General features: G+C 44.0%; 2 protein-coding genes across 2 annotated transcripts; one reads left to right on the forward strand and one right to left on the reverse strand.

Annotated features, from left to right (window-relative positions):
• The first annotated feature begins 15,277 nt into the window (after positions 1-15,277).
• LOC123101121 (E3 ubiquitin-protein ligase WAV3-like) lies at positions 15,278-16,949 on the forward strand. The gene is made up of 2 exons (XM_044522726.1): positions 15,278-15,326; positions 15,418-16,949. Exons 1-2 carry the CDS (start codon positions 15,278-15,280, stop codon positions 16,947-16,949), a joined length of 1,581 nt encoding a protein of 526 aa, XP_044378661.1.
• Positions 16,950-50,911: 33,962 nt separating this feature from the next.
• On the reverse strand, positions 50,912-52,007 carry LOC123106325 (uncharacterized). Its single transcript, XM_044528524.1, has one exon. The coding sequence runs from the start codon at positions 51,690-51,692 to the stop codon at positions 51,204-51,206; it is 489 nt and encodes a 162-aa protein (XP_044384459.1). The 5' UTR covers positions 51,693-52,007; the 3' UTR covers positions 50,912-51,203.
• Between the last annotated feature and the right edge of the window lie 20,082 nt (positions 52,008-72,089).

Raw genomic sequence — 72,089 nt, forward strand, 5'->3', positions numbered from 1 at the left:
TGTGCTTTATTTTAATTTTGAAGGAGTTTCATATATTCTACGGTACTACATACATGCATATGAATGTACAATTTCAAATAAATTTGAAATTAGAACCAAAAAGAATTCAAGAGGAATATACAATATATATTCAATATCATCGGATGACCATATACAATTTTGAACAAGTTTCCATACATGATTTAATGCATCGCTCTTTCTCTCTCTCTCTCTCTCTGCTCTCTCTCTCTCTCTCTCTCTGCTCTCTGCTCTCTCTCTCTCTGCTCTCTCTCTCTCTCGATCATCGCTCTTTCTCTCTGCTCTCTGCTCTCTCTCTCTCTCTCTGCTCTCTCTCTGCTCTCTCTCTCTCTCTCGATCAACGCCGGCGTTGAGGGCGGCGAGGCCGGCCGCCGGCGTTGAGGGCAGCGAGGCGGCGCGGTGGGCGAGGGAGGCCGGCGGGCGGCGTACTAGGGCGAAAGGGGGCGGCGGGCGCCGTACGTGGGCGAGAGGGGGCGGCGGGCGACGGCGGGCGACGTCGAGGGCGCGGGCGACGGCGGGCGGCGTCGAGGGCGAGGTCGACGGCGGGCGGCGTCGAGGGCGAGGGCGGCAGGCCTTCGGCGCGGCAGAGAACGAGCGGAGAAATGGAGGCGACGGGTCGGGCGGTTGTATTTATAGCCCCCCCCCCTTTAGTCGCGGTTGGGGAGGCGACCCGCGACTAAAGGGTAACCTTTAGTCGCGGTTGGGGAGGCGACCCGCGACTAAAGGACTTTTTTGGCGGGTTTTTCGTTCCCGCGCGCAACCACCTTTAGTCGCGGTTGGGCAGGCCAACCGCGACTAAAGGTATTTTCCAAATACTTTTTCTTTTTCAAAATCTTAAAAATACAAATAATATATCAAAAAATTCAGAAAAATAAAACTAATTCAATTCAAAATTCTAAAAATACAAATAATATATCAAAAAATTAAGAAAAATAAAACTAATTCAATTCAATATGTTAAAAATACAAATAATATATCAAAAAATTAAGAAAAATAGAACTAATTCAATTCAATATGTTAAAAATACAAATAATATATCAAAAAATTCAGAAAAAAAAAACTAATTCAATTCAAAATGTTAAAAATACAAATAATATATCAAAAAATTCAGAAAAATAAAACTAATTCAATTCAAAATTCTAAAAAATACAAATAATATATCAAAAAAATTCAGAAAAACAAAACTAATTCAATTCAAAATTCTAAAAATACAAATAATATATCAAAAAATTAAGAAAAATAAAACTAATTCAATTCAAAATTGTCACATCCCTAGTTTCTGGCATTGCTCTAGGCTAGCTTTATGTGTGCATCATGTCTATATTTTTGAAACTTGAATTGAGGAATATTGGAAGCCTCAAAACCCTAAATAAAAGAGGGGCAAAACCCCTAGAAATCTCATTCATTGCTCCAAAAGGCTCTTCTTAAATGTTTGATAATTTTTGGTAAGGGTTCTGGTCCCAACCAAAATATTGAACATTTTTAAGGATTTATTTTTGGGACTTTGGATTTAATTCATTAGCTATTTGAATTTGAATTATATTCATATAATTAGAATATAATTTCAAATACCCCCTGAAATATTTTATAAGCTTTTGGAAAAGTCCATCTAGCAATATAAAATATTCAGAGGAGCTTTGGCATTGTTTGAATTATTATTTTAATTCAAAACAGTGGCAAAAGAATTAAAAAAAAAGAAAACAGAACTGAAATAGAAATAAAAGAGAGAGAGAGAAGGAAGTACCTGGGCCACTTACCTGTAGCCGGCCCAGCTCCCCCCCCCCCACCTGGCCGGCCCAGCCCACCTCCTCCCCCTTGTCTTCTTCCTCCCCTCGCACCGAAGCAGCTCGGTGGCGAGCGCCGATGCCGCCTCGGCCACCTCCTGCTTCCACCGAGGCGTTCCCGAGCCTTCCCCTCACGCCACGGAGACGCCCTCGCCCCCTGCACCTCCCCTCTCTCCCCCTGGACCCCATTCCCTCCTCTGTTTCCCTCTCGCGCACAGCACCGAGCGGAGCTCGCCGCCATCGTCGCCGTACCCATGGCCACCGGCCACCCCTAGACTCACCGACGCCCCAGGAAGCTCCGCCGGTCCTCCCTCGACCTCCTCGCCGTGTCACGCGACCAGAAGAGCCCCGGAACGCCACCCCCGACGTTTTCCCCTCGCCGGCCGCCGAGGATCTTCTCCGTCGATTCGGCCATTCCGGCGCGCCCCCGAGCCGGCTAACCATCCCTACGGCACCGCTGTGAGCTCCTGTGCTGATTCCCCCTCTTCCCGTGCCCCACCTCCCTCTCTAGCTAGCCCCACCACTTTGCCCGAGAATCTCTCGCCGCCGGCCATGGCATGGCCGTGGCCACAGCCACCCCAGCTCGTATCCGAGGCCACTGTCGTGCTCACCGTGATCTCAGGAGTCCGTAGAGGCCCTCAGCTGACCTCGCCGTGCCGTGTAACGTCGAACCCGAGCACGCCCGAGCTCCGGCCGCCGCTGCCGAGCTCGGGGCCGTCGTCTCCGGCCGCCATAGCCACTGCTGCTTGCACTGCTCGATGCGGACGAGCACGGGCAACGCGTAGATGCCCTCCGCCACGCTTTTGGTGGCCGGAGGAGCGATCCCGAAGCCCTCCGCCGCGCCTGTTGCCACCGGCGACGAGCCGCCGGCGGGTTAGGCCCCGCTGACCAGGGGTTTGACCCCCCCTGGGTCGATGACAGGTGGGGCCAGCCCCCCTGCTAATTAGTTTAGTCTATTTTAACTAATTACCCCCTCTGCTGACACTGACATGCGGGCCCAGGCTCTAATTAAATTAGGTTAGTTAGTTAGTCACTGACGTGTGGACCCCACACGTCAGGTTTGACTCTGGGCGACCCAGTTGACCTGCTGACGTCATGATGATGTCAGGCTGACGCAATAAGTATTTCTGGATTTAAAAATAATCAGAAAATTCCAGAAAATTGTATAAACTTCTAAAAATCATAGAAATTCAACCGTAACTCCAAATTAAATAATTTATATATGAAAAATCATCAGAAAAATTCAAGGAATCCATCTGTACCATTTTCATGCATGTTAGAACAACTTATAGCTGCTATTTAGCACAAATCAATTAAATGGCATTTAAATAATCACATATGGAGTTTGAATTTGAATCTTGTATTCAAACCAACTTCATTTAATCTGTTGCTAGTTGCATTAGCCCAAAACACATTCATATTGCCATGTCATGAGCATGCATCATATTGTGCATTGCATTGATCGTGTTCCTTTCTGTGTTGCCGGTATTTGTCCCCTCTCGATAGACGTGATACCGATGATGTGATCGTTGACACTGATGAAGACTCAATGTTATCTTCAGAAGTGCCAGGCAAGCAAAACCCCCTTGTTCATTCCGATACAATCCTACTCTCCCGCTCCTGCTCTCTTTTAATGCATTAGGACAACACCGATTCATCTGTTACTTGCTACGGTAGCTGAACCCCTTTATCCTTTGCATGACCTGTCATTCCACAGTAAATAGATGAAACCCACTAGTATGAGTAGGAATTGTTTGAGCCCTGTTGTGCCTACTCATTCATGCTTGTTTGTCATGCCTGCTACTGCTTAGAGTTGAGTCAGGTCTGATTCATCGGGGATGGATCAGAGGCGTGTGAACATGTCCTACCGTGTGTGAGCTAAGTGTGTGAACACGATTTGGTAAAGGTAGCGGTGAGAGGCCATGTAGGAGTACATGGTGGGTTGTCTCATTGCAGCCGTCCTCAGGAACTGAGTTCTGTGTTTGTGATCCATGATTCAGCTACTACCATACATTGGGCCCTGAAATATGACCCCGCTCGACTTCTTATTCACCCTAGTCCTCTGTCCAGGAGTTGCAAGTAGTTTCTGGTGTTTGTAGCTTACTGGAGGCCGTGGACAGCGCTGACCGTAGGGGTGGGCTGTGATGCGGTAGGTACGTGGCACGGTGTACCGGATGCCCGTTTGGTATCTCGGGAACCCTGTTCACATCGTTTGGGGCTGTGAGCGAAACTCCGGCCGGATCTCCTCATGGATGGAACCCGAATAGGCGATAAACCTGGACTAGAGACTTGAGTGTTTAGGTAGGTCGTGGTCTACACCCACGTCGGCTTTCGTTTGAAGTCTGCCGAGCACATGTCGTGTGCAGACGCTAAGTGGTGGAAACATGTATGAAGAAGTACACCCCTGCAGGGTTAACATCATCTATTCGAATAGCCGTGTCCGCGGAAAAGGACTTCTGGGTTGCTTATATCAGTTCATAGACAAGTGAAAGTGGATACTTTAAAATGCGCAAGATAAGCGTGAGTGCTATGGATGACGTTCTCGTAGGGAGACGGGAGCGGATCCATAGTGGTGTATTGATATGGTGAATATGTGGACTCGTGTGCGCCACCTCAAAAGAGTCGCTTGCAGTCGTAGTTTAGGATAGCCACCGAGTCAAAGCTGGCTTGCTGCAGTTAAACCCCACCATCCCTTTGTTGAAAATGATGCATATGTAGTTAGTTCTGATGTAAGTCTTGCTGGGTACATTTGTACTCACGTTTGCCTATTTTATGTTTTGCAGAGAGACTTCAGTCTCACTAGTAGTTCCACGTGGATTTCGACGTTTAGCTTGTTACCTCAGCTACGATCTTGTGCCCTCGGCAGGATCTGATAGATAGTCAGGCTTTTCAGCCTTTTTCATTTATAGATGTCTGTACCCAGACATGATAGCTTCCGCTTGTGCTTTGACTTGTATGCTCTGAGTGTTGGGTCATGAGACCCCTGTTTGTAATATCTCGCTCCTCGGAGCCTATTGAATAGACTACTTGAGTCGTAGAGTCATTTTGTGATGCCATGTTGTATTGCACATATCGAGCATATTGTGTGTATGTTATTGAAATGCTTGGTATGTGTGGGATCTGACTACCTAGTTGTTTATCTTTAGTAGCCTCTCTTACCGGGAAATGTCTCCTAGTGTTACCGCTGAGCCATGGTAGCTTGCTACTGCTCTGGAACACTTAGGCTGGCCGGCATGTGTCCTTCTTCGTTCCTGTGTCTGTCCCTTCGGGGAAATGTCACGCATTGAGTACCGGAGTCCTGCTAGCCCAGTGCTACAGCCCGGACCCACTTGCTGATGACCGACACGTTCGATGCTGGGTCATGGATGCCTGTCCATGTAAGTCTGTGCCACTTTGGGTTTACGACTAGCCATGTCAGCCCGGGCTCTTTATCATATGGATGCTAGCGACACTATCATATACGTGAGCCAAAATGCGCAAACGGTCCCGGGCAAAGGTAAGGCGACACCGTGGGGATACCGTGCGTGAGGCCGCAAAGTGATATGAGGTGTTACCGGCTAGATCGATGTGACATTGAGTCGGGGTCCTGACAGCGTTGGTATCAGAGCTTGACTGCCTGTAGGATTACCAAGCCAAACCGGTCGAAGTCGAGTCTAGAAATTCTTTAGTTATATAAGGGAATTGATTGTGGGATGGAACGTAAGGCTCTTTTTACTTCTTATACCTTATGCCTTCTGATCTGAGTCATCTTATCTTTCCTGTGGGGATTAAGAACTAGGCTATCTCTTCTTTCTATCAGGATCACGTGTTACTAATCCGTAGACTTATAAGATTGTTGGATTTACGCTTGAGTTCAGTTCCTACTACTTCCGTATGTTAATTGTTGATCTCGAAACCTTGATATTGTGCTTCTGAGTGGCTATGCCACCATTTTGTAGCATGTCTCCAATCCTTTGAGCATTTACAGCCGTTATGCTGTCCGAGTCATCCCAGGTTTCTAAGTAGTCTGATGCAATTGCAAATCCTTTCTTCCCGGTTCAATGTTCCCATGGGCCAGATTAACCACACTAATCAGTGAGTTGAGGTACCCCGTTACCTTGACATGTATGTTGGAGATATTATTATGACCCTAGGTGTCTTAGGGGATCACCTAGTAATTTAGCCATGATTGGTGTCCCAGTGTGATGATTCTGGCCTTTATTCTCGGAAGCATCCCGTGATGCTACTTAGTAGTAGGTATTCTGTTCCTGGGTTCTTGAACCCGAGATTCACTCTACCTACTTCATGTTGATAGTAATTGCTAGTGCCTTTAGGATATTAGTAACCTTTGCGATAGTCCTTGAAGTCCGTGGTATCTTCTTCTTCCAAATACCATGAACTACTTATGGCAGAAGTTCCTCGTTGAACTGAAATATCACAACAGGATTATTCTTGATGAGTTCTCCATTATATATTGTGACTCTGCCAGTTCTACCTTTCTGCATGGGTTATCCGGAAGAATTATGTTGAACTCGGTTCGACATACTAATTTATGCATCCACAACTCAGAAAGTTATATGTTCCTTTGAGTTGTCCCTCTTTAGTTGTCTACTGACCTTCGTCTATCAATTGATAGTCAAGAGTATGCGCGCGTTCGTTTGTCGATGCATATTACTCTTGTGGCCCGTCAAGCCATTCCGTCCTGAATGACTAGGAGAAACAAACTCCAGTACCTCATCCATATGTAGGATTGGGTCAAAGTAGTTGTGTTCCGCAGATCAAGTTACAATCCAGCTTCTGGTCTGCTCTACCCTGAAGTATTACCTTCTTTATGACAGGAATTTCATGAGAATTGCACCACCTTTTTGTGAATTCTTGACATAGTGATACTTCTCGCCATCCTTTTTCATTCCTCGGTTCTGTGTTGATGCAACCGGAATACCGACAAATGAATTGTGATGTGTGAGATCAATACTCCTAGCAACCTCGTTGCTTGGTAGTTAAAGGATAATAATTTTATTCTTAGTATGTTGGTTATTGAATCACCATTCTAAGATTGATCGTGCTACCTAGTCCTTATTTCCTGGTGCACTCTTTGATTGATGAGTTAGGATTTGTCAAGTCCTCGCTCATTTGATCATATCATCTTGCCCTGAAAAGCAAGATTGTTCTCGAGCTTAGTAACATACCGGTGGTTCGTGACTTTCCAAATATCTTCTTGGAGGTGTTACCGGGTTGTCACCTGACCGCTATGTTGAGTTCGTGATCAAGTTGGTTTCTTGTGAACCACCTTCTCTCCAAGAATCGGTGTTAGATATCCCTGAGCTAGTTGGTTAAGCTAGACAACAACTTGGAGAGTTGGAAGATAAAAGCTTGTCTGACTTAGTTCGTTCCAAAGGGATATTCTTGTGTAGTGTGTGTTGAAGAAAGATGATATCTTCATCGATTGGTCCTTGTGATCAGTTGCTGGACCTATTGTCTTATCAATCCCTTGATTTGAGTGTGGGCTATCGTCAAATCAAATCAGTACCAACGATGCTCGTAATGTTGTCCTACTCGGGGTTAATCCCTCGAGCATACACCATTACATCTTTGGTCTGACCAATGCTATCACCGTGTTCACATGATGGTGGAAGTCCAGTGATATGGAAATTACGATGAGTTGCTGTTGAGCCCATCAGTAGCATTTTGTCTCCCCCCATGAATCATGTTGAACATCAACCTAGTGTTGGAAACTTTTGAAAGCATTTGCTCATGCTAGCTCGTGAAGCATATGTTCGGATGTAAGAAGTGATTTCCTCTAGTTCGTGTGCATTTGATGCAAGTTGCCGCCGTGGACTCGAGAAAGTCAATGTTGCTTCCTCTGGAATCATCGCAAGTCAGTCATGCACACGTGCGAAGAATTCTGTGGTTTGAAGACTTGCAACCTTCAATCTACATGTATCCCTAGCACACCAAGCCACTGATTGATTTGTTCAAGGAGAAGAAGTTCCTTCTTAAGAGTATACCTTATGCAAGGATTTTGATATCCTCGTTGATGGTTCCCCACCTGAACTCGGTAGTGTTTTATTATAAGACTACCACGTGGTCATGCTTGTCTGGGACAACGTGTTCACATGTTTGTAGCAGAACCAGCTCATGTTTTGGAGCTTACTATCATAGTTCATTTCCCGAGAATCTCGCAACGTCATCTCGTCGATTTGTGTTGCAAACTTTCATTTTTCTTTCTAGACTTAATGAGTCTGGGATATCCTGACACCAACCAGATCTGAATCTCAGGCAGATATGATGGTTGGAACATTCTCCAAGAACTATAATATTGGTCCCTCGATAACCGGTAAAGTGGATGTCGTGGCCAACACACCCAGCCGGAAGACCTGTTATTATAATATCTTGATTGAGGAAGTTGGCCACCCCCCCCCCATAGGGATTTCGTAGGATTTACTCCCTAGTTGCCCCTATGGATTTTTGTGTTCCCGAAGTCCGACCTTTACTTGATGTTTTAGATATCAAACCATATCTATGAATGGGTTATACTAGCACATCAAGGAGAACATTAGAAGCGGAGTGCTAAATGTCTCTCGGTCGATCATCCAGATTTTATTTGCTTGGCCTCGCTAAGGTGAAATATGAGAAAGTGTTATCCTCCTTCGCATCTGCATCGTCCATCGCTATTCATCATGGTAGTATGTTGTGTTGTCAGCACCCTTGACGCGGTTGTTGGTAAAACCTTGATGAATATGGAAATGCTCAAGTTCTTGAGAGCACGCACAAGCGTTACGTGTTATCATCGGCTCTAACTGGGTTGCTCTCAGTTTCCTCGGCAAATGCTATGACCTTTTCAAACAGTGAATTCACTCTCTTTTGTTGGGTTCTTCCCCAGTTACCAGAATCATTCCCAGCATTTGCATTTTGTTCCTAGCTTGCACCGCCAATGTGCCATTCTACCATGGGTCTCTTCCATTTCCGGTGATAAGCAAAATCATCCATTACGTTGTCTTCAACAAGGTAATCCACATCATCCAAGTCCGAGTATGCCATTCTACCGACCCCCGCCAATCGATTGCTGTGATTTGCCTTAGGCTGATATAGAGAGTCTCAATGATCTCTATATCAAAGGTAATTCTTTTTGCCACTTAAGGGGATATATCTTCGGGTCACCTTCCCTTAGGTGCATCATTATGGTGTCATGTCAACTTAACTCCTCGCTACGTTGACAATCGTTTACCACCTTCTTAGGTGTGGAATCGTTGTCTACCTAGTGAACCTTCGTCATCTGTTCCACTCCATTTCTCTAGAGGTGTGCTTCATCTCTCAGCTCGAGAGATGTTGCTATGTCTCATTCCGTGAGTTAATCCTGAGTTGTTCGATCTTCGAGAAGATCGACCCTTCTAGAGTCTCCTTCTTCCCTCCATGTCATGTTGACAGGATTTCTCAGAACAAGACTTCAAGACAATAATGGTGTTCAAATCAACGTTCATTTGAAGTGCAACCTGGATCGTGAACATTATACTAGTTGCGTTTCCCCTTCACCCTACCCTACGCTTGAATCTCGAGACGAGATTCTTGTTTAGTGGGGGTGAGTTGTCACATCCCTAGTTTCTGGCATTGCTCTAGGCTAGCTTTATGTGTGCATCATGTCTATATTTTTGAAACTTGAATTGAGGAATATTGGAAGCCTCAAAACCCTAAATAAAAGAGGGGCAAAAACCCTAGAAATCTCATTCATTGCTCCAAAAGGCTCTTCTTAAATGTTTGATAATTTTTGGTAAGGGTTCTGGTCCCAACCAAAATATTGAACATTTTTAAGGATTTATTTTTGGGACTTTGGATTTAATTCATTAGCTATTTGAATTTGAATTATATTCATATAATTAGAATATAATTTCAAATACCCCCTGAAATATTTTATAAGCTTTTGGAAAAGTCCATCTAGCAATATAAAATATTCAGAGGAGCTTTGGCATTGTTTGAATTATTATTTTAATTCAAAACAGTGGCAAAAGAATTAAAAAAAAAGAAAACAGAACTGAAATAGAAATAAAAGAGAGAGAGAGAGAAGGAAGTACCTGGGCCACTTACCTGTAGCCGGCCCAGCTCCCCCCCCCACCTGGCCGGCCCAGCCCACCTCCTCCCCCTTGTCTTCTTCCTCCCCTCGCACCGAAGCAGCTCGGTGGCGAGCGCCGATGCCGCCTCGGCCACCTCCTGCTTCCATCGAGGCGTTCCCGAGCCTTCCCCTCACGCCACGGAGACGCCCTCGCCCCCTGCACCTCCCCTCTCTCCCCCTGGACCCCATTCCCTCCTCTGTTTCCCTCTCGCGCACAGCACCGAGCGGAGCTCGCCGCCATCGTCGCCGTACCCATGGCCACCGGCCACCCCTAGCCTCACCGACGCCCCAGGAAGCTCCGCCGGTCCTCCCTCGACCTCCTCGCCGTGTCACGCGACCAGAAGAGCCCCGGAACGCCACCCCCGACGTTTTCCCCTCGCCGGCCGCCGAGGATCTTCTCCGTCGATTCGGCCATTCCGGCGCGCCCCCGAGCCGGCTAACCATCCCTACGGCACCGCTGTGAGCTCCTGTGCTGATTCCCCCTCTTCCCGTGCCCCACCTCCCTCTCTAGCTAGCCCCACCACTTTGCCCGAGAATCTCTCGCCGCCGGCCATGGCATGGCCGTGGCCACAGCCACCCCAGCTCGTATCCGAGGCCACTGTCGTGCTCACCGTGATCTCAGGAGTCCGTAGAGGCCCTCAGCTGACCTCGCCGTGCCGTGTAACGTCGAACCCGAGCACGCCCGAGCTCCGGCCGCCGCTGCCGAGCTCGGGGCCGTCGTCTCCGGCCGCCATAGCCACTGCTGCTTGCACTGCTCGATGCGGACGAGCACGGGCAACGCGTAGATGCCCTCCGCCACGCTTTTGGTGGCCGGAGGAGCGATCCCGAAGCCCTCCGCCGCGCCTGTTGCCACCGGCGACGAGCCGCCGGCGGGTTAGGCCCCGCTGACCAGGGGTTTGACCCCCCCTGGGTCGATGACAGGTGGGGCCAGCCCCCCTGCTAATTAGTTTAGTCTATTTTAACTAATTACCCCCTCTGCTGACACTGACATGCGGGCCCAGGCTCTAATTAAATTAGGTTAGTTAGTTAGTCACTGACGTGTGGACCCCACACGTCAGGTTTGACTCTGGGCGACCCAGTTGACCTGCTGACGTCATGATGATGTCAGGCTGACGCAATAAGTATTTCTGGATTTAAAAATAATCAGAAAATTCCAGAAAATTGTATAAACTTCTAAAAATCATAGAAATTCAACCGCAACTCCAAATTAAATAATTTATATATGAAAAATCATCAGAAAAATTCAAGGAATCCATCTGTACCATTTTCATGCATGTTAGAACAACTTATAGCTGCTGTTTAGCACAAATCAATTAAATGGCATTTAAATAATCACATATGGAGTTTGAATTTGAATCTTGTATTCAAACCAACTTCATTTAATCTGTTGCTAGTTGCATTAGCCCAAAACACATTCATATTGCCATGTCATGAGCATGCATCATATTGTGCATTGCATTGATCGTGTTCCTTTCTGTGTTGCCGGTATTTGTCCCCTCTCGATAGACGTGATACCGATGATGTGATCGTTGACACTGATGAAGACTCAATGTTATCTTCAGAAGTGCCAGGCAAGCAAAACCCCCTTGTTCATTCCGATACAATCCTACTCTCCCGCTCCTGCTCTCTTTTAATGCATTAGGACAACACCGATTCATCTGTTACTTGCTACGGTAGCTGAACCCCTTTATCCTTTGCATGACCTGTCATTCCACAGTAAATAGATGAAACCCACTAGTATGAGTAGGAATTGTTTGAGCCCTGTTGTGCCTACTCATTCATGCTTGTTTGTCATGCCTGCTACTGCTTAGAGTTGAGTCAGGTCTGATTCATCGGGGATGGATCAGAGGCGTGTGAACATGTCCTACCGTGTGTGAGCTAAGTGTGTGAACACGATTTGGTAAAGGTAGCGGTGAGAGGCCATGTAGGAGTACATGGTGGGTTGTCTCATTGCAGCCGTCCTCAGGAACTGAGTTCTGTGTTTGTGATCCATGATTCAGCTACTACCATACATTGGGCCCTGAAATATGACCCCGCTCGACTTCTTATTCACCCTAGTCCTCTGTCCAGGAGTTGCAAGTAGTTTCTGGTGTTTGTAGCTTACTGGAGGCCGTGGACAGCGCTGACCGTAGGGGTGGGCTGTGATGCGGTAGGTACGTGGCACGGTGTACCGGATGCCCGTTTGGTATCTCGGGAACCCTGTTCACATCGTTTGGGGCTGTGAGCGAAACTCCGGCCGGATCTCCTCATGGATGGAACCCGAATAGGCGATAAACCTGGACTAGAGACTTGAGTGTTTAGGTAGGTCGTGGTCTACACCCACGTCGGCTTTCGTTTGAAGTCTGCCGAGCACATGTCGTGTGCAGACGCTAAGTGGTGGAAACATGTATGAAGAAGTACACCCCTGCAGGGTTAACATCATCTATTCGAATAGCCGTGTCCGCGGAAAAGGACTTCTGGGTTGCTTATATCAGTTCATAGACAAGTGAAAGTGGATACTTTAAAATGCGCAAGATAAGCGTGAGTGCTATGGATGACGTTCTCGTAGGGAGACGGGAGCGGATCCATAGTGGTGTATTGATATGGTGAATATGTGGACTCGTGTGCGCCACCTCAAAAGAGTCGCTTGCAGTCGTAGTTTAGGATAGCCACCGAGTCAAAGCTGGCTTGCTGCAGTTAAACCCCACCATCCCCTTTGTTGAAAATGATGCATATGTAGTTAGTTCTGATGTAAGTCTTGCTGGGTACATTTGTACTCACGTTTGCCTATTTTATGTTTTGCAGAGAGACTTCAGTCTCACTAGTAGTTCCACGTGGATTTCGACGTTTAGCTTGTTACCTCAGCTACGATCTTGTGCCCTCGGCAGGATCTGATAGATAGTCAGGCTTTTCAGCCTTTTTCATTTATAGATGTCTGTACCCAGACATGATAGCTTCCGCTTGTGCTTTGACTTGTATGCTCTGAGTGTTGGGTCATGAGACCCCTGTTTGTAATATCTCGCTCCTCGGAGCCTATTGAATAGACTACTTGAGTCGTAGAGTCATTTTGTGATGCCATGTTGTATTGCACATATCGAGCATATTGTGTGTATGTTATTGAAATGCTTGGTATGTGTGGGATCTGACTACCTAGTTGTTTATCTTTAGTAGCCTCTCTTACCGGGAAATGTCTCCTAGTGTTACCGCTGAGCCATGGTAGCTTGCTACTGCTCTGGAACACTTAGGCTGGCCGGCATGTGTCCTTCTTCGTTCCTGTGTCTGTCCCTTCGGGGAAATGTCACGCATTGAGTACCGGAGTCCTGCTAGCCCAGTGCTACAGCCCGGACCCACTTGCTGATGACCGACACGTTCGATGCTGGGTCATGGATGCCTGTCCCTGTAAGTCTGTACCACTTTGGGTTTACGACTAGCCATGTCAGCCCGGGCTCTTTATCATATGGATGCTAGCGACACTATCATATACGTGAGCCAAAATGCGCAAACGGTCCCGGGCAAAGGTAAGGCGACACCGTGGGGATACCGTGCGTGAGGCCGCAAAGTGATATGAGGTGTTACCGGCTAGATCGATGTGACATTGAGTCGGGGTCCTGACAAAAATGTTAAAAATACAAATAATATATCAAAAAATTCAGAAAAATAAAACTAATTCAATTCAAAATGTTAAAAATACAAATAATATATCAAAAAATTCAGAAAAATAAAACTAATTCAATTCATCAAACACCTTATGTGCATAAGAGGAACCAAAAGCAAACCTACACCCACTTGTGAAGAGAATGGCTCCAAATGGCTAAGTGTTGGCTGCTGGATGGGTATATATAGGGGAGGGGCTTTAGTTGCGGTTGGCCTGGCAAACCGTGACTAAAGGTGCCCGAAGGCCTTTAGTCGCGGTTGTCCTGGCCAACCGCGACTAAAGACCCTCACGTGCGCCAGCTGGCCACCGAGCGCCCTGGGCCCAGGCCTTTGGTCGCGGTTCACCTCCAGAACCGCGACTAAAGGTCCCATTAGTCGCGGTTCCTACAGCTTCGCGACTTATGGGGCTGGACGGAAGCCTGTTTTTCCACCAGTGTTCGTTTATTATAGTATATAAGAACTACTTTAAACTTTTATAGTTGCTGTGAAACATGTTATATTGTTTTAGTTGCTGCTGTAAAAATTTGATCGAACCCTTTCGTTTTCAAAATTCTTTGGAAAAAATCAAAAGTGCAAACCACCAGAATTCAAACTTTATGACTATTTCAACTGATAGTTATTTTAAAAATTAGGAAATTCAAAGAATTTTGAAGTAAAATACTATTGGTAGTTTAAACTTTCAACCTTTTAGAAACATAAAAAAAAAATCATAGGAGAGAGAAAGCAAAGAGATGTGATACCATGGGCCCATTGTCTACATGTGACAGTACATAGTATCTCGTTTTTTCTTTTTGCGGGGTAACTATCTCGTTAGTTGTTGGAGAAATGATATTCCTACCATGCACGTGGTACATCATGCATGCATTCACTCTCAGTCGTTGCTTTGAGATTCGTGTCATACTTACCTATTTTTGGGGAAGTTTGTCTCATTTAAGAGTATTGCATAATGTTTTGTTAGGCTTATTTATCTTGTTTCAAAGTGTATCATAACATTTTGTTGTCTGCCATCAAATCCGTACCGAAACCAACAAATTCAAAAAGAAGTAAAAATCTGCTAAACTTCTACCAATGCAATCTTCCTTCCTTCAGTGTGCTGGAAAATTTCGAGAAAATTTTCTTCACCATTTGGATATTAATTGGGACAAGTTTAGTAATTTTCAGTCCAATTCGAAGATTCATTTTAAACAGAAACAATTGAAGTAATTCAGTCTACCTACCCTGAATATTCTATGAAAGGTTGTGCAAATTTGGCCTGCCATTTCAAAGTTTGGACCTAAAGTACGTTTGGCCAACGGTTGCAAGAATGCGCAAACCTTCTTTCCTTCTTACAGGAACCCAAACTTCAAATCTTCCAGCAAAATTTCTCCGGAATGAGGGTAATTCAATTACTAGATTTAGATTTTTTATAATATTGAGTTGTTCTTCAATTTTTTCCAATAAAAATAAAACTTTCAAATAAATTTTGAAGAACTCGGTGAGCCAGCTCGGCTTGAGCCTGCTGCTCATCAAGCCGAAAATGAGCTGAGCCACTACGATAGCCAATGCCGGTCATGTGGGTCATGTCTGCCAGATTGAATAAAATGAAATGGATGAAGAAGCTGTCTACTAATAGTACACATAGATATCTTGGTGTTGGGTGTGTATATATAGGGAGGTATCCCTGCCTATCTATCACACACACAGACATACAGAAGCTGCTCTCTCTGTCTGTCTCAATCTACTTCCTCTACTCGATCGACCGACCTTAGCGAGCACCATGGCGCTGTTCCATGACGACGACAAGCCTTCTTCTCCGAATAATGCAGGTACAGCTAGCTAGCTTAATCTGAGAGATCCCAATGTAACTAATTCACCAAGGGAATGTGGTTGTTAATGGAGGATTATATGCATGTGCAGGTTCGAGCAAAGATGGGCTGGTGACCATGGCATTTCCGGCGTTCAGCAGGAAAGATGTGGGGCTGACCAAGGACGCGGTGACGGCGGTGGTGGAGATCAAGGCGACATCCTCCGCCGCCATGAGGGAGGGGCTGGACCTGGTGGCGGTGCTCGACGTTAGTGGCAGCATGAGCGGGGACAAGATCGAGAGCGTGAAGAAGGCCCTTCAGTTCGTCATCATGAAGCTCACCCCCATGGACCGCCTCTCCATCGTCACCTTCGACAGCTCCGCCCGCAGGCTCAACCCGCTGCGCTCCATGACGCAGGCTGCCCAGACCGACCTCAAGGCCATCGTCAACGGCCTAGCGGCCGGCGGCGGCACCGACATAAAGGCCGGCCTTGACCTGGGGCTGGCCGTCCTCGGCGGCCGCGTCCACACCGAATCTCGCACCCCCAACATCTTCCTCATGTCCGACGGGCAGACCTCCGGTGACCCCAGGCAAGTGAACCCCGGCGACGTGGCCGTATACACCTTTGGCTTCGGCGCTGGCACGGACCACAAGCTGCTGAGCGACCTGGCCAAGAAGTCTACCGGCGGGACGTACAGCGCGGTGCCCGACGGGACCAACCTCAGCGCGCCCTTCTCGCAGCTGCTCGGCGGCCTGCTGACGGTGGTGGCGCAGGACGTGCAGCTCACGCTCGAGCCCAACAACGCCGACGGCGACCTGGACAAGATGACCGTGGCCCCCGGCACCGACTACACCACGACCACCGACGCCAAGAGCGGCCTCATCACCATCAAGTTCGGCACCCTCTTCAGCGGAGAAGCGCGCAAGGTGGCCGTCAACTTCACGCTCAGGGACAGCGACGAGACCGAGGAGTACGACGCCACCTTGGCCGAGGCGCGGCACAGCTACGCCGGCCAGAAGACGCGCCAGCCTTCGGAGAACATCCTGATCGTGCGCACGCCCAACCCAAGCCCTGCCGACCCCTCCAGTGCGGGCGCCTCCCAGCGCTCGGTGCAGGCCGAGGAGCTGCGCCGGCTGCACGCCAACACGATCGGCACGGCGAGCCTCCTGGCGGACGCCGAGAAGCTGGCGGAGGCGCGGGAAAAGATCATGGACGCGCAGAACGCGGTGGAGGACATCATGTTGGATGACGGCGAGAGGATGATTAACGCGCTACGCTCTGAGCTGCTGCAGCTGCTCACTTTCATGGAGTCGCAGGCGCTCTACAACGAGCGGGGCCACCCCTACGCGCTCGCCACCATTGCGTCGCACGGCCGTCAGCGCACCGCCGGGAGGGGCGACGAGGGGGAGGTCATCTCCCTCTACGTCACGCCGCGCATGATCGCCTACCTGGAGCAGGCCAAGAGGTTTGAGGAGAACCCGGAGGAGCCGGTGCCCACCGCCGACGACGACGTCGAGGAGGAGATAAAAAACGATCCATTTGGCACCATCGCCGCCCCGCTCGCCCTCTACCTCGACGCCGCCATACAGGCGCTGCAGTCCATCAAGAAGGTGCTCGCCGACGCCAGCCAGCGCAAGCGCTAGCTCAACCGCGCCCTCGATGGTGCAACACTTTATCATATATCTATCCTCGCATCGCATTGCATGTGTTTGTACGTTGGCTTGCATGTAATTTTCCGTTTATCTCTTCCCTGTAATATTGTAATCCATGTACCCCGTTTGCTTCAATCAATTAAATAAAGAGCATGTAATTGCTCGAGTTTGATACTTTGACGCTTCTCACGCATCCTCTATCCTCTATTCTTAAACTAGACCTTAAAGTCGCGTGTAGCCGTGCCCGTCCATCGTAATAAGGAAATATACTAATACTTGACACTAATTAAGGTGGTTTAAATATCAGAGATATTTTATATTAATCAGGTGGCTTTACATTGTAAGAATGAATGCATGTATACACACAATGCTAAATTTGAACAGTTCAATGGGGAGCATAGTATGCGCGTGCACATGCCAACTGCAAAGTAGCTAGTGTGGCAAGACTATGGAAATATAGGTTGTTTAGTCTAGACATCTAAGGACATGATCCTTATCACATACTGTATCATCACTGACATTTTTGGGGAGGGAATAGTTACAAGATGATGCCAAATCGTTGGGTGGTGCTGGAAATATAGAGGCTACACCACAATAATAGTTGAGTACTTGAACTATCATACATGTTAGCAAGAAATAAGAATCAAAGAAACTTATTTGCAGAACTGGGCTAGCTTGCCAAACTCACAATGCATTTCTGAACCATTGATATCAATAATCTTAAATAGGTAGTACTCTATGGCTACATCGGAATATGTTGAACCTATAATTTAGAGAACTTTTTAAAACATGCCTGATGAGCACCAATCTTGGGCAGTCACGGACCAATTACATGGGAAAGGCGGATCCGCGGATGGATAAATCACCATACAGAAAGACGGCAAGAGCCTTCGTGCATGATATAATCACAACATTAGAAGGGTTAAAAGATTTCCTTAATTAGAGAGAATTTGCACAGAAAATTTACCAGAAAATTTCTTGTCTCGTCCAACCTGCCTGTCGTAGAGGAGCATGGGCTTATTAGTGCCACACTCCCGTCCTGGGTCAGCGTGGACGTGGTAGGGGCGTTGCACAGGCCGGTAACAAGGGCGGCATCCCGAGCATCACCGGCGACCAGTAAGTTTAAAGAGAAGAGGCCCCATAATGAGTGCCGCTTGCCGTTGCGATCCCTAGACGTCGGCGGCGGAGGTAGGGTGTCACCGCCGACGGGATGGACGATTCTTAGGTCGCCGCTAGTCGTAAGGCATGATCCCCTCACAGCCACGAGGCAGATCCTCCGCCAGCCGAGCGGCGCTGGGCAAGCTGCCGCATTAAGGAGGGTGGGAGCTGGACTGGGAGATCGGAGATAGGGATGGATGGAGAATTGCACGGGGCGGGGGCAAGATTTCTGTCGGTCGGTTTACGTGGGCTTTTGGGCTGATTGGTCCAATGAACGGGATGATCCCTGAGTCAGGCTGCGGAGCAGCGGCCCGATTGCGTGGGTCTAGTTGGTCGCGACGCGGTTAAAACGCACTGGACAAGGTCTCGGCGGGACGAAGTGACGATCTGGACAAGTTCAAAAAACAAAGCGATGATCTGGACGGTTCCTGTGCTAGATCGATCTAAAGTAGCTAGCTTTGTTTACCGTTTTGTAAGAGTTGCAACCCACTATCTATTTTTCCTCTTCATGCAACTATGCCACATCGTCAAATCATGCGTGTGGTCATAAGTTAAACTTTGTGCTCTAATCTATTCATGCAACCATGTCACCTCATCAATCATGCATGGATTTGTATCACTATTTTTTGCGGGCAGCATAAACTATCATGTCACACATTTTTCTTGCTTGACCTATATATATTTGTACGTTAGATGCTTGAAGCAAATATATGTAGGTCACATTACACATTTTTGTTGAAAATGGCACACCGTTTGACTTCAATCCAATAGATTTCTCTTTTTATATAACATTTTGTGACATGCTTCATATACTTTATAGTTTTCAAAATACATCCCAAGAGCATTCCTAAATTTTTTTGTGCAATTGTTGTAGGCTTTTAACATCTATTTATGCATCTGATTTACCAAGATTCTCGCAGCAATGCGCGGGGCATCAGCTAGTATTACATGCACACGCATCTAATTAGACTAACTCTACAAAATGCAACCCCCCAAAAAATTCTACAAAATGGAGTATTTAACTAAAAAATTATTTGTTACCAAAGTAAAAAAATATATAAGTCATAAAATTGTTTATGTGGTTAAAAATCTGTTCATGTAATTAAGAAAATTGTTCGCACTCTAACATTCATGCAATTAAAGAAAATTGTAATTGTTATTAAATGTTTGTGTATTTTTTTAAAAAAATTTGTCAATTTCTTTAAAAAGTTCTTCTGATTATTACAATATATACGCATGTTTCAATAAAAATAAATTGTAATTTTAATAAATATTACAATGTTCATGTTATTTTTTTAAATGCGCACTTTTGGAAAAAACAATATGCATTTAATATTTTTGGGTGCACTAAGAAGTGTTCACACATTTTTAAAAATGTTCATGTAATTTTAAAACATAACATTTTTTTTAAACTGAAAATGGGAAAACAAAAGAGGAACATAAAAAGGGAAAACCCAAAAAGCAAATTAACAGGAAAAAAGTGAGAACCAAGAAAACACTAAGAGGAGATAATTGTTTTTTCCGAAAAAACTGGTCGAAAAATCGGAGACAACTGTCCCCGTAAAAACACAAATAAAACTGCGTACCCTTTTTAAAACCCATCCAGGCCCTGGCTATTCGGTCGTCCTACATCAAGGTGCATGGCGACCCCCGTGAGCACGCCATATTGCTCGTCACGAGCGATATGTAGTCCTTGTGGCCTATGTACTACTGCATATGGTTGGGAGCGAGCCATCGTCGATGGGATATGGCATGCCAAGTTTTTTGGAGCATACTGTTGTTAGAATTCACACGATATATTAAAAAACAGAGTTAGAAATGAGCAAAGGTGGTGAGCCAAACTACACATGGTGACTAGGGATTTAGTGATGACGGAGCGCGCACGGCTGTGAACTACTTCGTTACATTCTCTCCTCTCATAGTAGAAATCCGCCACGGTGAAAGCTGCAGATCAACCCTTCACTTTCCTTAAAATATGGCAATACACTGCAAGCGCATGGACCATCGTAGTACATTTCAATGGAAATGTTGCCCCAATATTTTTTGAACCAATGGAACAAATTAAGGCTGAGCATTTCCCCTTTCCAGCCGTCAAATTGTCACGAATAATAGCCATGTTTGCACACAAGTCATCACTTGGAAATAACTTACTAACTATCGCCTTCTATGAGACATCGGCAATGCCAGTAAGATAAACTAAAATAACAAAATAAATTTAAAATAGGAATTAAAGGCACGACCCAAATACTAAACAAAACGACGAGTAATAAATGGATCTAGGCTATTGTCTGTCTAAACATGCAGTGGTCTACTATGTAAAGCAAGCTAGAGGGAGAAGACAAATCTAGACATGACAAGTGCACATCTCCCTCACACCAATACGACCGCGCACCTAACATCTCGTCAGCATATCATGATAACTAAGAGGCACAATAGTAGTTCGCTACAGACTCAAAAAAAAAAAATAGCATCCAGTGATACAATTATTTTCTTGGACCAATTTCATGGCGTGATATTGGAAAGGATGTTTCTTTTAGAAAAACGGAGATCCCTCCCTGGTTCAGTAAAAATGATACCCTGTCTGGCAATCAAAATACAGAATGAATATAGTCTCAATTCTCAAACAGTAAAGGAAGATACAAACATGGTACTAGCAACATGCCATAAGCAAACAACAAAGCCAACACTTTACAAACAACTATTTTCTACAGAGACTTTTGCATGACTAATATTGCCATGTTTTCTGCTTTGCTGCAAGCCTTGGCCTACTGCATATGCACATGGATGTTTGTTCTAGGTGGTTTATTGCAACCAGTGGCACTTTGTTGTATACAGAAGATTTTTTGTTGCAGGATGTATTTAAAATGCTGCGGTGCTTTTGCATTGATTTTATAGTACGTACAAAAAAAATATAGTGATGATGTTGCAAAATGGTGTACAAAATATTACATTCATTTTTTCAAGTTGTAAGCTTTGAATTTGAGTCGCATCTGGAAGTGCGGAAGGTGGCCGATAAGCCACTGACTCCGTGCGACTGAAACATGTCTGTGCCTTTTTTTTTTGACAATAAAACAGTAAGGCAAAAGCCCTACTGTGTGTCATTTTCATTATAAGGAATAAAAAGTGCAGGTTACAATGGTTGTTGGGGGAGCAACCAGAGTTGTAGAGTCTACCTAAATGAAAAGGTAGAAATTAAAATAATTATTCAGATGTTATCTATCCAGGATGACATGCCATCCTTGAGGCTGAGCTTGGCTCTCAACATGGTGAGCTTGAAAGTTGTGATGAAATCAAATCTACATGAGGCTATAGAACATGGTATATCCTCAAAGATCAATCCATTTCTCTGGTTCCATATACTCCAGCATCCCACAATCATTATTTCCATGAAGAATGGCAGTTTATATCTCAGGTTGGCATCAATAATCATGTCATGAATGCTCATGTCAGTGTTCCATTCAATACCAATATTCCACCAAAAATTCTGGCTGAAAGTGCATGAAAATAATAAATGAGTTCTGTCCTCCATCCCTTAACCTGAAAACTGATACCACTTGATAGTTATCATCTCATCTCATCTCATGTCTGTGTCCCTACGAAGGACGAAGCCCAAGTGAAATTTTTGTAGCGTAAAGAAAATCTCTAAGGTATTTCCCGTTCTTTTTCTTCGAGTCACAAATTTTGCGTCAGAGATGATTGTACGGTAATACTGAAAGAGCAATCAGAAATTTGAATCATAGTCTCGAGTAAGAGTAAGTTATTTTTGTCTGAGATTATGGATATGTTGTACTCGAGATAACAATAACTAAGACTCCAAATAGGACTGACCGAACGATCGGTCTTTAATTCTTTAGTTGTACAAATTCCAACTCGTTGTCTCACATCACATGCACGTAGCGCGATACGTAACCTTAAGCTGATCCAAATAAAACAGAAGACAAAAGATAATGTACACATTATACATAGTTGGTTTGTCATATCGAATGTCACATCTTCATAGAAGTGCATCTTCCATGTCGACGTATGAACTGTTTATTTTCTGGAGCAGCAAGTTAAGCAATACCTTTAATATAATCGAAAACTTCAATCACATGAACTAGAACAGTCACTTAAAATTATGAGCTATTTTTTACTATTTAAATTTCACGAACCTAACATATCTCGGCTTACTTGTTTGGTTCTTGTACAAGTAACCTGGTCAACAATATTTCGTGACAGGTCAGTGACCTGGTGGGCCGCCCAGTCGTTTGGGGAGGGTTTGGGGTGCCCGGTTGTAGATGCTCTTAGGCCTTGTACAATGGGAGGTGCTTAGAGAAATAAACCAGGTTTTTTTAAGCACTGGTGCTTATTTGTACAGGGTAGACGCTTAACTAAGCGTCTTTCCTGTAGAAATAAGCACCGGTGCTTCAGAAAAATTCGGTTTATTTTCCTAAGCACCTCTCATTGTACAAGGCCTTACTCTTTTTACTCTCATAATTCTCTCTCCATCGGTTTTATAAGTCTCTAAATTCTCATGCCCACTCAAATTAAAAACTGTCTGATAATACCCAAGATATAGAAGTTTGGTTAGCTGTAATGCATCATTCAGTTTGCATACCTCACATGCATGCGTCAGCACGCTCAACTGCATGCACGTCAGATGACTGCAACTATTTATTACGAATGTACATATATATAGTATATCATAGGGTTTTCTCTAAACTTATCTTCCTCCAGAAATCTCCTCGCTGAGTTCCTTGTTTCCCAGGGTTCTTTGGGCAAAAGTCCATGGATAAGGGTTCCTTATTTCCCAGGCTTTGATAAGAGCGCGTTGACTGATAATGACAACCGTTTCAATATACCCTCTTCCGATTTGTATGGGCCGCATATTACTAGGTCATAAAGTTAATCAATTAATGAAATGTGAGTTATTATCACAAAATATACTCACTGAATTCATACTTAAAAGAAGTTTCTAATAGCATTTTGTTGTGGCATATAGCATGTACTTATTGATTAAATCGAAGATCTAAAAGTGCAAACCAATATGAATGTTGGGACTAAGTAGAGCATACTATGGGGTTGTATAGTTGCAGAGGTACGGGAAGATCAAAGCGTCCAATGAAACTACTTCCTCCATTTCTAAATATAAGTCTGTAGAGATTTTAATATGAACTATATATGGATGTATATAGACATAATTTAGTATATCAATTCACTCATTTTGCTTTATATGTAGTTCATATTGAAATATCTAAAAAGACTTATATTTAGGAACGGAGGGAGTACAACACAACATGTGCAGGTGAAATGATCCGATAATTCAAGTCTAAGCCTGGGCCCATCTGCACCCGGCAAATAGTAGTCCTGTAACGACCATGCTTAGAGCATCTTCAACATTGATCCATAAATTCGCTCTCGCATCCGTCCACGGACAGGGGGATCAGTCTATCGACAGTGATGCGAGAGGCAGTCATCCAACGCTAGTCTCATACATTTCAAACAAGACTTTACAAAACCGGAGGTATCAAACTTGGCAGGTTTCATAAAAGTTTGGACATAATTTAATAAAAGGTTGATTTCGACCGTTTAACTAAAAACTAGAGAGAGAGAGAGAGAGAAAAGGTAAACTCTATGGGCCTACCCGTTGTGCGGCCGTGGCGACGCGGGCTCGTCCTTGACGTGGCGTCGATCTTCACGTTGTGGTTGCGCGGAGGCGAGGCCGGCTCCTCCTTGACGCGGTGTCTAATCTGGACGTTGTTGCGGTTGTGTGGGAGAGGTGGGTTCCTCCTTGACCCGCCAAAGTGGGGACGTTGGCTCGCACTTGATGCGGGTAGCACGGTGGGGACGATGACTCCTCCTTGACTCGCACCAGCGACAATGGCGCCGGGCCCATCTGTTGGAGAGAATGTTTGTTCGTGATCTTGATCCGACGGACTAATTCTCCGTCCATCTGAGCCACCTCCGCGAGGAGGTGCGACCACTGCTAGCTGCGGCTGCTGGTCCTTCTCTTCGCCAGAGGAGATGACGACCATGGATGCCGAGGGGCCAAAGAGCAAGGGTGATGGCGCCAAGATTAGTCTGGTGATGAACTGCCACCGCCATCGCCTCCGCCTGCCGGCGTAGAGAACCATGACTTCGGCATCGCTGCTGGAGTTGGAAGGGCTTGGAGAGGAGGAGGATAGGACGAAGTGTGGATGTGCATCACCGGCACACGACTTAAAATCAAAGTTTTAAATAGCGCGCTAAGCATCTTAGCGCCGGCCCTCTTTCAAATGCTATAGCGTGCTATAGCGGAGCTATAGCGCGCTATTTAAAATGTTTGTTCATTTGTTTGGACCAAAGTCTCTTAGCGCAAGACCTTTTCTAAACGCTATAGCGTGCTATAGCGGAGCTATAGCGGGCTATTTGAAACTTTGCTTAAAATAGCCACGGCCAGGCCATGCGAAGGGCTGGTCAGCCCTCTTCAATGCGGCGCAGCGGCCGGAGTTGGTTTCTTGGGACGCGGCGTCTGCATTCAAGCGGTGACGCCTGAGAGGTCACGTCCATCAGCACAGTCTTCAGGTCCGGTAGCGTCGTTTGGCATCAATATCGGCCGATGCGTGCTCTGGGCCAGTGTGAATACGATGCAGGCGTTAGATGGAAAGTGCGGGAGAGGCTTATGGGCCAGGGAGGTCAAACATATGGATGGCAATGATCTGGATGCCTGCAAAGCCTGGTTTTACGAAAGAAATTGCGTCTGGACTGGTCGGCTGGCCGATATAGGCATGCGTTGGATATCAGAATACGTCCGGACCGTCCTATCTGGACAGTTGCGGGTGGTTTTATGGTCCACGTTAGAGATGCCCTTACAACAGGTTTCAAGTATAGTCTTTCAAGTCTTGAAAACTATACCACACCTCATTTCTCTTTGCTATATTATACTGGTGACGACGTTTGGCACCAAGTAGCTAGCTCCTTGTGGCCTCTATATATACCGTGCAATCCTTGAAGCTGAGAGCACTGCGATTTGCGAGCACAGAAGCAAGACCCGGTGTTCAACAAGATCGATCATCTTATTTGCTAGGAAGATGGCCCTTGTGAAGGTGATTCGATCAATTTGCATCGTTACTGTGTGCTTCTTCTTCTTCTTCTTCTTCTTCTTCTTCTTCTTCTTACTAGCTTGTTGCTACTCCTCTAGCAGGCGGCTGCGAGCTGGCGCTCCTGGATCACACATGACACCACTTCGGTAATTAATAGAGAATTCACTCTGTAAAGAAATATAAAAACATTTCGATGAAGTTCTTTTTTTACTCGAAAACCGTAGAACAATCGCTTCTACAGTATAACTTGGCTGAAGCTCTAGCTCTGCCCATGTTTAGTTTCAATGACTAATAACATGGATGCATGCATGTTCAGGTGAAGGTGCAAGCTTTCACGGCAAGCAGCGGGGTTCCATGTGAGGACAGTCGGCAAAGCTTCCCGGTGATGTTGCGGGTCACGGCGGAGGGGGAGGCTGCCGGCTCCAAGCCGCCGCGGCACGTCGGTGCGGACATCGTCGCCGTGCTAGACATCAGCGGGAGCATGCTGGGGGACAAGCTGGAGCGCATGAAGGAGGCCATCACAAACGTCATCGACAAACTCGGCACCAACGACCGGCTCTCCATCGTATCCTTCGAGTCCAATGTGTACCGCCTTACGGAGCTCACATACATGTCTGAGCAAGGCCGGAGAGCCGCCCGGGACAAGATCAATGAGCTCTTCACCAAAGGCGGCACCAATATGGGCCCGGCTCTGCATGAGGGAGCTCAGGTAATCCCTTGATGAATCTGGATATTTGTATTCTTATTTTGAGAAGGTGAGCAACCTATATGTATTGAATTTGGATCTTGATAAGTGTCACACGTGTGACACGAACAGATGGCAACTTCAAACGTTTTTATGACAAGTTCAGTGCCGTGATGACGGTAACTTAATTTAGTTGTTCATGATGACAACTTTCTTTTCGGATGGTAAGTTTTAGTTTTTTTGGATGGTAACTTTAATTGTAAAAAATGTCAGGACCGTAGTGCTTTGTGCACTTATCATTTGGGCTGAATTTTACCGACTCATACCACAAAGAGTTTATGTCTGATCTCTCTATATATAATAGTGATATGCACACAGATAGTTTTTTCTAAGAAACTTACAAGATCTATTACTCTCTATTCCGCAAGGTAGTGCATATTAGGTTCTACAAAAGTCAAACATGTCAACTAGTGGATATGATCAAGTTTATTAATTATTAAACCATTGATATCTATAATATTTAACAAATATAGTACAATATTAAATAAGTAAAGTATGAATATATACAATTAATGATGTATCTGATGACACTAGTTCTGTATATTATTAAGGATGCTGATACTTTTCTCTATAAACTTGGTTAAACATATATAAGTTTGACTATAATTTTTTCTTGAAACGAAGGGAGTATTATCTTGCAAATCAAAACTACTCCATCCGTTCACTATTAAAGATGTTCTAACTCTTTTATGAATTGGGTGTCTATACATGTTTTAGTGTGTTTGTTCACTCATTTGATCCATATGTAGTCCATCTTAAAATATCCAAAACATATTTTTCTTTGAACACCACCTCATATATTGATTAACCAAAAAAATATATGTTACAGTTGTTCATATTAAAATATCCAAAACATTTTATAACAGCGAACAGCGGGAGTACTTTCAAATGTTCTAGTGGTCATATAGTTAAAGAAAGTTGAACCGAGTTCTGGTTATGATCGATCGATCATAGATGCACATATATAGCCATGCGTGATTTCTTTGCAAACAGATTTTGACGTATTTTTTTATTTCATATTTCTATGAACCTATTGTTTAGATTCTGCGGGGGCGTCCAGCTGAGGAAATGAGCAGCCGTGTAGGCTGCATTGTGTTCCTGTCGGATGGTTTGGACAGTGGTATCTTTGAGGCAACTATTAGCCCCGATTTCCCAGCGCACACCTTCGGCTTGGGCAAGGACCACGACCCCATGGCCATGAAGCACATCGCCGACAAGACCTCCGGCACCTACTCCTACGTCAACAAGGACACTAAGAGGATCAACTATGCCTTCCAACTATTCATTGCCGGCGTCACATCTGTATCTGTGACATCCGTCGAGATCACCCTTGGGACTCCTTATGGCATCCTCATATCGTCTATCGAGTCCGGAGGCTACTCCAACAAAATGAGCTCTGACGGGCGGTCCGGCACGATACACATCGACAACATGTATGCCGGCGACAGGAAGAACTTCATCGTCTTCCTGGAGCTGCCAGCCACGAAACAGGAGGGTAAGCAGAAGGTGCTGACCGTCGGCGGCCACTACCAGGGCCTCAGTGTTGTGAGCAAGAAGCTGACCGGCACTGATGTGTCTGTCATGCGACCACTTAAGAAATTTTCCGACAGGCTAGTTAATGACCCTGATGTGGCAGAAGAGGTCGCACGGACCAAGTTGTTGAAGGACATCGGGAAACTCTTTCAGCAACAACCACCCAATCTTTCCGGAGGAATGCCAAACATATATGACTCTTTTGTGGTCTCCCCGGAGGGCCTTCAAGCCCCCAAAACCTTGAAAAGCTTCGAGGGGGATTATAACAAGATGATGATGGGCATCGGCGACCCCAAAATGCACAAAATATTAGGGCTGCCTTACATATTGTCATGGCTATCTTCCCATAGTTGGCAACGTGCAACCACCATGGACGACCCCTGCGACACTCCTTTCAGAACCCCAGGGCAAAAAGTCGTCCAGGATGCCAGCACTTTTGTTGCTGTTGGTGGTGGCAGTGGTGCTACTACTACTGGTAGTGGCGGTACTACTGCTGCTACATCTAGATGGGAAAAGATCATCGCAAGGGCGAAGAGCAACCCTTGCTCTTGCTTGCTGCCGAGTGTTGCCGTGACACTTGCGGTGGCCTCACTCTTTTTGGCGATGCTCTATTCTACACTCGAGGGAAGCCCCAATCCGGCGATGAAATTAGGCCCACTGCAGTATCCGATGCTCACGGAGAGCAACTATGCTGCTTGGGCCATCAAGATGGAGGCATACATGCGCGCTCAAGGGGTTTGGGATGCTGTCGGAGCCAAAGACCATCCCAAAGTTTCGGCAAGGAAGAACCAAATGGCGTTGGCTGCCATTTACCAGGCTATCCCGGAGGGCACACTTTTCCTGCTATCCCAGAAGAAGACAGCCAAGTCGGCGTGGGAGGCGCTCAAGACCATGCACATCGGAGACCAGCGCCTGAGGGATGCCAAGCTGCAAACCCTCAAGCTGGAGTTTGAGGCGTTGCGCATGAAGGAGACGGACTCCATCGACGACTTCGCCGTCCGGCTGACGACGGTCGTCAACAAGATCCACACACTCGGTGAACGCATCGAGGAGCCCTACACCGTCAAGAAGTTCCTCCGCGCCGTCCCCAACAAGCACATCCAGATTGCTTCGACCATCGAGCAATTTGGCGACCTCAACACCATGACACTCCAGGAGGTTATTGGGCGGCTCAAGGTGCATGAGGAGCGCCTAGGACGACTCGGTGCTACCGAGAAGGAGAATGAGTTGTTGACACGCGCTGAGTGGATAGCGAGGGAAGAGGCTGATCAGTTCAGCCATGATGCAACCAAGGTATATGCTTCGGTTGCCAAGATCCTCCTCCATGACGCCAAGAAGGAGAATGAGTTGTTGATGCATGCTGAGTGGAAAGCGAGGGAAGTAGTTGATCAGCTCAACCATGATGCACCCAAGGTATATGCTTCAGTTGCCAAGATCCTCCTCGGCAGGAGCGGGGGAGGCTATGGCGGTGACACATACCGGGTAAGCGCTTCCATTGCCAAGATTTTGGACACTTTGCTTACAAGTGCCGCGAGGAAGGAAAGGGAGGTGAAATCCCTGATCGGTGAAGCTCACGGTGACAATGAAGTAACTCTTCGCCTCTGATGATATCCCGAGAATAAAAGGTCAAGACAATGGATAATTATAAGCGTTTACCCTTGTCAACTGGTGTGGTGTTTTATTATCTGGTGTTGTGTGTTCGTGTGTGAGTGTTGTTGGTGGCCAGACCACTCTCGTTTCTGGTACAGTTTCCACCCTACTTTAATGCAAAAGTTGTTCTCATGAAAAAATGTATAATCAGTTTGCTTCATGGACGGTTGGGAATAAAAAAGAAGGAAATAGATAAAATGATCAATGCAGTGCTCTAGCTAGATATAGTTTTTTTATAATGAGATATTGTTTAGCAACGCGACCATCTTAGATAAAGACTTCGATTTTATTTTTTTGAGAACTAGATAAAGGCTACATGATACCATTGCTAAACCAACATACATTTTTTCTAGACAACCTAAACCAACATACATTCTCTCAAGAGTCCAAGCGTTTCTCTTCCACCCCTTGGTCTTTCATCTCTTCCTCCACCTTCCACCAACGGTTCCTTTTATCTCACTTCTTCCTTATGAAGATAGCAGTGGTGACCGTTTTTCTCGAGGAAAGCGATTTCTGGGCGACTAGGGTTTGGCTGGTACGCCACCGTCCGCCTCCTTGGCGGCGGCGCGGGTGCCGGCGTCCTCAGTCCCAGGACGGCAACTACGGTGCCGTGGCTGGTCTCTCTTTCTCTGCACCGTTGTCCCTGGTGGCTGTACACCAAGGTCTCCGTGAGTAGATTGGTTTGTCTGTTCCATCGCCCATGGCCGGGAGGAACATGCTTTGCATGAATTATGAATGATCTGTGTGGGGGAATTGTGATCCAGTCTATGCCAGCTTGGTGTTGTTTTGATCATTCGTTGGCTTGGTACTTCTTTGACGGAAGTCTGGAGGGGATCTAGAAACAATGAAGATTTTCAGTTGGAACTGTCGGGGCCTCATTGGTGCCACGACAATGCGTTCGCTTCTAGATTTTCAGAGGCATTTTGAGACGGATGTGATTTTTCTGTCCGAGACACACTTGGATGAAGTTAAGTCAGACGAGGTGTTGTGGAGGTTGAAGTTTGATCATAAACTGGTTGCTCCTAGTTTGGATGGAACAAGTGGTGGGCTCTTGTTAGTCTGGAAGAAGGAGGTGAGGATCTACTCCCGGACTACTACTCTTGAGTTCATTGATGTGTCTGTCAAAGAAAATGATGGGCGCATGTGGAGGATGACGGGAATCTATGGCGAACCAAGATGGGATCATAACGATAGAACTTTCAGAAATTTACGTGACTTGCATGCTCAATCAGGGTTGCCGTGGATGGTGATAGGCGATTTTAACGAGATTTTATAATCGTCGGAGAAGGATGGGGGCTCCCCTCGTCATCAGTCTCGACTACAAGCGTTTCAAGATGCGCTATCAGATTGCAATTTGGAGGACTTAGGTTATAATGGTGACATGTTCACCTGGTTTCGCGGTGGTCTGCGCGAGAGGCTCGATCGAGCAGTCTCTAATGCTGCATGGCTGCAGTTGTACCTGCTCGCGGGTTTGAGTAACTTGGATATGGGCAAATCGGACCACCGACCGGTGCTATTGGATACCAAGTACCTATCAGGTGTGGCGGAAAGTAGACCAAAGAGAAACAAGAAGTTTGAAATGCGATGGTTAGCGGAAGAATCTGTGAATGAGATTGTTACCACTGCTTGGCAAAAACTGGTTCACCAAGGTTTGTGCCCTACAACCATGGACAAACTCAATTCGGTTCACCGAGACCTCCATGCATGGGATAGCCGAGTCTTGAAAAAACCACAAGCAAAACTAAAGAAGGCTCGACGGGAACTTGAGGCACTAATGAGGGAACCGTTTTCGGATGATGCGAAGATGAGGCAAAAAGAACTATCAGTTTTGATTGAAACTTCCTTGAACATGATGAGATCTATTGGGCCCAGAGGGGTCGAGTTAATTGGTTAAAGAAGGGAGACCGGGATTCTTCATATTTTCAGCATTCAGCAACAGCAAAAAGGCGAAGGAACCTGATAAAAAAACTTAAAGATGAAAGCCAAAATTGGGTGGAAGGCAATGACAATCTCAGGCCGCTAGTTCGTGACTATTTTTGTAATCTCTTCACCTCAAGTTCTGCTGAGATTGACCATGGTTTGTTATCTTCTGTTAAACCTATTGTAACAAATAATATGAATGAGTTTCTTGTTGCCCCGTATACCCGGGAGGATGTGGGCAAAGCTCTTTTTCAAATAGGTGATATGAAGGCGCCGGGCCCTAACGGGTTACATGCAATCTTTTTTAAGAGGTTTTGGCACATTGTGGGAGAGGAGCTAACAGATGAGGTGTTGGATGCAATAAACAAAAGAATAATACAGGCTGGATGGAATTCAACAAAAATCGTTTTGATCCCCAAGGTTGACAGTCCAGAGGTAATAAGTCAGTACAGGCCAATCAGTCTATGTAATGTCATATATAAGATTATTTCAAAGATGATTGCTAATAGACTAAAGAGAATTCTTCCAGAAGTTATTTCTCCAACACAGAGTGCTTTTGTACCAGGCAGATTAATTACTGATAATGTCCTTGTTGCCTATGAATGTTTCCACACCATAAAAAAGAAGACCCATGGGTCTTCGGGGTACTGTGTGGTAAAGCTTGATATGATGAAATCATATGATAGAGTGGAATGGAGATTTCTGGAAAAGATGATGCTAAAGATGGGGTTTCATGAGCAGTGGGTCCAAATGATAATGGAATGTGTTTCTTCTGTGAGCTATAGAGTCCGTTTCAATGATACAGAAACAGAAGAATTTCTACCCACTAGAGGCCTCAGACAGGGGGATCCCCTCTCCCCTTATTTATTTTTGTTATGCTCGGAAGGGCTTTCTAGCATGCTTGCTCATGAGGAAGAGATTGGAAATCTGGAAGGTGTCAAGGTATGTAGGAATGCACCTACTATCTCTTATCTTCTTTTTGCGGACGACTCATTGATTTTAATGAAAGCAAACATGCAATGTGCAAACACACTGAAAAGGATTCTGGGCGTTTATTGTGGTAGTTCAGGCCAACTGGTTAGCAACGCCAAATCTAGCATCTTTTTTAGTCCTAATACTCATGTTGGTGTATGAGAGAATATTTGCAGGGAACTTAATATTGTTACTGAAGCACTATTAGACAAATATTTGGGGCTGCCCACTATGGTGGGGGTTGATAAAAGTGACTGTTTCCAACATCTCATTGACCGGGTATGCCAGCGTCTGAAGGGTTGGAAGGAAAATTTTCTCTTGATGCAGGGTAAGGAAATTCTGGTAAAATCGGTAGCTCAAGCAATTCCCTCGTATGCTATGTCAGTGTTCAAGTTACCTAAAGGAATATGCAAAACAATCACGGATGAAATAGCTGGATTTTGGTGGGGTGATGGTGAGGTAAAAAAGAAAATGCATTGGTTTGCATGGTGGAAGATGTGTGTACCAAAGAAGAAAGGGGGCTTGGGGTTTAGAGACCTTCACTGTTTCAACCTTGATATGTTAGCAAAACAGTGTTGCGACTAATCCAAAACCCGGACTCTTTATGTGCACATGTGCTGAGTGCAAAATACTACCCCAATGGAAATATTTTGAAGGCAGGACCAAAGAAGGGATAGTCATTTACTTGGCAGAGTATCTGTGCAGGCATCCAAACCTTCCAAAGGGGGTTGATAGGTCTCCAACGTATATATAATTTTTGATTGCTCCATGCTATATTATCTACTGTTTTGGACTATATTGGGCTTTATTTTCCACTTTTATATTATTTTTGGGACTAACCTATTAACCGGAGGCCCATCCCAGAATTGTTGTTTTTGCCTATTTCAGTGTTTCGGAGAAACAGAATATCAAACGGAGTCCAAACGGAATAAAATTTTCGGGAACGTGATTTTCTCACCGAACGTGATCCAGGAGACTTGGACCCTACTCCAGGGGGTCAAAGAGGAGGTCACAAGGGTGAGGGGCACCCCCCCTAGGGCGCACCCCCTGCCTCGTGGGCCCCTCGGTGCTCCACCGACATACTTCTTCCTCCTATATATACCTACGTACCCCCAAACGATCAGAACAAGAGCCAAAAACCTAATTCCACCACCGCAACTTTCTGTATCCACGAGATCCCATCTTGGGGCCTGTTCCGGAGCTCCGCCGGAAGAGGGCCGTCATCACGGAGGGCTTCTACATCATCCTAGCCCCTCCGATGAAGTGTGAGTAGTTTACCTCAGACCTTCGGGTCCATAGTTAGTAGCTAGATGGTTTCTTCTCTCTCTTTGAATCTCAATACAAAGTTCTCCCCCTTCTCTTGTGGAGATCTATTCGATGTAATCTTCTTTTTGCGGTGTGTTTGTTGAGATCGATGAATTGTGGGTTTATGATCAAGTCTATCTATGATTAATATTTGAATCTTCTCTGAATTTTTTTATGTATGATTGGTTATCTTTGCAAGTCTCTTCGAATTATCCGTTTGGTTTGGCCAACTAGATTGGTAGTTCTTGCCATGGGAGAAGTGCTTAGCTTTGGCTTTGATCTTGCGGTGTCCTTACCCAGTGACAGAAGGGGCAGCAAGGCACGTATTGTATCGTTGCCATCAAGGATAACAAGATGGGGTTTATTTCATATTGCATGAATTTATCTCTCTACATCATGTCATCTTGCTTAAGGCGTTACTCTGTTTTTAACTTAATACTCTAGATGCATGTTGGATAGCGGTCGATGAGTGGAGTAATAGTAGTAGATGCAGAATCGTTTCGGTCTACTTGTCACGGACGTGATGCCTATATACATGATCATGCCTAGATATTCTCATAACTATGCTCAATTCTGTCGATTGCTCAACAGTAATTTGTTCGCCCACTGTAGAATACTTATGCTCTTGAGAGAAGCCACTAATGAAACCTATGGCCCCCGAGTCTATTCTCATCATATCAATCTCCATCACTTTAATCTTGCTTTGCTTTTTACTTTGGTTTTACTTTTTACTTTGCATCTTTATACCAAAAATATTATATCTATCAGATCTCACTCTCATAAGTGACCGTGAAGGGATTGACAACCCCTAATCATGTTGGTTGCGAGTAGCTATCGCTTTGTGCAGGTACGAGGGACTTGAGCGTGGCCTCCTACTGGATTGATACCTTGGTTCTCAAAAACTGAGGGAAATACTTACGCTACTCTGCTGCATCATCCCTTCCTCTTCGGGGAAAACCAACGCAAGCTCAAGACGTAGCAAGAAGGATTTCTGGCGCCGTTGCCAGGGAGTCTACGCAAAAAGTCAACATACCAATTACCCATCACAATCCCTATCTCTCGCATTACATTATTTGTCATTTGCCTCTCGTTTTCCTCTCCCCCACTTCATCCTTACCGTTTTATTCGCCCTCTCTCTCTCTATCCTCCCTCTCTATTTGCCTCTTGTTTGCTCGCGTGCTAGTTTGTTTTCTTGTCATCATGGCTAGTCCTCTTTCTGCTCCTATGTCTCCCGAGTTTGAAGTCCTTCACTTCAAACAAAAGCAAGGAGAAAACTTAAAGGATGCTTGGTTTAGAATGATGGAATCTTATCGTAAATGCAGCCTAGAAGTAAATTTCAGAATTTTGCTTCGCAACTTTTATGTTGGGCTTAATATGTCTCATAGACAACTTTTGGATTGTGTTGCCAAAGGCAATTTCATTGAAATTGGTCCCAGTATCGCGCATGAAATTATAGAAGGTATAGTAGGAACTTTACCTCAACAAAAGGGGCCCCATCATACCCAAGAAAAAATGCAAGTTTTTGAGAAAATTTGCGAAGTAACTAAGATTTTACAGAAATCTCTTGAACCTTTTAAGAGCGTTAGCGTAAATCTTCACCGCATGAATATGTTGATTACTCTTTGCAATAAGCGGTTGGATTCTTTAGATCTCAAGATCTCTAAATAAGGGAAACGTAAGGAACCTCCCAGATTCAAGCATAACATCGCTAAAAGAATTAAGAATCAAGATGGAAATACCTAGATCTATCCTCGCTTTTATGCCTAGCTAGGGGCGTTAAACGATAGCGCTTGTTGGAGGCAACCCAATTTTATTTTTATTCCTTGCTTTTTGCTCCTGTTTAGTAATAAATAAATTATCTAGCCTTTGTTTTGGTTGTGTTTTTTGTGTTTAATTAGTGTTTATGCCAAGTAGAACCGTTGGGAAGACTTGGGGAAAGTCTTGTTGAAATTGCTGTAAAAAACAGAAACTTTAGCGCTCACGAGAACTGCTGTAATTTTTATTTGAAGAGTGCTATTTAGTTAATTCTTTTTGCAGATGATTAATAGATAAATTCCTCACGTCGAGAAATTTATTTTAGAATTTTTTGGGTTCCAGAGCTTGCTCTAGCTACAGATTACTACAGACTGTTCTGTTTTTGAAAGATTCTGTTTTTCGTGTGTTGTTTGCTTATTTTGATGAATCTATAGCTAGTAAAATAGTTTATAATCCATAGAGAAGTTGGAATATAGTAGGTTTAACACCAATATAAATAAAGAATGAGTTCATTACAGTACCTTGAAGTGGTCTTTTGTTTTCTTTCGCTAACGGAGCTCACGAGTTTTCTATTTTGAGTTTTGTGTTGTGAAGTTTTGAAGTTTTGGGTGAATTCTTTTAATGGATCATGGAACAAGGAGTGGCAAGAGCCTAAGTTTGGGGATGCCTTCGGCTTCGGCTTGGGTGAGGACCATGACCCCATGGCCATGAAGCACATCGCCGACAAGGCCTCCGGCACCTACTCCTACGTCAACAAGGACACTAAGAGGATCAACTATGCCTTCCAACTATTCATTGCCGGCATCACATCTATATCTGTGACATCCGTCGAGATCACCCTTGGGACTCCTTATGGCATCCTCATATCGTCTATCGAGTCCGGAGGCTACTCCAACAAAATGAGCTCTGACGGGCGGTCCGGCACGATACACATCGACAACATGTATGCCGGCGATAGGAAGAACTTCATCGTCTTCCTGGAGCTGCCAGCCACGAAACAGGAGGGTAAGCAGAAGGTGCTGACCGTCGGCGGCCACTACCAGGGCCTCAGTGTTGCGAGCAAGAAGCTGGCAGGCACTGATGTGTCTGTCATGCGAACACTTAAGAAATTTTCCGAAAGGCTAGTTAGTGACCCTGATGTGGCAGAAGAGGTCGCACGGACCAAGTTGTTGAAGGACATCGGGAAACTCTTTCAGCAACAACCACCCAATCTTTCCGGAGGAATGCCAAACATATATAACTCTTTTGTGGTCTCCCGGAGGGCCTTCAAGCCCCCAAAACCTTGAAAAGCTTCGAGGGAGATTATAACAAGATGATGATGGGCATCGGCGACCCCAAAACGCACAAAATATTAGGGCTGCCTTACATATTGTCATGGCTATCTTCCCATAGTTGGCAACGTGCAACCACCATGGACGACCCCTGCGACACTCCTTTCATAACCCCAGGGCAAAAAGTCATCCAGGATGCCAGCACTGCTGTTGCTATTGGTGGTGGCAGTGGTGCTACTACTACTGGTAGTGGCGGTACTATTGCTGCTACATCTAGATGGGAAAAGATCATCGCAAGGGCGAAGAGCAACCCCTGCTCTTGCCTGCTGCCGAGTGTTGCCGTGACACTTGCGGTGGCCTCACTCTTTTTGGCGATGCTCTATTCTACACTCGAGGGAAGCTCCAATCCGGCGATGAAATTAAGCCCACTGCAGTATCCGATGCTCACGGAGAGCAACTATGCTGCTTGGGCCATCAAGATGGAGGCATACATGCGCGCTCAAGGGGTTTGGGATGCTGTCGGAGCCAAAGACCATCCCAAAGTTTCGGCAAGGAAGAACCAAATGGCGTTGGCCGCCATTTACCAGGCTATCCCGGAGGGCACACTTTTCCTGCTATCCCAGAAGAAGACAGCCAAGTCGGCGTGGGAGGCACTCAAGACCATGCACATCGGAGACCAGCGCCTGAGGGATGCCAAGCTGCAAACCCTCAAGCTGGAGTTTGAGGCGTTGCGCATGAAGGAGACGGAGTCCATCGACGACTTCGCCGTCCGGCTGTCGACGGTCGTCAACAAGATCCACACACTCAGTGAACGCATCGAGGAGCCCTACACCGTCAAGAAGTTCCTCCGCGCCGTCCCCAACAAGTACCTCCAGATTGCTTCGACCATCGAGCAATTTGGCGACCTCAACACCATGACACTCCAGGAGGTTATTGGGCGGCTCAAGGTGCATGAGGAGCACCTAGGACGACTCAGTGCTACCGAGAAGGAGAATGAGTTGTTGACACGCGCTGAGTGGATAGCGAGGGAAGAGGCTAATCAGTTCAGCCATGATGCAACCAAAGTATATGCTTTGGTTGCCAAGATCCTCCTCCGTGACGCCAAGAAGGAGAATGAGTTGTTGACGCATGCTGAGTGGAAAGCGAGGGAAGTAGTTGATCAGCTCAACCATGATGCACCCAAGGTATATGCTTCAGTTGCCAAGATCCTCCTCGGCAGGAGCGAGGGAGGCTATGGTGGTGACACATACCGGGTAAGCGCTTCCATTGCCAAGATTTTGGACACTTTGCTTACAAGTGCCGCGAGGAAGGAAAGGGAGGTGAGATCCATGATCGCTGAAGCTCGTGGTGACAATGAAGTAACTCTTCGCCTCTGATGATATCCCGAGAATAAAAGGTCAAGACAATGGATAATTGTAAGCGTTTACCTAGTCAACTAGTGTGGTGTTTTATTATCTGGTGTTGTGTGTTCGTGTGTGAGAGTTGTTGGTAGGGCTAGAATTCGAGTCGAGTCGAGCCAGCTCAGACTCGCTAAGGCTCGTTTCTTTAACGAGCTAGCTCGACTCGACTCGTTACTATAACGAGCTCAAATCCAAGATTGGCTCGACTTGTATAACTCGCGAGTTGGCTCGTTTAGCTTGTTAAGCTTGTTAAGAATATGAACATAAAACCTTATGAATAAGATAATGAACATTGTTTGTGAACATTGTACATGTTTAATATGTACACTTTGCATTCGCAAGTAATAAATTTTTTCATATTCGTAAGGTGCCTTGCACAGCTAGGCCTTGGGTTGTGCACCTTGGACGCAGGGTGCTTGGTTGATCTCTTGCAACGAGCCTAACGAGTTACACGAGTACTCGTGAGATTGACTCGTTTAACTTGGTCTATAAATGATCTTAAACCAAAGCTCGGCTCAACTCGTTATTCTTCGAGTTTGAGTCGAATCGAGCCGAGTCATGAGTTACTCGTTTAGCTCATGAGCTTTGAGTTTTTTTTTTCCGGTCTTAGTTGTTGGTGGCCAGACCACTCTCTTTTCTGGTACAGTTTCCACCCTACTTTAATGCAAAAGTTGTTCTCGTGAAAAATGTATAATCAGTTTGCTTCATGGATGGTTGGGAAAAAAGAAGGAAATATATAAAATGATCAATGCAGTGCTCTAGCTAGGTATAGTTTTTTTTAGAATGACATATTGTTTAGCAAGGCGACCATCTTAGATAGGCTTCAAATTATTTTTTTGAGAACTGGCTTAAGGCTACATGATACCATTGCTAAACCAACATACAATTTTTTCTAGACAATCTAAACCAACATACATTCTCTCAAGAGGACAAAAAAAGGAAGGGAACATTTTTACAATTTTTTTTTTGAGAAATACAAACATTTTCACATGGACTTCAAACTTATTTGGTCCTACCTCAGCCCAGTTCAGTTCTTAGGATAACTCTTCTGGAGACAACGAGGCCCGGTTATGGGGGCGCTGCTATACCTCGCTAGGGATATTGATCCTCAAAAAAAGAAGTAAACCTCGCTTGAGCTATTTGACGCTCTCTGTGTCAAACTCCTGGAGATTTTTGCATAGGAAAGGGAGCGACTGATCGTGGCTTCAGCTATCCCATTTTAGCTGTCCTGCTTTGGGAACCATTCGGAAGGATTCGTTTCGGTTTTTACTGGGTTTTTTTCTGTGTTTTGCTGTTCTTTAACCTGTTTTCTAGTGTTTTTTCTTTTATGGTTTTTATTGTTTTCCTTTTCAAGAAATTCCCCTTTTTAAATGTTCACAATTTCAAAAAAATCTTGGTGTTTCGAATATTCGTTTGAAATTTCAAAAAATGTTCACAAATTTGAAGAATTTTTATATTTCTAAATATTGATGAAGAGTTTCAAAATTTCAAAAAATGTTTTGGATTTCAAATTTTGTTAACAAATTCGAAAAATGTTATTTAATTTCTTAAAAAATGTTATGCGATTTTTAAAAAAATGTTTGCTATTTGAGAAAAATGCTCCCATTTTTTAAAAAATATTAGAATTTCAAAAAACTCGTGTTTTGAAAAATGCAAAAATTTAAAATACGTGCAAGTTTGAAAACATTCTCAAGTATTTAAAAAAAACTTGCTCCTGATGACTGGGGGGTAAAACCCTAGCGAAGCATTTTCCAGCTTAATTTGCTCATATTGCTATGTGTTTGAAATGAAATTGGTTGGACGTGCGCGGATGTGTTGGGGATATGGTTGAATGACCGGCTCTCGTATCCGTGTTAGTGGACTGGTATGAACCTATCCAGGAACAAACAATGTGTTTGTTTTAATGGTCTGACTTATGGCTAGAATTCAAGCCAAGTCAAGCTAGCTTGGCTCAACTCGTTAGAGCTCGTTAAGATAACAACTTAGCTCGGCTCGACTCGTTAACATAACAAGCTAAGATGCAAACTCATTTTTACTTGTGTAAGAGCATCTCTAGCAGACCCCACATCCGGCCGGCCCGCAAAACATGTTTCCAGTTTGCAGAAAATGGCTTTTGCAGGCTGGCTCAGACGGCCGCACATGCAGACCCCTCAAGCGAAGGATATTCGCAGAATATACTTTTTACGGGTTGGCTTTTTGCGGGGTCGGCTCGGGCACCGCCGCGTCGACTCGTAAACCGAAAACGCCCAATTCTCAAATTTGACATATGTTCCCACAAATAAATTCAAATTCAAACAACATAACACAGTTTACATGCAAATAAAAGCTTCAGTTTAGTAGGACAAATGCAAAAGAGGGTCTTGCAAAAGTGACGACCACGTCCGGCATCATCTTGGTCGATCTTCACTCCGCGCCATCGAGTCCATCTTGAAGTTCATCGCCACCACCGAATCCACGTCCGACGCTTGTTCCAACTCCCGCACCGAAATCATCGACATTGCCATCATATGGAGCAGAGAAAACATCTCCGGCACTGTAACACGCACTGGCCGACGCAACCATTCTCCTCTTCAAGATTTCTCTCCTTGTCATATCATGCCATTCTTTGGTGAGGTCGTCCATGTCATTGAGTTTCATTGTCATGATCTTGTCCTCTTCGGCGAGCAACTTTGACATGGCTTTGTCTTCAGCGGCACATGCTCTACTCTCCTCAATGGCCGCTTTGCACAGCCCCTCTTTCTTGAGAAATTGCCACTTTTCTTGCTTCCCCTTTGCCTTCTTATCGGCCAACTCTTTCTTGATCTCCAACGACTTCAACAACATCAACTCATTTGATTGCACCATGGCATCAATCTTCTCCCTCAAGCTCGATGATTCATGCTCTCTCTTCATCTTCTCCTTAGTCTTCTTGTCGCCATCGGGCTTGTTCAAATTTCTTGGGCCATCATCATCCTTATCTTCATCGATGTTTGTAAGTGAACCTCTCTTCGGTAGGGATTCTTTGTCGATCAACTTCCACTTCTCGCACTTTTTGAGCAAGTCCCAACAATGCTCTAGTTTGAAGAATTTTCCTTCCGAAGTTTCCATGTCTTTGTATCTATGTTGGGCAATTTTGTCCTACACAATGTGAACAAAGTGAAATGATGCAATCATTTCATATGATACAATATGATGATGCACAACTTGAAAAAAGGCAAAACAAACTCACATAGTCGGATTCCACGGTTCCACTTGGAGGTGCATTGCGTACTTGCTCCAAGCAAGTTGCCCAATGGCTGCACATAGGCTTGATCACCTCCCAACGCCCTTGAAGCTACCGAAATGTGCGTGGAGTCCTATTAGGGTACTTTCCCATCATGCGGAAGTATTGATCTTCGGTCCTTTGCCAATACCTCTTGGCGGTCTGAGAAGTACCCGTGCATGCATCAAGAGACACTGCAGTCCATGCATTGATCCGAACTTGATCTTCCAAGATCGTGTAGTTCTTCGATCTCTGGCTTTTTCCAGTTTTTGTTTGTGATTGCTCATACGCTACCTGATCGATCTCCTCCAATTCTTCCTCACAACCATGATCATCCACGTCGCCCTCCATTTCATTGTAGTCGAATGGGGCGAACGGGGCTTGATCGATGTCAATGACATTGGTGTCCAACAAGTTCACGAACTCGGCAGTTGCATTGTTCGAACCACCACTATAGTGAACAACAACAAGTCACGAGCTATCGCAAAATGGCAAAAATCAAAGAAAATTGCCATGACTGAAGACGCATACCTTCTGGCCATTTCGTCAAACGCCTCACTTGCGGGGGGAGCAACACCATTGAGCGGCATCACCGGGGAACCTCTTTCCGGGGCGGAGGGAGTGGATGAAGAAGGTGGCTTCTTTGTAGCCGGATTCCTCTTCCTCTTGACGCCGGTGAAGGAAATATGCCCTAGAGGCAATAATAAAGTTATTGTTTATTTCCTTATTTCATGATAAATGTTTATTATTCATGCTAGAATTGTATTAACCAGAAACATAATACATGTGTGAATACATAGACAAACAGAGTGTCATTAGTATGCCTCTACTTGACTAGCTCGTTGATCAAAGATGGTTATGTTTCCTAACCATAGACATGAGTTGTCATTTGATAAACGGGATCACATCATTAGGATAATGATGTGATTGACTTGACCCATTACGTTAGCTTAGCACTTGATCGTTTTAGTTTACTGCTATTGCTTTCTTCTTGACTTATACATGTTCCTATGACTATGAGATTATGTAAATCCCGATTACCGGAGGAACACTTTGTGCGCTACCAAACGTCACAACGTAACTGGGTGATTATAAAGGTGCTCTACAGGTGTCTCCGATGGTACTTGTTGGGTTGGCATAGATCGAGATTGGGATTTGTCACTCCGATTGTCGGAGAGGTATCTCTGGGGCCTCTCGGTAATGCACATCACTATAAGTCTTGCAAGCAATGCAACTAATGAGTTAGTTGCGGGATGATGCATTACGGAAATGAGTAAAGAGACTTTCCAGTAACGATATTGAACTAGGTATTGAGATACCGACGATCGAATCTCGGGCAAGTAACATATCGATGACAAAGGGAACAACGTATGTTGTTATGCGGTTTGACCGATAAAGATCTTCATAGAATACGTAGGAGCCAATATGAACATCCAGGTTCCACTATTGCTTATTGACCGGAGACATGTCTCGGTCATGTCTACATAGTTCTCGGACCCGTAGGGTCCGCACGCTTAACATTCGGTGACAATCGGTATTATGAGTTTATGTGATTTGATGTAACGAAGGTAGTTTGGAGTCCCAAATGAGATCGGGGACATGACGAGGAGTCTCGAAATGGTCGAGACGTAAAGATCTATATATTGGACGACTATATTCAGACATCGGAAAGGTTCCGAGTGATTCGGGTATTTCTCGGAGTACCGGGGAGTTACGGGAATACGGGGAAGAAGTATTGGGGCCTCATGGGCCAAGTGGTGGAAGAGAGGAGGCAGAGCGCGCGGCCCCCCTAGCCCAAACCAAATTGGACTAGGGGCACGGTCCCCCCTTTCCTCCTTTCCTCCCTCTCCTTCCTTCTCCCTCTCCTCCTTCCTTTCCTCCTCCTAGTAGGAGTAGGAAAGGGGAGTCCTACTCCTACTAGGAGGAGGACTCCTCCTCCTGGCGCGCCCTAGGTGGGCCGGCCGGCCTCCCCCCTTACTCCTACTAGTTGATTGTTCCAAGCCGTGTGCGGTTCCCCCCTCCACCATAATCCACCTCGATCATGTCGTAGCGGTGCTTAGGTGAAGCCCTGTGTCGGTAGCAACATCATCACCGTCATCACGCCGTCGTGCTGAAGAACGTCATCGATCTGAACGTGTGCTGAACTCGAAGGTGCAGCGTGTTCGGTACTTGGATCGGTCGGATCGTGAAGACGTACGACTACATCAACCACGTTCTCATAACACTTGCGCTTACGGTCTACGAGGGTACGTAGACGATACTCTCCCCTCTCGTTGATGTGCATCACCATGATCTTGCGTGTGTGTAGGAATTTTTTTGAAATTACTACATTCTCCAACAGTGGCATTCGAGCCAGGTTTATGCATAGATGTTATATGCACGATTAGAATACAAGTGAGTTGTGGGCGATACAAGTCATACTGCTTACCAGCATGTCATACTTTGGTTCGGCGGTATTGTTGAATGAAGCGGCCTGGACCGACATTACGCGTACGCTTATGTGAGACTGGTTCTACGGACGTGCTTCGCACATAGGTGGCTGGCGGGTGTCAGTTTCTCCAACTTTAATTGAACCGAATATTACTATGCCCAGTCCTTGTTGAAGGTTAAAACAGCACTAACTTGACGAAATATCGTTGTGGTTTTGATGCGTAGGTAAGAACGTTTCTTGCTCAGCCCGTATCAGCTACGTAAAACTTGCAACAACAAAGTAGAGGACGTCTAACTTATTTTTGCAGGTCATGTTGTGATGTGATATGGTCAAGACATGATGCTAAATTTTATTGTATGAGATGATCATGTTTTGTAACATAGTTATCGGCAACTGGCAGGAGCCATATGGTTGTCGCTTTATTGTATGAAATTCAATCGCCATGTAATTTCTTTACTTTATCACTAAGCGGTAGCGATAGTCGTGGAGGCAATAGTTGGCATGACGACAACGATGCTTCGATGGAGATCAAGGTGTCAAGCTGGTGACGATGGTGATCATGATGGTGCTTTGGAGATGGAGATCATAGGCACAAGATGATGATGGCCATATCATATCACTTATATTAATTGCATGTGATGTTTATCCTATATGCATCTTATTCTGCTTGATTAACGGTAGCATTATAAGATGATCTCTCACTAAATTTCAAGGTACAACTGTTCTCCCTGAGTATGCTCCGTTGCCAAAGTTCATCGTGCCGAGACACCACGTGATGATCGGGTGTGATAAGCTCTACGTTTACATACAACGGGTGCAAGCCAGTTTTGCACACACAGAAATACTCGGGTTAAACTTGACGAGCGTAGCATATGCAGATGTGGCCTCGGAACACTGAGACCGAAAGGTCGAGCGTGAATCATATAGTAGATATGATCAACATAGTGATGTTCACCATTGAAAACTACTCCATTTCACGTGATGATCGGTCATGGTTTAGTTGATATGGATCATGTGATCACTTAGATGATTAGAGGGATGTCTATCTAAGTGGAAGTTCTTAAATATGATTAATTGAACTTTAATTTATCATGAACTTAGTACCTGATAGTATTTTGTTTGTCTATGTTGTTGTAGATAGATGACCGATTGTGTTGTTCCGTTGAATTTTAATGCGTTCCTTGAGAAAGCAAAGTTGAAAGATGATGATAGCAATTACACGGACTGGGTCCGTCACTTGAGGATTATCCTCATTGCTACACAGGAGAATTACATCCTGGAAGCACCGCTAGGTGCCAAACCCGCTGCAGGAGCAACGCCAGATGTTATGAACGTCTGTCAGAGCAAAGCTGATGACTACTCGATAGTTCAGTGTGCCATGCTTTACGGCTTAGAACCGGGACTTCAACGACGTTTTGAACGTCATGGAGCATATGAGATGTTCCAGGAGTTGAAGTTAATATTTTAAGCAAATGCCCAGATTGAGAGATATGAAGTCTCCAATAAGTTCTACAACTACAAGATGGAGGAGAATAGTTCTGTCAGTGAACATATACTCAGAATGGCTGGGTACCATAACCACTTGACTCAATTGGGAGTTAATCTTCCTGTTGATAGTGTCATTGACAGAGTTCTTCAATCACTGCCACCAAGCTACAAGGGCTTCGTGATGAACTATAATATGCAAGGGATGAATAAGACGATTCCCAAGCTCTTCGCAATGCTAAAAGTTGCGGAGGTAGAAATCAAGAAAGAGCATCAAGTGTTGATGGTCAACAAGACCACCAATTTCAAGAAAAATGGTAAAGGGAAGAAGAAAGGGAACTTCAAGAAGAACGGCAAACAAGTTGCTGCTCAACAGAAGAAACCCAAGTCTGGACCTAAGCCTGAGGCTGAGTGTTTCTACTGCAAAGGAGCTGGTCACTGGAAGCGGAACTGCCCCAAGTATTTGGCGGATAAGAAGGATGGCAAGGTGAACAAAGGTATATGTGATGTACATGTTATTGATGTGTACCTTACTAAAGCTCGCAGTAGCACCTGGGTATTTGATACTGATTCTGTTGCTAATATTTGCAACTCAAAACAGAGACTACGGATTAAGCGAAGATTGGCTAAGGACGAGGTGACGATGCGCGTGGGAAATGGTTCCAAAGTCGATGTGATCGCCATCGGCACACTACCTCTACATCTACCTTCGAGATTAGTTTTAGACCTGAATAATTGTTATTTGATGTCAGCGTTGAGCATGAACATTATATCTGGATCTTGTTTGATGCGAGACGGTTATTCATTTAAATCAGAGAATAATGGTTGTTCTATTTATATGAGTAATATCTTTTATGGTCATGCACCCTTGAAGAGTGGTCTAATATTTTTAATGAATCTCGATAGTAGTGATACACATATTCATAATGTTGAAGTCAAAAGATGCAGAGTTGATAATGATAGTGCAACTTATTTGTGGCACTGCCGTTTACCTCATATTGGTGTAAGCGCATGAAGAAACTCCATTCTGATTGACTTTTGGAATCACTTGATTATGAATCACTTAGTACTTGTGAATCATGCCTCATGGGCAAGATGACTAAAACGCCATTCTCCGGAACTATGGAGCGAGCAACAGATTTGTTGGAAATCATACATACTGATGTATGTGGTCCGATGAATATTGAGGCTCGCGGCGGGTATCATTATTTTCTCACCTTCACAGATGATTTGAGAAGATATGAGTATATCTATTTGATAAAACATAAGTCTGAAACATTTGAAAATTTCAAAGAATTTCAGAGTGAAGTAGAAAATCATCGTAACAAGAAAATAAAGTTTCTACAATCTGATCGTGGAGTAGAATATTTTGGTCTTCATTTGAAACAATGCGGAATAGTTTCGCAACTCACGCCACCCGGAACACCACAGCGTAATGATGTGTCCGAACGTCGTAATCGTACTTTACTAGATATGGTGCGATCTATGATGTCTCTTACTGATTTACCGCTGTCGTTTTATGGTTATGCTTTAGAGACAGATGCATTCACGTTAAATAGGGCACCATCTAAATCCGTTGAGAAAACGCCTTATGAAATATACTTTGGCAAGAAACCAAAGTTGTCGTTTTTTAAAGTTTGGGGCTGCGATGCTTATGTGAAAAAGCTTCAACCTGATAAGCTCAAACCCAGATCAAAGAAATGTGTCTTCATAGGATACCCAAAGGATACTGGTGGGTACACCTTCTATCACAGATCCAAAGGCAAGACATTTGTTGCTAAGAATGGATCCTTTCTAGGGAGGGAGTTTCTCTCGAAAGAAGTGAGTGGGAGGAAAGTAGAACTTGATGAGGTAAATGTACATGCTCCCTTATTGAAAAGTAGTCAATCACAGAAACCGGTTCCTGTGACACCTACACCAATTAGTGAGGAAGCCAATGATGATGATCATGAAACTTCAGATCTTGTTTATGGAGGTGACAAAGAGCTCATCGTAAATGGTTACGTTGATGCAAGCTTTGACGCTGATCCGAACGATTCTAAATCGCAAATCGGATACGTGTTTATATTGAACGGTGGAGCTGTCAGTTGGAGCAGTTCTAAAGAAAGCATTATGGCGGGATCTATGTGTGAAGCGGAGTACATAGCTACTTCAAAAGCAGCAAATGAAGGAGTCTGGATGAAGGAGTTCATATCCGATCTAGGTGTCATATCTAGTGCATCGGGTCCAATGAAAATATTTTGTGACAACACTGGCGCAATTGCCTTGGCAAAGGAATCCAGATTTCACAAGAGAACCAAACACATCAAGAGACGCTTCAATTTCATCCGCGATCAAGTCGAGGTGGGAGACATAGAGATTTGCAAGATACATACGGATCTGAATGTTCCAAACCCGTCGACTAAGCCTCTCTCACGAGCAAAACATGATTAGCACCAAGGCTCCATGGGTGTTAGAATCATTACTGTCTAATCTAGATTATTGACTCTAGTGCAAGTGGGAGACTGAAAGAAATATGCCCTAGAGGCAATAATAAAGTTATTATTTATTTCCGTATTTCATGATAAATGTTTATTATTCATGCTAGAATTGTATTAACCGGAAACATAATACATGTGTGAATACATAGACAAACAGAGTGTCACTAGTATGCCTCTACTTGACTAGCTCGTTGATCAAAGATGGTTATGTTTCCTAACCATAGACATGAGTTGTCATTTGATAAACGGGATCACATCATTAGGAGAATGATGTGATTGACTTGACCCATTCCATTAGCTTAGCACTTGATCGTTTTAGTTTACTGCTATTGCTTTCTTCATGACTTATACATGTTTCTATGACTATGAGATTATGCAACTCCCGATTACCGGAGGAACACTTTGTGTGCTACCAAACGTCACAACGTAATTGGGTGATTATAAAGGTGCTCTACAGGTGTCTCCGATGGTACTTTTTGAGTTGTCATAGATCAAGATTAGGATTTGTCACTCCGATTGTCGGAAAGGTATCTCTGGGCCCTCTCGGTAATGCACATCACTATAAGCCTTGCAAGCAATGCAACTAATGAGTTAGTTGCGGGATGATGCATTATAAAAACGAGTAAAGAGACTTGCCAGTAACGAGATTGAACTAGGTATTGAGATACCGACGATCGAATCTCGGGCAAGTAACATACCGATGACAAAGGGAACAACATATGTTGTTATACGGTTTGACTGATAAAGATCTTCATAGAATATGTAGGATCCAATATGAACATATAGGTTCCACTATTGGTTATTGACCGGAGACATGTCTCGGTCATGTCTACATAGTTCTCGAATCCGTAGGGTCCGCACGCTTAACGTTCAATCACGATCGGTATTATGAGTTTATGTGATTTGATTTACCGAAGGTAGTTTGGAGTCCCGTATGAGATCGGGGACATGACGAGGAGTCTCGAAATGGTCAAGGCGTAAATATCGATATATCGGATGACTATATTCGGACATCGGAAAGGTTCCGAGTGATTCGGGTATTTTTCGAAGTACCGGGGAGTTAGGGGAATACGCGGATGAAGTATTGGGCCTCATGGGCCAAGTGGTGGAAGAGAGGAGGCAGAGCGCGCGCCCCCTAGCCCAAACCGAATTGGACTAGGGGGCCGGCCCCTCTTTCCTCCCTCTCCTTCCTTCTCCTTCTACTCCTTCCTTTCCTCCTCCTAGTAGGAGTAGGAAAGGGAAGTCCTACTCCTACTATGAGGAGGACTCCTCCTCCTGGCGCGCCCTAGGAGGGCCGGCCAACCACCCCCCTTGCTCCTTTATATAAGCGCCAGGGGGCACCCTAGAACACACAAGTTGATTGTTCCAAGCTGTGTGCGGTGCCCCCCTCCATCATAATCCACCTCGATCATATCGTAGCGGTGCTTAGGCGAAACCCTGCATCGGTAGCAACATCATCACCATAATCACGTCGTCGTGCGGACAAAACTCTCCCGTGAAGTGATACATCTCCAACGTATCTATAATTTATGAAGTATTCTTAGGGGAGTGATGACTTCACATATAAGAAGTAGAAGTGGTAAATTTATTGAAGGTTAGCAAACATTGTATTGGTCACTTGAACAATTCATGAAAGAATATTGAAGGAAGAGAGATTTCACATATAAATATACTATCTTGGACATCTTTTGTTGTTGTGAGCATTCATTAAAATATGACATGCTAAAAGGTTGATGTTGGACAAGGAAGATAACGTAATGGGTTATGTTTTCTTATATCTGAAATAAAGCATATTGTCATTGATCATCCAACATGTTGAGTTTGTCTTTCTCCCTCATGCTAGCCAAATTCTTCGCACCAAGTATGGATACTACTTGTGCTTCCAAACATCCCTTAAACCAGTATTGCCATGAGAGTCCATCATACCTATTTATGGATTGAGTAAGATCCTTCAAGTAAGTTGTCATCGGTGCATGCAATAAAAATTGCTCTCTAAATATGTATGATCTTTTAGTGTGTAGAAAATAAGCTTTATACAATCTTCTGATATGGAAGCAATAATAGCAACGGACTGCATAATAAAGGTCTCTATCACAGTGGACAATAAAGTGACATTTCTTTTGCATTAAGATTTTATGTATCCAACTATAAAAGCGCATGACAATCTCTGCTTCCCTTTGCGAAGAGCCTATCTTCCCCCAGCTGTGAATAAATCTTTGATCAGAATCAGCTATTCGGCTTGTGAATCGCGCCATTATATCTTTGTCTTCTTTGTTTCTCGAGCTGTGTTTTCCGAGTTTGCGTCCAATGTCGTGGCATCACAGATATAAATGTCGCGTCCATGTCGCCGACTGTTTCCAAAGTTTCTCCAAGCGTCAATAGGGGCCGGTCGGCGCCGGGTTACGACACATGCCTATTTGTTTGATGTACCTTTGTCCGTGTCCGAGCCCGAAACCTCTCTGTCAGCCATGGAAAAAACATAATCAGAGAGTGTCCTTGTCTGGACCATCTCTCACACCACACATGTAGCGTCTGGCGGCCACTTCTCTGACGTCTTTGATGCCCTCCAAGGATAAGCAAACCTTCAGTTGATGTGGCTTTCAATCCAAAAACTTGTATCCAATGAAAATAATTGTGTCCTTGTCTATGAAAATAAATGGTCAGAGAAAAGGATTGTACCATCACTTAATGATATGTTTCCTTGGTCTCTAACGAACTGCCAGTGTGCCATTGCCCAGTTTCACTCGTGGTTCAGAGTACTACCTCCAACCTGCCTAACTTTCCTGTTACTACTACCAATCAGTGCTTCATATATATACACATACACATGTACTCCCTCCGTTTCAAAATAGATGACTCAACTTTGTACTACCTTTAATACAAAGTTAGTATAAAGTTGGGTCATCTATTTTAAAACGAAGGGAGTATATTCCTACTCACACAATGATCACAAAGTCAAGAAATTAACGAAGGAACTTTCAAAGATAGAACGCTCAAGATCGCCGCAAGATGTTTCAGAGAGTGTAATGCTCCCTCTTTTTTCTCATTGACCGTTCGAACCCTAAGTGTCCAAGCCCATAACTCAAATTTCTCTGTCAGCCAAGGAAAAATCAAGGGAAGGAAGGAAGGTCCTTCTGGGCCATCTCCTTCTCTCCCCTGACGTGTCCTGCAATTCCTTCCAAAGTTTTCCTCACGGCATGGAAATGGTCAGAGAAATGGATGCAGGCAGTATCACTGGGCCATAGGTTTTCCTCTGGGCTGTAACTTACCAGCTAGTACTAAGTTAGTATGGATTCAGGTACTATCTGCAACTTGCAGATAAACCGCAGCAGCAGTTGTGCTTGTGACTAGACCCCCTACCTAATCTGTATAAACGACTTTTCTGTTGGTACCAAGCAGTGATCCATATTCCTATCTGCACAATGGACACAAGCACAAGAAATTAGCAACGGAATGTTCCAAGTCTCGGTCAACCTCTGCATGTCACTGTCTGGTTGATTGACACTGACAGGTAGAAAATTGCAAGTGCAGGGCAGAGAGTCAGTGTCATGGAAATCAATCCATCCATCCATCCATCCATCACAGATTAGAACAAGAAGAAGAAACAAGATGCTTATGCCACTCACACAGTAGCGCTATAGGAAGATGAAGATTGCTGCCAAATCTCTGAGCAATTGAGATGATGCATGCTTCCTCTTCAGCACACGTACAAATTTAGCGTGTTCTCAAACTTTCTACATCTAATCACCAAAGTTTATCAGGAAGAAACTACTGCAAACCATACCAAACAAAAAAGAGGAGATGACGACGATGATAAATTAGGACATAATTACTACTATTAAGCATCCCTGGGATCCAGCCCGGGCAGCTTGGCCATCCTCACCATGCTCTGCTCCACCACGCCGTTGGACCTCTTGCACGACAGCGCGCCGAGCCCACGCCCGAGCCCGCTCCACCGCCTCTGGCCCTTGGCCTCCCTTGTTGGTGCGGTCTTCATCTTCCTGCCGTCGCCGTCGCCGCCGCTCTTGGTGCAGGCCAGGTACGCCGCCAGGAACGGGTCGTCCTCAGGCCGGACGGCCCTCGAGTAGCCCCTCGCCGCCGGCCTGCCCGGGGGCGGCGGCACGGACAGCCGCCTCGCCAGCGCCGGCACCTTCCTCTGGCCCTCCCGCATGCCACCACCACGTCCTTCAACCGTCGAGACCGGCTTCTTCACGGCCGGCTCGAGCTCCCACGACAAGATCACCGGCGGCTTCCTCGGGCTCTCTGGCATGCCCAGCTCCTGCTCCCACGAGAAGGCCACGGTCAGGGCGTCCTCTTCCTGCCCCATGTACGTACATAGTAGCAAAGAGCCACCGGCAGCTAGCTAGCTAACTAATCACCACCGGCCGGCCTGTCGTGCTGGTATGGACCAACGGTTTCTTGCCGTGCTTCTTGGCGTGAGCAAGACGAAGAAGGGAAAGAGGACGAAGGTGGTTGGTTTTTGAAGAAGTGGTGGGGCGATCGAGGGAGAGGAGAGGAGAGGAGAGGAGAGGGCAAATGGATCATGAATGCATCATGCGTACACGCATGCCAAACGTGTCCATGGCCCAACTAAATGGATATTATGCGCCATGGGCGGTTATGCTTTTGATTTAGTGGTAGTGGAGGGACGGCTAAAGGGATCGGGTTGTATATATGCATACGAATGGCGGGAGGCCAAGGGTTATTTGTACTACTAGTACTTTGCAACCGTATTGTATTCTTGTACGCGCGTGTTAATGGTGTAGTTTTGAATTTATTATTCTGGTAGTAATCTCTTGCTAAGAAGGTGCATCGTTTTCTTTCTCCCCCTCCAAGAAAGATAGGCGATATCGCCAGTGCCTGCCGCAAGGAGAGTTCCTCCACCGCCGTCCGCCAGCGGCTCCCCCTCCGCCGACGGCCTCGGTCTTCAATGGTGAGGGTGGGTTGTCAGATCCACGCGTGTGGATCGCTTTAGGCCCTAGTAGTTTTGGTTTTTTACATTGTTCATTGTCTTGGCTTCGATGGCGGTGATGGTGACGCTGAATAAAGATTCTTCAGATCCTTCTCCGAAGAGGCGTACGATCCTATGGTTGGGGATAGATCTGAAAATCTGACCGTTCATGTAAGAACGGTGTGGCAACGGCATCCTCGTGGTGGACTTGTGTCCTCAGGCTCTGTCGTTATGACGATGTTTGCTTCAGACATGGATGCAGATTGTGGTCTGCATCATTGGCATCTGAAACATGGTGGATCGTGTGCTAAGTTCGTGGTTTGTGGATGTAACGTCTTAGTCATGTAGGGGTGCCAGATATGGAGTTCGATCGGATGTCCGTGGTGTTGCCCTGCTCTACTTCGTTCGATGGTAATGATTTTGTCTTTGGTGAGTCATCTTGAAGGTCCGTAGAGCTGCATATAAGCAATGGAGCCGCGTCGAGCTCGGGTGAGAAGGTGATTCATTTTTTTTCTTTGATGGCTCCTGTAGTGGAGCCAGAGGCAAGTGATGAGCGTTGGTGTCAAGCTCAGAGGATTCTTCGGTCTTGATTGTATTTTTCCATTTTGGCTGATGTTTTTTTTATACAAAGACTAGCGTTTTGCTATGTTTTTAGTTTTGTCAGGTCGATGTTTACATAGCTTATACTATAATCTTTATGATGAATAAACGAGACATGCATTATCATGCTTTTTTTATTATGGTCTCAAAAGTCCATGGGAAGAAAAATAAGAAAATAGGAGATGGTAAGAAAACAGTGGCTATAGAGGGTTTGGTTGAAGTTAACCGCAGGGAATTGCATGTTGGTATGGTAGATGGACTTCAACGCTGATGGCTTGACCATGCATGCGTATGCATTTACCCAGTCCATACCTTGTCTTTTAGCAATTTTTTCCCAACCAAAAACATATGAAAATAATTATGTGGGGTAAGTGTACAAGATTTTGTTTCTACAACTGCAAGAGATTGGCTGCTTGGATTGGTGGCTATATTTTTATCTGAAGCCTTTGGTGGTGTGTAAGTCAGATGCTTATTTGGCTGCTTAATTCCAATCTTACATCAAGACCACGAAGACATCATTGCAATTGGAACTCCTCCAGTAATTAAGTACTAGTAACCGTGCTAAGTTACAACGCAAGAGTCAAAGCGCATTCCATTATGACTTAAACATATGCATAATTAGGTATTTGTTTTATGGTTTTGATTAGTAGTGGGGCACGTTCATGGATTTGGTTACCGGGCGAAAGATCCGGTTACCGCCCGGGAACCGCATTTACCTGTACACCATGAGAAATTGCCTTGCCGAGCAAAAATAATTGAGTGTTAAATTTGAATGATTTTTTATTGAATGCATTTGGAGCTCCTCTAGTAATTCATTAGTTAGTACTAGTAACCATGCTAAGTTACAATGTAAGAGTCAAAGCATGGTCCATGACTTAACCATATGCATGTCCAAGTTCTTAGTATTTGTTTTATACATTAGAGCGAACCAGTACTAACTTGATTTGGAAAGAAAATTAACCAATTTCTTCGTATTTGTTACTTTCATGATTAAAACTCCGGGTTCTTCAAGAATTTTCCACACATTTTATAAACCATTTACCAACAAGTTGGCGAATTCACGTGAAAGAAAAGTTTGCAAATTTTGTCTTGCTACGTGGTGCTCTTTTTTCTTGTTGTTGGAAACTGCTGCGTCGGTGCAGTTTTGCTACATGTTGGTCAATGAATTAAGCCGCCTACTGCCCTACTATATACAATATTTTTTTTTCTGTTTTTTCAGCTGTTTAAATAATCAATTGCTAGTTTACTACTACTACTAATTGGAAGCAACGAAGAAAACACGCACATATGTTCAGTCGCCAAAAGGAAGAACAGGTATTGGAAAAGCATTCATACGGTTTGCAGCTATCAAGGTGGTTGGTAAATCCTTGTCATGTACTCCACGCGAAAAAAGAATGAAGAATTCATTGTCATGGAGAAGGCCATGCAAAACGCCAAAATGGCAACGTTGACTGCTAATGGTATGCTTCTGAACGGATGAGCATGCACCGAATGGCCAGGAATCAAATCCATAAAATACTAGCAAATGATTAGCTAGAAAATTGTCACTGTTAATGACTTTAAACATAATATTCAGATTAATTAGGAGACTAAGCTTGCAAAAAACAAATCCGAGAGGAAATACAGTTTGAGTTGGTAATTATTTGATCATCTTTTTATGCGAGGGTCGATCATTCGATCATCAGTCTATATTAGTCCTCGTAAATTAATGCACGATGCCAACAGTGTGATTAAGATTGCCAGCGTTAAATATTATTACACGATGAATGTTCCAGGTACCCTATCTTCTTATACATATCTCGAGTTTGGTCAGGACCTGGAGACGTATACATCTTGGCACTTGGTTCACCTAATTGGCGATTAGGAACACGCAAATGATTGCAGTTTGGTTCACTACTATAAATGTCGCCGTTGATAGATGTTGCAGACACGATAAACAAGTGATGCATCTCATGTGTAACTAACAGTCGATCAAATCGAGTAGCTAAATCTCTCCTAAACCAACAAGGCTACCCAAGTAACTAATTTCAACTGGCTAATTACCATTTACCAATGTTCTTATGTATGTAGCAGCTTGCCAACCCGCCTACCGGCGGCTAAAGAAAACCCCACCTAAGGGGGTAGTACTGATTAACAAAGTGTTGCTCTAGGACTCTGCAGAGTTTTGTTCTTCCCAGTAAGCCTTATATTTTCTCTTTTTTGGAAACAAGAAATGATGTTAAAATTACAGTTCTAGAAACCTTTGGACAGAAAAATGTTCATTGCTGCTTCGATTTTGAGTTGAAGCTATCATATGAGTTTGAAAGCTCAGGCAATAAGGCCTTTGGGCCGAATCAGCAAGGGGCCTATCGAGGAACTAATACGCTAATGTATAAGCTACAACAGGGCAATCCCTATTTTGACACGGGTTCCTTCAAAATGCAAATTTTCCTATATGACGCATGTTGAGTCGGACTGTCAACGCTTCGCATAGGACATGCATGCGAGCGACCGAGTGGACCGGCTCATTTTTAGCGCTAACCTTCTAGATGGTTCCAAGCTGGTTTTTACCAATTTTGTAACCTTCTAAAAGGTTTACTGAACCAGGTTTTGTCTTTTTCTTTTCTTTTTTGTCTTCTATTTTTTATTTTTATTTACTTTTGAATTTCAACTGTTTCTTTCTTTTATAATTTATTTTACTTTTCTTTTTTAAAAATATGTAAAGTAAAAAAATAGGATTCTATATTTTTCAAAATATGTTCTGGTTTTACAAAAAAGATCAAGAATTTACAATTTGTTCATATTATTAAGAAAATTATTCATGATTCCACAAAAAGTTCAACAATTCAAATTATGTTTGTTCCTTCAAGCATGTCTGAAATTTAGATAAAATTCTTAATTTTCAAAAATTCTTCATATTCATTTTTTTCATTTATAAAATTTGTTTGCTTTTTCCAAAGAAATGTTCGGAAAGTCAATATCTATTAGTTTTTTTCAGAAAATATTTATGTTTGCCAAAAAATACCTTCGAAAAATGCATTTTCCAGAAAAAGTTTGCTTTTTCCAAAATACGTTAATATTTTTATCTTTTTTCGTGTTTCTGAGAAACAGAAAAAAGAAGTTTAGATGTTATAGTACGAGAAAAATATAGGAACCAATTCGTTACATATAGTAGCCGGATCGCTACAGTATCTGAGCCACTAGTGCACTAATGAGTTGCATTGGGTATCATGGGACATGCTTGCATCCCCAAAAGTTTCAGGAGGAATGGGCTTCTGAGAGTTTTAACCTCGCTTGGCTAGGAAAGCATGGATGGAGATTGATCACAAAGCCGGACTCATTATGCTCTCGGGTCCTGAAGACTAGGTATTTTCCTAATACTGACTTCATGAATGAAACAGTACCAAAATCTGCATCTCCAATATGGGGTTCTATTGTTGTTGGTCGTGAAGCTCACAAGTTGGGTTTGATAAAGCGTGTTGCGGATGGGTCAACCATCTATATCTGTGAGGATAGGTGGATACCGGAGACCGTGGAGATGATGCCCATGTTCAAACCAGAAAACACAACACTTCACTAGTAGAAAAGGGCCATTTGTCCCGGTTCATAAGGCCCACCTGTCCCAGTTGCGGAACTGGGACTAAAGGGTCGTTACTAATGTCCTTGGCTTTTAGTCCCGATTCTTATACGAATCGGGACATATGGGTCTCCACGTGGCCGCTGTGGCGAGCCCAGGCAGGAGGGCCTTTAGTCCCGGTTGGTGGCACCAACCGGGACCAATAGGCATCCACGCGTCAGCTGTTCAGGGGCTAGGGTTTTTGTTTTTTTTTCTGAAAGGGGGGGTTGATTTGGGGGTTTTGTATGGTTAATTAAGGTGTTTCATATATTGTGTTAGGTAGCTAATTAATTAATAGAGAGAAGTGTCCTCTCTTATCTCCGTGCTTAATCGACGCTACATACTATACGTATAGAGAGGCCTTCGACACGCTAGCTAGTAAGAAAATGAAGGAAACCATTAAGTACAGAAGTTCGTCATACATACCGAGAGAAGTGATCGACCTCTCCTTCTCCAAGAGATTGGTCGAACAACAAGTTTTTGTATATTTATCCGACGCTACTGGCTACATATATACAATATAAGATCTCTTACAATATAATGCCCTAATTAAATATGAACTCAGGGTCCACATAGTATTCTCCGGCTTTATTGATGACGTGGTCAAGAAAGAATCCTGCTAATTCCTCTTGAATTGCTTTCATGCGATCTTCTGGTAGGAGTTCGTTCCGCATCTCACATGTCTAATTTGAAGAAGGAGGTTAATACATACATATATATGAATGAAACTCACCAGAAATGATGGTGTAATAAAATGAAATTGTGAATATTATTGCTTACGCACATCAAATTGTCTTTTAGAGTAGCCCCGCTTATCTTTGCAAGTCGCGTTGTAGATGAACTCGCGCACGTAGTATCCACAGAAATCATTCCCTTATTCCTGCCACAAGCACTTTACGAGAAATAGAGGTCAATCAAACTGATAATGAAGCATTATAAATGGCATTGATGAAAGTAGCTAGACTCAACGGGATCGAGATGCGGAACTAGCTATCCAGTACTACTTACTTTCGGGTATGTCCATCGCAGCTCCCCCAGCAGTCCCGGAGCTTGTGTGGTGAATGCTTTCCAAACCCTGCAAGACAAAGAAAACAATTACTTGATATCAGGAAATGAACAAAAAGTTGCCGATATGGTGCGATAATGATCGATTGAACTTACTTTTCGAGCATTTTAGTCATGTCCGCATAGGTCTCGGGAGATTTTTGTCTCGAGCCTAAGACGGTTACTAGTCCCTGCTCAAGCTTAATCTCCAGGAGAATATAGTGGGAGCTGCGCACGCATGCATAACTCATCAATTACATTACTATAACCTCGCTCGAGTAATAAGGGAAACCGAATATGCACAAGACAGTAACACTCACTCGAAGTTGTAAGGAAATAGTATTTTATCTTTGTTTTGATTTACTATCAATGATTTGAGCAAGTTGGCCTCAGCATCATCGGCGTTCTTTTCAACCTCAAATTTATCTATGAGATTTGGGTTAATGAACCCAATATCATACATTTCTGCTTTTCTGCACTCGACGATCTTCAATCTGCATAATATAGTGAGGATAATCATATATACATGCAATGAAAGAGCTGAGCTATATATAGAGACTTAATGACAGAAGTAGTACTTACAGACAGTAGCAAGTGACCGTTAATTTATCGAGGACCTTTTGATTGAACCACTAGAAGAACTCCTCAAATGGAACAGTCAACAAATCAATTCCAACGAGGTCCTGCTCCTCTTTAACTCTCAGATACAAAGTATTCGTCCCCCCAGACTCTCTGCAGGTTTCCATGTACCAATCATGGAATCTTCGCATCATCGTTGTTAGAGATCTTTTATCTTTGACGAGAGGCTTCCCGTAATGGTATTGGTGTTCTTCCACCTCCAAAAAATCATAATGTACATCATCGGGCAGGTAATCTCCAACATTGCTATAACCGGGCACCATCCCCGGATCATTAGCGACGATATCACTAGACACCTTGAGTGGGGGGCACGATTGGTCCGCCTGTTCGCCGAGCTGGGAATTTTTTTCCCAACTCGTCATTTTGCTAACCTTCGATCACTGATAGTATTTCCCGACCGCTCCGCTTCGATATATACCTTTGTAGTAATGCGCTCATAGTTGGTTTTTGGCGGAGACTTTGGTGGTTTCCTCAGGGCATCGAGTGTGTGCTTTGCTTTCACCCGATCTACCTTCTCCTCCGGAAGTGGATGTCTCTTTGCTTTCACCCCTTCAAAGAAGTCATTCACTTCATTTTCCACGATCTTCGCGTTTTCTTCCACGGTCCTCTCGTATGGTAACTTCTCTAGAGGCTTGAGAGGTGGACCGAATCTGTATTGCCTGCCTCTGGTTGTACTGCTAGACGCCGAAGCAGACGGAGCGACTGCGGCTATCTTCTTTCGTGCTTGTTTACAAGGCAGAGGAGAAGGACTATGACGCGCCGAAGCAGCGGTGGGTCTCTTCAGCCGTTGCTGGTGAGGCAGAGAAGGATGAGGCTGGTGGCTGCTCGGGCGCGCTGGCGCAGGCGGGGTGCCGCCACGCGCCAGAGAAGGAGGCTGGTGGCTGCTCGGGCGCGCCGGCGCAGGCGGAGAAGGAGGCGGAGTGCCTCCACACGCCGGAGAAGGAGGCTGAGTTCCCTGATCACTCGCCGGAGGAGGCGATGGAGGAGGCGGAGTGCCCTGACTCACCGGAGGAGGAGGAGGAGGCGGAGGCGTCCAGTTCGGAAGGTTGATGAGCTCCTTCCGCCATAGGCATGGAGTCTTCAGAGCAGAACCCAGCCGAGTCTCCCCGTCACCCGTAGGGTGGTCAAGCTGGAGGTCCTCAAATCCTTCTGTGATTTCATCGACCATCACCCTAGCATATCCTTCTGGAATCGGCCGGCAGTGAAAAGTTGCGCCAGGTTCAGGAGGTGCAATAGAGCCAACAGTCGCCTTGACTTTCATATTCATCCATTGCGTCATACGGTGGCAATTGTGAGACTCCGTGATTAAGTCCACGGGGTAGCTAGCAGGAGCCGTGAAGACAGGCTCCTGAAGCAGCTTCGTGGAAGCCACGCTGCTTCTCCGCTGAGATGGCAGGGTAGCTTCGGGTGTAGGAGCTTCGGCAGGTCGCGTGCTGCGGGCCTCGTCTCATTCCTCTAGTGCTTATACCCTTGCGTGCAGCGCCTGTAGTTGGGTCAGCTCCTTTTTCTTCTTACTCTTCCGGCGTTTGTAACCGCCTGCGTCGGGAAATCCAGCCTTCCACGAAAGAGAGCCTGGCGTGCCTCGTGTCCGTCCCGGGTGCTCAGGATTCCCAAGGGCCTCTGTGAGCTCGTCGTTCTCTCTGTCCGGAATGAACGTCCCTTGCTGCGCCATTTTGATATACTCCTGAAGCGTCATGATGGGTGTGTTTAGCTGCTCGTTGGTCCAAATGCACTTCCTTGTTACAGGGTCCAATTTTCCCCCAACCCCGAAGAACCAAGTCCTGCAACGGTCTGGCCAGCGTCGTGTCTCTGGTTCGATCCCTTTAGCAATGAGGTCATTCTCAGCCTTGTCCCACAACGGTCGGGCTTTCAGGTAGCCACCTGACCCCGTGCGATGGTGATGCTTCTTCTTTGCAGCATTTTTCTTGTTTGTCGCTGACATCTTCGCTGCTCTCTCAGATTTCTTTTTGGTGACAAATGCGGACCACTGATCTTTGATCTTCTCAAATCGGCCAATGAATTTTGGAGTCCTGTCTTGGTCGACAAATGATGATTTCAGCTCATTATTCCACCTCCTGAATAGCTCAGCCATCTTCTTAAGAGCATAAGCCTTGATCATTGGCTTTTTAACTGGATTCTCCGGATCCTCCTTTGGCGGGAAGGTGAAATTTTCCTGCAGCGCGGTCCAAAGATCAGCTTTCTGCCTATCACTGACATAAGACACCTGAGAGTCTTTGTCCTTAGGCTTCAACCATTGCTCGATGCTGATCGGGATCATGTCCCTAAGTAGAACCCTGCACTGAGCATTAAATTTTTGCTTGGTCCAGAGGGGTTCAATCGGTTGGCCGGCGCGATCAATTTCGACGATAGTGTACCTTTCATCCGTGCGCAACTTTCTCTTCGGGCCTCGTCTCGTTATCGAAGTGTTGCTCGATCCGGAGGGCTAGAAAAGAAGAAAAAGAAGAGAGTTAATATGTGTACATACCAAAAACAATTAATGCATCAATTAGCTATAGTCAGCACATGCTTAATTAATTAATATATATATATATATACCTGGCCAGACTCCATTCGGTCAACGGAGCCGTCATCATGGTGTCCTTCCCCCTTCATTCGGTCACCGAAGCCATCATCACGGTGTCCTTCCCCCTCCATTCGGTCACCGGAGCCGTCATCATGGTGTCCTTCCTCCTCCATTGTTTGATCATCATCGTCATAGCCTGCTTCTTCATCCTGTGTTTCCAGACCATCGGTGCATGTGACGTTGAGAAACGACAAGACAACATCACTTCCGTGTGCGATTATCTCCCCCAACACCGCTTCTTGTGCTTCGTCTCGGGGGTGCGGATCCATAGTTTCTGTAAATATTTACAACATGGCAATTATTATTCAAACATGGCAGATGGATATATTAGTGGAAAACGTTGAACTAGCTAGCTAAGCACAATAAGGAATCATATTAGTGATCTTGCCTCGACGCTTCTCTAGGGTTTGGGGTGGCCTCGATGACAACGCTCTTTTAACTTGGTAAATTTGGGTGGCCTCAAGAGAGTTTGTCAATCGGGTAGGGGCGCGGCGGGAGGGGGTAGGAGACCGACATCGTTTTTTTCTAGGGTTTGGGTGTCCTTGAGAGTTTTGGTCGAGCGAGAGGGCCGCGGGGTGCTCCCGTGGTATAAGTTCCCGCCCCTCGCCCCTCAAACCCTCGGCGACCCCTCCCCCCTCCCCCCTCATGTCGAAGTTCTCGAGGACGAGGTATATCGACAACGACATACCCGATAAAAAATAAGAAGACGAAGAAGAAATAAAAAGTGGAGAAGAAGAAAGGAATAAAGGAGAAGATCAAAGAAAAAAAAGAAACAAAAAAGAGGAGAAGAAAAAAGGAATAGAGGAGAAGAAGAGAAATTAGAATTTTTTTTCTAATTTCTCTTCTTCTCCTCTATTCCTTTTTAAATTTCTAATTTCTCTTCTTCTCCTCTATTCCTTTCTTCTTCTCCTCTTTTCCCCCTTTTTCCTCTTCTTATTTATTTCTCCTCTTCTTCCTCTCCTCTTCTTCTCCTTTTTCTTTTCCTTCTTCCTAAACTAAACATAAACTAAAATAATCCTAAAACTAAACGAAGTTATCGGGACGGGGTATATCGACAACAAAGAAAAAAAGAAAAAAAAAGAGGAGAAGAAGAAAGGAATAGAGGAGAAGAAGAGAAAAATAGAAAATAAAGGAATAAATGAATAGAGGAGAAGAAGAGAAAATAGAAAATAGAAGTATTTTCTCTTCTTCTTCTCCTCTTATTTTCCTTCTTTTTTCCTCTTCTTATTTATTTCTCCTCTTCTTCCTCTCCTCTTCTTCTCCTTTCTTCCTCTTCTTATTTTCCTTTTTCCTCCCATTCTTTTTCTTCTTCTTTCCTTTCCTAGCTAGATATATAAAACTTTTCTGAAAAGTAACTTTTGCATATATAAAACTTTTCACTCTACATTTTCCTACATATGAAAAAAATAAAGTTTCTATACAAAAGTGCACAATTTTTATGAACAAATTACAACATCTAAATTAACTAGACATCTAAATAAATATAACTACACATCCGAAATTTTCCTAATCTTAAAACTAAACTAAACATAAACTAAAATAACCTAAAAACATGTAAAAATATCAAAGAATAGCATCTAAAAACTTCTAAAAACATATAAAAACACCTACAAATATAATAGCACCGGCGCGCCCGAGCAGGGGCACGGTGGAGGGGCCGGCGCCGGCCGGCACGGCAGGGTAGGGGCACAAGGGCGCGGGATAGGGGAGGGGTGCGGGACTAGGCTGGTGCTCACAGGGGGCGGCGCGTCGAGGCTGGCAGGGGCGCGAGGGTCGGCGGCTCGTCGGGCCCGGCAGCGGCGGCGATGACGACGTTGAGCAGCCTGACAGCGTCGGTGGCGGTGGCGACGGCGACGTTGAGCAGCCTGACGGCGTCGGTGGCGGCGGCGACGGCAAGGTGGAGCAGGGGCGTCGGGCGGCGACAGCGACGAGGAGGAGCAAGGGCGTGGGGGAGAAGAAGGGATGGATTTCATCGAAACTGCTAAGTGTTTTCTTATATACCCAGGGCATTGGTACCGGTTCGTGGCACAAACCGGTACCAATGCACCTTTTAGTCCCGGTTGGTGCCACCAACCGGGACCAAAGGTCTCTTTTCAGCAGCCCAAAGGGCGGGAAGCGGAGGCCTTTGGTCCCGGTTGATGGCACCAACCGGTACCAAAGGGGGGCATTCGTACCGGTTGGTGGCACAAACCGGTACGACTGCCACCCTTTGGTACCGGTTGGTGCCACCAACCGGGACCAAAGGCCTCATGCTTCCCGTGGCCAAAACTTTAGTCCCACCTCGCTAGTTGAGAGGGGCGCGGAGTGGTTTATAAGCCCCACTGCCGCACCCCTCTCGAGCTCCTCTCGATTGCAGGCTTACGAGCATAATTGTCACTGCTATGCCTGATGGGCCTACTGGGCCTTCTGCGGACCTGAATCCTGGCCCATTGTAGGGTTTCTAGTCGTATTCAGGCCGTAGTGGCCCAGTAGTTCGCACTTTTTTATTTTTTTGTTGCTTTACTTATTTTATTTTGTTTCTACTTACAACAAAAAACCTTACTGTTGCTATTTTTATTTATTTTATTAAAGTTTATTTATTTTACTTTTATAAAGTTTATTTTGTTTCTACTTTTTTATTTTATAAAAGTTTATTTTATTTTGTTTCTACTTATTTATTGTATTAAATTTTAATTTATTTTATTTTATTTCTACTTATTTACTTTATTAAAGTTTATTTTGTTTCTACTTATTTATTTTATTAAATTTTAATTTATTAAATTTTGCTTCTACTTTTTATTAAAGTTTATTTTGTTTATTTCTGCTTTTCATGTTTTGAACAGAAAATACTTTGATAATTTTAGTGGCATGAATTTTATATAATTTTAGTTTAAAAATACTAGAGGTTTATAAAAGCTTTTTAGTTCATTCCTTTTGCTATTAGAGTTTTATAAAAGTTTTTAGTTAATTTTATTTTTGCATGGTATCATCATTTCATCCACATAGCATTTGCAAGAAAGTAGAGAGGGTTACGATAAAAACTGGATGCACTTCGTATACAAAGCGGACAATCTCTTTCGAAGTATGAGAGTTTCATATGGCAACTCGTTTGTTACAAAGGGATTTTATTTTTTAAACTTATTTGAACTCCATACTTTTTCTGTGTTCAAAATGCACCATTCAAAGCCACATCATCAATTTTCAACCCTTTCTGACTTCATTTGTTATTTTCCATTCATGAATTTACTGATTATTTTGAGTTATAAGACCCTGAAATTGAAAAGCACTACAAATGAACTCTGAAAATGTTGAAAGTTGGTATGGTATCATCATTTCACCCACATAGCATGTGCAAGAAAGTAGAGAGGCTTACGGCAAAAACTGGATGCACTTCGTGTACAAAATGCACAATCTCTTTCGAAGTATCAGGGTTTCATATGGAAACTCGTCTTTTACAAAGAGATTTCATTTTTTTTGAACTTATTTGAACTCCATACTTTTTCTGCATTCAAAATGCACCATTCAAAGCCACATCATCAATTTTCAACACTTTCTGACTTCATTTGTTATTTTTCATGCATTTACTGATTATTTTGAGCTATAAGACTCTGAAATTGAAAATCACTACAAATGAACTCTGAAAAGGTTGAAAGTTGGCATGGTATCATCATTTCGCTCACATAGCATGTGCAAGAAAGTAGAGAGGCTTACGGCAAAAACTGGATGCACTTCGTGTACAAAATGCACAATCTCTTTCGAAGTATCAGGGTTTCATACGGAAACTCGTCTGTTACAAAGGGATTTCATTTTTTTGAACTTATTTGAACTCCATACTTTTTCTGTGTTCAAAATGCACCATTCACCATATCATCAATTTTCAACCCTTTCTGACTTCATTTGTTATTTTTCATGCATTTACTGATTATTTTGAGCTATAAGACCCTGAAATTGAAAAACACTACAAATGAACTCTGAAAAGGTTGAAAGTTGGCATGGTATCAACATTTCACCCACATAGCATGTGCAAGAAAGTAGAGAGGCTTACGGCAAAAACTGGATCCACTTCATGTATAAAATGCACCATTCAAAGCTACATCATCAATTTAGTATATATAGCTCTCATGAATAGATAAGTGACCAAATTAATAGAAGTTCATCATCACATTAAAAACAAAGTATATACATAGTTCTCATTGAACAACATATAGCTCTCCAGAGCATCTAGTTAAACCATACATTGAAACTATGTGAAACCTTTCAATGCAACAATAAATGCGATCATAATCACAACCAAGGTAAAAATTGATCCAACGGCATAATGATAACAAGCCTCGGTATGAATGACATATTTTCTAATCTTTCTCATCTTCAACCGCATTGCATCCATCTTGATCTTGTGATCATCGACGACATCCGCAACATGCAACTCCAATATCATCTTCTCCTCCTCAATTTTTTTATTTTTTCCTTCAAGTAATTGTTTTCTTCTTCAACTAAATTTAACCTCTCGATAATAGGTTAGTTCGAATTTCCGGTTCAACTACCTCCTACATAAATAAAATCTATGTCAACTTGATGGGCATAATTGTCATAAACAATAAATGAACCAAATAGTTATAAAAGATAATATATACCACATCCGAATCATAGCCAGGACGAGGGCCGACGGGGGCGGATACCAAAACCATCGCACTACATAAGCACAAGCAATAATAAAAGTAAGAAAATTAGACAAGTATCTATCTAAAGTAAGAATTTTTTTCTTTCAGAAGAAGATAAGAGGCTCACCAAAGTGGTGCAGGCGACAAGATCAGCGCGGGCGATCGACGGCGGTGAAGACGGGAACGGGACGTGATGGACCGCTAAACCTAGACAAATCTCGGGGAAAATGGAGCTTGGAGGTCGAGCTTCGAGAGGAGAAAGCTTAACTAGCATGGCTTGGGCATTTCATCGAATACCTCGTGTGCATAGGAGGTGAGCTAGAGCACCCAAATGCCCTCTCCTCGCCGGCCAGAAAAAACAGAGCACTGTGGAGTGGTCTGCTGCAGCGACGGGATATATATAGGCAACTCATTTGTCCCGGTTCACGGCTGGAACCGGGACTAAAGCCCAGCCTTCTGTCCCGGTTCGAGCCACGAACCGGTACCAATGGTTGTGGGCCAGGAGCCGTGAACCGGATTAGAATTATTATCTTAGGACGCACATGATCAGCACATTTGCCGCACTTTCACACAGACAATACTACCAAGTTTGAATAGTTTGTTATGGTTGCTATCCTCTGACCAATGCCCACGAGGCCCCGGCCGGCCCCTGGGCTCACGAACCGGGACGAATGCATCCATTGGTCCCGGTTCGTGGAAGAACCGGGACTAATGGCCTGGCCATGCCCGAACAAAGCCCCTTTTTCTACTAGTGTACGCTTGTAAATGAAGTAATTGATGAGGATAACTGGACATGGAAGCATGATCTAGTTCGTCAAACTTTCTTGTCACCAGATGCTGATGCAATTCTGAACATTCCCATTCGTAATGGTGGTGGCGAAGTCGGCGTACCGTACTCTAATGACTCGTAAACAACAAATGGCTTGATACGTCTCCAACGTATCTATAATTTTTGATTGCTCCATGCTATATTATCTACTGTTTTGGACTATATTGGGCTTTATTTTCCACTTTTATATTATTTTTGGGACTAACCTATTAACCGGAGGCCCAGCCCAGAATTGCTGTTTTTTGCCTATTTCAGTATTTCGGAGAAACAAAATATCAAACGGAGTCCAAACGGAATAAAACCTTCGGGAACGTGATTTTCTCACCGAACGTGATCCAGGAGACTTGGACCCTACTCCAAGGAGTTAAAGAGGCGGTCACGAGGGTGGGGGCGCACCCACCCCCTAGGGCGCGCCCCCCTGCCTTGTGGGCCCCTCGATGCTCCACCGACGTACTCCTTCCTCCTATATATACCTACGTACTCCCAAACGATCAGAACAGGAGCCAAAAACCTAATTCCACCGCCGCAACTTTCTGCATCCACGATATCCCATCTTGGGGCCTGTTTCGGAGCTCCGCTGGAGAGGGCCGTCATCACGGAGGGCTTCTACATCATCATAGCTCATCCGATGAAGTGTGAGTAGTTTACCTCAGACCTTCGGGTCCATAGTTAGTAGCTAGATGGCTTCTTCTCTCTTTTTGGATCTCAATACAAAGTTCCCCCCCTCTCTCGTGGAGATCTATTCGATGTAATCTTCCTTTTGTGGTGTGTTTGTTGAGACCGATGAATTGTGGGTTTATGATTAAGTCTATCTATGAATAATATTTGAATCTTCTCTGAATTCTTTTATGTATGATTGGTTATCTTTGCAAGTGTCTTCGAATTATCGGTTTGGTTTGGCCAACTAGATTGGTAGTTCTTGCCATGGGAGAAGTGCTTAGCTTTGGGTTCGATCTTGCGGTGTCCTTTCCTAGTGACAGAAGGGGCAGCAAGGCATGTATTGCATCGTTGCCATCGAGGATAACAAGATGGGGTTTATTTCATATTGCATGAATTTATCTCTCTACATCATGTCATCTTGCTTAAAGCGTTACTCTGTTTTAACTTAATACTCTAGATGCATGCTGGATAGCGGCCGATGAGTGGAGTAATAGTAGTAGATGCAGAATTGTTTCGGTCTACTTGTCACGGACGTGATGCCTATATACATGATCATGCCTAGATATTCTCATAACTATGCTCAATTCTGTCAATTGAGCAACAGTAATTTGTTCATCCACCGTAGAATACTTATGCTCTTGAGAGAAGCCACTAGTGAAACCTATGGCCCCCGGGTCTATTCTCATCATATCAATCTCCATCACTTTAATCTTGCTTTGCTTTCTACTTTTCCTTTTACTTTTCACTTTGCATCTCTATACCAAAAATACCAAAAATATTATATCTATCATATCTCACTCTCGTAAGTGACCGTGAAGGGATTGACAACCCCTAATCGCGTTGGTTGCGAGTAGCTATCGTTTTGTGCTGGTACGAGGGACTTGAGCGTGGCCTCCTACTGGATTGATACCTTGGTTCTCAAAAATTGAGGGAAATACTTATGCTACTCTGCCATCATCCTTTTCTCTTCGGGGAAATCCAACGCAAGCTCAAGAGGTAGCAAGAAGAATTTCTGGCACTGTTGCCGGGGAGTTACGCAAAAAGTCAACATACCAAGTACCCATCACAATCCCTATCTCTCGCATTACATTATTTGCCATTTGCCTCTCGTTTTCCTCTCCCCCACTTCACCCTTGCCGTTTTATTCGCCCTCTCTTTCCCAATCTCCTTCTTCTTCTCTCTCTTTTCTCCGTTTCCCTCTTTTGCCCGTTTGCTCTTGTTTGCTCGTGTGCTAGTTTGTTTGCTTGTCGTCATGGCTAGTCTCATATCTTCTCCGTTGTCTCCCGAGAATGAAGTTCTAAATTTTAAACAAAGGGAGGGAGAAAATCTAAAAGATGCTTGGTATAGAATTTGCAATGCTCAAAACAGATCTACCAGGAAGCAATCTACTTCAGTTCTTCTCCGCAATTTTTATGTAGGTGTTAATCCTTGGTATAGATATATCCTCGATACCATTACCAGAGGGAACTTCTTGGGTAGCCATACTTTTGATTCTTATAATGCTATGTTAGATTTATTTGGCTCACCACCTCTTTTGGTTAATGGAACCATGTTAACTTTGGAGCATGTTATGCAAAGACTTGAAATTATTGAAAATAAAGTGGCTACTATTGAATTAATTGAAAATCTGGATAAAAAGATCCACAATCAAATTACTCAATATGGACCTAAGGTAGGAATGACTTTGAAAAATATTAAGGAAAAGGAACCCATAGTTAATGAGAAGATAAACTTAGATTCTACTAGAATTGATAAACTTGAGGGTATCATTACAAACTTGGGAACCACTTTTTCTTCCGTAAAGAATACTCCAAGTGCTCCTACTAAAATTGACAAGCTTATGTATGTTCCTAAAAATAAGGGTGAAACATCTAGTAAGGAAACTACGGATCTTAAATCTATAAGTATTCATCCCAATCTTTTTGCTATCATTAAGGAACCAATTGCTACAAATGAATTTTTCGATCTTGTGCCTAAAAGTTTGATAATCACTAGAAAGAAAGAAATTCCTAAGGGAAATAGATGCCTCATCGACGAATTGCCTACCAAAGATGGCAATACCTAGATCTATCCTCGCTTTTATGCCTAGCTAGGGGCGTTAAACGATAGCGCTTGTTGGGAGGCAACCCAATTTTATTTTTATTTCTTGCTTTTTGCTCCTGTTTAGTAATAAATAAATTATTTAGCCTCCTTTTGGTTGTGTTTTTTGTGTTTAATTAGTGTTTGTGCCGAGTAGAACCGTTGGGAAGACTTGGGGAAAGTCTTGTTGAACTTGCTGTAAAAAACAGAAACTTTAGCGCTCACGAGAACTGCTGTCATTTTTATTTGTAGAGTGCTATTTAGTTAATGATTTTTGCAGATGGTTAATAGATAAATTCCTCACGTTCAGCAATTTATTTTAGAATTTTTAGGGTTCCAGATATTGCGCTAGCTACAGATTACTACAGACTGTTCTGTTTTTGACAGATTCTGTTTTTCGTGTGTTGTTTGCTTATTTTGATGAATTTATGGTTAGTAAAATAGTTTATAATCCATAGAGAAGTTGGAATACAGTAGGTTTAACACCAATATAAATAAATAATAAGTTCATTACAGTACCTTGAAGTGGTTTTTTGTTTTCTTTCGCTAACGGATCTCACGAGTTTTCTACTTTAAGTTTTGTGTTGTGAAGTTTTCAAGTTTTGGGTGAATTCTTGTGATGGATTATGGAACAAGGAATGGAAAGAGCCTAAGCTTGGGGATGCACATGGCACCCCCAAGATAATCCAAGGACACCAAATAGTCAAAGCTTGGGGATGCCCCGGAAGGCATCGCCTCTTTCGTCCACTTCCATCGGTAATTTACTTGGAGCTATATTTTTATTCACGAACATGATATGTGTTTTGCTTGGAGCGTCTTGTATTATTTGTGTCTTTGTGTGTTAGTGTGCCACAATCATCCTTGCTGTACACACCTTTTTAGAGAGCCATACATGAATTAAAATTTGGTAGAATACTCTATGTGCTTCACTTATATCTTTTGAGCTATGTAGTTTTGCTCTATGTGCTTCACTTATATCTTTTGAGCGTTATAATTTTGCTCTATGTGGTTCACTTAGATTTTTTAGAGCACGGTGGTGGATTTGTTTTAAAGAGACTATTGATCTCTCATGATTCACTTAAATTATTTTGAGAGTCTTAATAGCATGGTAATTTGCTTAATAGTAACATGCTTGGTATTCAAGATTTGTGAAACTTTCTTTTGAGTGTGTTGAATACTAAGAAAAGTTGGATGCTTGATAATTGTTTTGAGATATGGAGGTAGTAATATCAAAGTCATGCTAGTAGAGTAATTGTGAATTTTAGAAGTGCTTGAGTTAAAGTTTGCAAGTCCCATAGCATGCACGTATGGTAAACGTTATGCAACAAATTTGAAACATGAGGTGTTATTTGATTGTCCTCCTTATGAGTGGTGGCCGGGAACGAGCGATGGTCTTTTCCTACCAATCTACCCCCCTAGGAGCATGTGCGTAATACTTTGGTTTTTGATGGCTTGTAGATTTTTGCAATAAGTATATGAGTTCTTTATGACTAATGTTGAGTCCATGGATTATACGCACTCTCACCCTTCCATCATTGCTAGCCTCTACGGTACCGTGCATTGCCCTTTCTCACATCGAGAGTTGGTGCAAACTTCGCCGGTGCATCCAAACCCCGTGATATGATACGCTCTTTCACACATAAACCTCCTTATATCTTCCTAAAAGCAGCCACCATACCTACCTATTATGGCATTTCCATAGCCATTCTGAGATATATTGCCATGCAACTTTCCACCATCCAGTTTATCATGACACATTCATCACTGTCATATTGCTTAGCATGATCATGTAGTTGACATAGTATTTGTGGCAAAGCCACCATTCATAATTTTTTCATACTTGTCACTCTTGATTCATTGCATATCCCGGTACACCGCCGGAGGCATCCATAGAGTCATACTTTGTTCTAGTATCGAGTTGTAATCATTGAGTTGTAAATAAATAAAAGTGTGATGATCATCATTTAATAGAGCATTGTCCCAAAAAAAGAGAAAGGCCAAAGAAAAAAAAGAAGGCCAAAAAAAGAAGAAAATAAATAAAAAGGGGCAATGCTACTATTCCTTTTTTCCACACTTATGCTTCAAAGTAGCACTATGTTCTTCATATAGAGAGTCTCTTGAGTTATCACTTTCATATACTAGTGGGAATTTTCAATATAGAACTTGGCTTGTATATTCCAACAATGGGCCTCCTCAAGCGCCCTAGGTCTTCGTGAGCAAGCAAGTTGGATGCACACCCACTTAGTTTCTTTTGTTGAGCTTTCATACATTTATAGCTCTAGTGCATCTGTTGCATGGCAATCCCTACTCCTTGCATTAACATCAATCGATGGGCATCTCCATAGCACATTGATTAGCCTCGTTGATGTGAGACTTTCTCCTTTTTGTCTTCTCCACACAATCCCCATCATTATATTCTATTCCACCCATAGTGCTATATCCATGGCTCACGCTCATGTATTGCGTGAAAGTTTATGAGTTTGAAATTATTAAGGTATGAAACAATTGCTTGGCTTGTCATTGGGGTTGTGCATGATGAGAGCATTCTTGTGTGACGAAAATGGAGCATGACTAAACTATATGATTTTGTAGGGATGAACTTTCTTTGGCCATGTTACTTTAAGAAAACATAATTGCTTTGTTGGTTTGCTTGAAGTATTATTATTCTCTATGTCAATATGAACTTTTTTCTTGAATCTTTCTAATCTGAATATTCATACCACAATTAAGAAGATTTGCATTGAAATTATGCCAAGTAGCACTCCGCATCAAAAATTCTCTTTTTATCATTTACCTACTTGAGGACGAGCAGGAATTAAGCTTGGGGATGTCTGATACGTCTCCAACGTATCTATAATTTTTTATTGCTCCATGCTATATTATCTACTGTTTTGGACTATATTGGGCTTTACTTTCCGCTTTTATATTATTTTTGGGACTAACCTATTAACCGGAGGCCCAACCCAGAATTGCTGTTTTTTTGCCTATTTCAGTATTTCGGAGAAACTGAATATCAAACGGAGTCCAAACGGAATAAAACCTTCGGGAACATGATTTTCTCACCGAACGTGATCCAGGAGACTTGGACCCTACTCCAAGGAGT

This window comes from Triticum aestivum, chromosome 5A (assembly GCF_018294505.1).
Source record: "Triticum aestivum cultivar Chinese Spring chromosome 5A, IWGSC CS RefSeq v2.1, whole genome shotgun sequence".
Lineage (NCBI taxonomy): Eukaryota > Viridiplantae > Streptophyta > Magnoliopsida > Poales > Poaceae > Triticum > Triticum aestivum.

Excerpts from the sequence above, each read along its gene's own strand:
- LOC123101121 (XM_044522726.1), top strand. The coding sequence starts at position 15,278 with ATGGCGCTGTTCCATGACGACGACAAGCCTTCTTCTCCGAATAATGCA. Across the intron at positions 15,327-15,417 it reads TTCTTCTCCGAATAATGCAG|GTTCGAGCAAAGATGGGCTG; the intron begins GTACAGCTAGCT and ends ATGCATGTGCAG.
- LOC123106325 (XM_044528524.1), bottom strand. The coding sequence starts at position 51,692 with ATGGGGCAGGAAGAGGACGCCCTGACCGTGGCCTTCTCGTGGGAGCAG.